Source organism: Manacus candei, unplaced genomic scaffold, assembly GCF_025592945.1.
Source record: "Manacus candei isolate 608988 ecotype Guabito, Panama unplaced genomic scaffold, ASM2559294v1 h1tg000049l, whole genome shotgun sequence".
Classification (NCBI taxonomy): domain Eukaryota; kingdom Metazoa; phylum Chordata; class Aves; order Passeriformes; family Pipridae; genus Manacus; species Manacus candei.
The window spans coordinates 5,995,055-6,067,143 of NW_026138097.1; the positions used below are offsets into that span (position 1 = coordinate 5,995,055).

The 72,089-nt window shown below is 39.8% G+C and overlaps 1 protein-coding gene and 2 long non-coding RNA genes across 5 annotated transcripts in view; all 3 read right to left on the reverse strand.

Moving 5' to 3' along the window:
* Nucleotides 1–7,738: 7,738 nt before the first annotated feature.
* LOC127476246 (receptor activity-modifying protein 3-like) lies at nucleotides 7,739–49,510 on the reverse strand. 2 transcript variants are annotated; one of them, XM_051798940.1, is made up of 5 exons: nucleotides 49,326–49,472; nucleotides 47,427–47,548; nucleotides 31,426–31,455; nucleotides 28,306–28,438; nucleotides 7,739–9,095 (listed from the first exon to the last, which is right to left on the reverse strand). In XM_051798940.1, the coding sequence occupies exons 3-5, from the start codon at nucleotides 31,442–31,444 to the stop codon at nucleotides 8,840–8,842; spliced, it is 408 nt and encodes a 135-aa protein (XP_051654900.1). In that variant the 5' UTR covers nucleotides 31,445–31,455; nucleotides 47,427–47,548; nucleotides 49,326–49,472; the 3' UTR covers nucleotides 7,739–8,839. The 2 variants fall into 2 exon arrangements, with proteins under 2 accessions (XP_051654900.1, XP_051654899.1); XM_051798939.1 differs by lacking the exon at nucleotides 47,427–47,548 and having other exon boundaries at nucleotides 49,326–49,510.
* Nucleotides 49,511–53,739: 4,229 nt separating this feature from the next.
* On the reverse strand, nucleotides 53,740–58,939 carry LOC127476248 (uncharacterized). 2 transcript variants are annotated; one of them, XR_007906521.1, is made up of 5 exons: nucleotides 56,970–58,939; nucleotides 56,221–56,333; nucleotides 54,991–55,065; nucleotides 53,978–54,105; nucleotides 53,740–53,871 (listed from the first exon to the last, which is right to left on the reverse strand). It is a non-coding gene; the product is annotated as an uncharacterized LOC127476248 (long non-coding RNA). The 2 variants fall into 2 exon arrangements; XR_007906522.1 differs by having other exon boundaries at nucleotides 56,221–56,384.
* Nucleotides 58,940–70,592: 11,653 nt separating this feature from the next.
* The window catches only part of LOC127476250 (uncharacterized), a 4,040-nt gene continuing 2,543 nt past the window's right edge, over nucleotides 70,593–72,089 (reverse strand). The window contains exon 2 of the long non-coding RNA XR_007906524.1: nucleotides 70,593–72,089. This exon is cut by the window's right edge and continues 113 nt beyond it. This is a non-coding gene — a long non-coding RNA (uncharacterized LOC127476250).

Sequence of the window (72,089 nt, forward strand, 5' to 3'; positions counted from 1 at the left end):
TTTTGGAAAAGTACCCATGCTTGACCTCAAAGAAAGTAAGCTACTTTTATAAAAAGTCTAAATTACAGAATAAATCAAAGCAATAATCAATAAATTATTTATTTAAAGAAATTAGTAAAATTCTTGATACTTCATAGAAAAATTTGGCATTTTTATTTTTCTTCCTTACCCTTCTCTCTTTATTCAAGATAAAACTCATTCAAAGGGCAAAGATCAACCTAAAATCAATGTGTAATTTTGCATGCTTCATTTTATTTAGAAGTGAATATTTAGTTTAATTAGATTTTTACAGCTCACTCAAATCCAAGCCTCACTACAGTAATTTGGAATAGGAATGATTGAATGTGCTATTGCTTTCAAATTTAGTTCCTATTCAAGTTCCTAACAAAACAACTTGTTTTTTCAATTTTCATAAAATATGTATCTTTGCTTTTACAACAGTTGACCAAATATAAAAATCCTAAAGGCCCTCTCCAACTCTATCTGTCAAAATCTGAAGGTGTTGATGTTATAGGAGTCTAATCAGACACAGGCATGCTTCAAGACTTGAATCAGTTGGTCTCCTTCAAGTATCTCAGTTCTAGCGATGCTTGGCTCTGTGTTCTTGCTAATGGCTGAAACATGCTGAAATATTAATATTATGCTGAAATGGCACACATGCCTCCAGTGGCTTGTCATGCAGATAAACTAGAGGAATTTCCTCTTTTTCTTTTTTTTTTTTTACAGAATGTATTTATGCATCAAATGTTGAGCAAATACACCATTCACACAGAATCATATGCACACTGTTAGTCCAGTTGGAAAATAGCAGGACATCCCCTTGCACCTATGTTACAGTCCTATTAAAGAGAAGGGAGAAATAAGGTAGTCTCTTAAATACATGATGGAGATAGGTTTTCTTCAGTTGTTTTTTAATTAGTAATTATTAGCTGAGGTTGTTTTTGTGAGGTGAGCAATTAAATGTATCACAACCTCCTAGGACTTACAGTGAAGCTGTGCCAGTGGAATTATCTGTGTGTTTCCCGTCACTATCTGTATATACACATATGCTGTTCCTTGGTGCACTCTCCAGGAATAGTTCAATTGGTTTCCAAGTCACTCAACATATTTCACTTTCAAGCAGTTGTGCGCTAAAAGCTTCCACTGTTGTCATTCTGCATCTTTAATGGTACTAAAACTGTCAGGTGAAAATTGCATTCTCCTGATATTCTGAGCAGCAGGAGAATGAAGATGAAAAAAGACCCATGCTAATGTCAATTATGTTAATACAATGGCATTTTTCAAATATATAGGGCTGCACTTTAACAGGAATAGGCCCTTTATTTCTCCCTTCTAGTGCATTAATTTTTGAAAAAGAATAACTGCAAATAAAAAAAAAATAATAGCAAAGAAAAACAATTAGCCAAATGGACTGAATCATGAAAATTCTCCCTGCACAGAATTCCCATTGATTTTTTAATTGCTGTTGTTTTGAATCATTAGATTGTTGTAAATATGTTCTACAACTCAATATTCTTTAAGTTACTTGTGATCATTCACTTTCTTATCCTCATAGCACCCCTCTGAGATTACTCCCTATTCAGATAGGGCACTGAAGAATAGAGGACTAAGGTGCTCTATAGTATGATTGCCATACTATATAATTTAGATGTCTACTTTGTAGCTGAGGCTACAGTGAAACTGTCACTAGGATCTATTTGATGGTTCCTAGAGAGCATTTCTGACCATTAATCTGACCAAAATCAAGTGTCTCCCTTAGAATGTGATGAAAATGAGATGAGAGCCTATTCTCATGTAGAGACCAACACCCTAGATATAAAAACTTACAAAGAAAAAAAATCCCACCCTGAAGGATTTAGACAGAATTCAAGTATCTCTGAATGATAAATCTTAAGGAGTAATTTCAGCTATGCTGCTGCCAGCCCCTCAGGTTCCAAAGAAAAAGCCAGTAATGCACCTGGTAGTCTTGTCTGTATATGCATACTCTCAAGAACCTCTAGAAAGGCACATATTTTATGACCCCATGTTTCAAGCTGTCTCCAGCCCAGCAGTAGGCCATTGCATCAAAGCCAAGTACAGTACCACGTTAATGTGTCTCCAGACACTTATGAGCAGAAGCAGCTTTCACAGCAAGCTCTAAGCAGATTGGTGCCTATATAATGCCTGTGACCATCTGGTTCTACCTCCATTCCCTGACAGTCTTGGCAAGTTGATGTTGATGGATTATGCCCATCATGCACCGTTAATATTTGTCTCCTTTTGAAATGTTCTGCTGAGAGTTTAGCTAAAGATAAGTAGTAGCCTCAATGCAGAAAAATTACTTTTCTTATCGAATTCAAAACTGGGGGTCTCAGCTCATTATTTCAAAGTTCCGTTAGAGTAGCAGAAACATAGATTCTTTAACTGAAATTAAATAGCATCTGCTATGCCCTGAAGTACTTCTCAGTATTAAGATACCACTGCATGCTTTTAGGTCAAACCACATACAGGGCTTGATTCTTCTTGTATTCAGAGACAACAACAGTCACTAATTGTCCTTATCCTCCCAAGACACCCATGAGGTAAAAAAGCAATGTTTTGCTTTTTTTTCTTTGAAAGTTCGACTTTGCAAGTACAGGTTAAGGCCTTTCATTTTCATTTCTAGGAATGAAGTACCCTCAGGCCTTTGATGATTGAAGCTTAAGCAAAATAATGTCCAGAATTGCAGCATTACCTATACATTATCTTGTTGCTCACAAAATTCATACTTTGCATCAGGTTCCAAAAGATCCAAACAATGTATTGGAGTAGGCAGACATCTGATGCCAGTATTCACACATGACATTTAGACAGGAAGACACCACCTACACCAGCCAAAATAGGGGCACATCTGCTAGGCATTCCTGTAAATTCATCTGGATGCCCAGATTGTGTAGAAGGGTGTTTACACCATATACATTCATCTACTTGCAGAGGTGCCAGAAATGAAAGGGGAGTTTGATTCCCCCAGCATGAACTTAGGACAGAGGCAGAGAGTGTGCAGAATTTCCTCAGCATTCCCAACCAATGCACCAAGGGACATTTTAACCTGCTTATAGTGAGATCATCCACTTGGACAGAAGTCCTGAATTCTTTTGTGTTCTTGACCATATTCTTCCTTGCCCTTCAGGAGCTCTTTTCCTCCTTTGGCCTCCACCCCTGAAACCTTTCTTGAAAGAGATGGCACCCTCTCTACCTTTGTCTTATTCTGCTAGTCATCATCTTCTTCAGTCAACTCTGCTTCAGAAGCTCTTGCACCCCATGGAAATACATATTTCCCCAGTTGTTCCTGAATGCAAAAAAATCCCACAACTCACAGCAATTAGAAATGTCATCTAGCTGTCAGTTTTCTTCTGGCCTACACACCAGTTGGGATCAACCATTGTTTCAGTTCTAGGAAGGATTTTGAACCACTTATTTTCTTTCTGTTTGAATGCCTCTATTTTCCTGAGACACTGTTGCAACATAGACTTAATTTGCAATTACAAAATGAGCCAGCTTCCTGGTACCAGATGTGATTTCCTTGGCAATGGAAACAGATTTTGGGGGAGAAGTAGCAAGGTCCATGAAGCAGAAAATAACCATTAACTCTCACTAATACATAGTACAAGTTATGTCAAAAGATCCAACAGTTACCATTCTGGGTCCCTATTAATCTACACAAATTTTAAAATCTGAAGTCTCTGGTTGCTTTTTCCCTTAAAACACTATAAATATTTCTCAGATTTAACCAGGGAGACTACATTAAATAACTAGTGTGATTTTCCATGCACTGTTTCAATTTCTCTGCCCTTCTTCAAGTATATAAAAAAATAATGGAAGATGACACTTTGTATAGGGAAGACAAACAGAAAAGTTTAAATTTTCACCTCCAAAGTACAGAGCAGTGACAGAATCTTTCCTCCTACTCCACGGCACTGGAAGTAAAATCTACTATTTTTTCTTCTTTGGATCTTACATTTTTTAAGACTCTTTGAAAAGCTGACACTAGATTTTATTTTCAAATTAAACAGTCATTCTTTTCAACCATTTAAACCTGGAATTCTTTTAAAGACCACAATACACATTTAGTTGTATGAAGTCAACAAGGTTTCTTCTTCACTTAGTACCCAGGCATATCTGTTTTATATTGAATTAAGATGACTGGTATCTCTCAGGTGACCTGTTGATCAGGTGAACACAGTTTCAAATGAGCCAGAACTGGTCAAGAATTTCCATCAAACATGGTAATTAGGTTAAAATGAACATGTCTTTTAAAAAGTCAACATTTTTGCTATGTGGTTTCCAAACTAAAGTTTTGAAAGTTGCTTTGAAGCTTGTTGAAATTTAAAGTAAAATGAGGATTAAAATGAAACTCCATGCAGAATATAAAATTATTTAGGTTTGGCCCCACAAAATGCTTAACCAAACAATCTTTTATGTAAAATGAATGGGTTGGGATTTTTACTTGGACACTCATTTTGGTGGTCAAAGCATTTTAATGCAGAAAAACTAAAGTAAATTACGTCACTTTTCTTTTTTACAAAGAGCAATTTCTGCTAGCATCTAGACAATGAGAAAGAGTCTTTGAAAAATTACTCAACCTTTTTGAAACCTTTTGAAAGGATGTGAAAACAAACCAGTTTACTTACCTATCTACATACAAACAATTCTAGTAAAGGGAGCACTTCAAATTCAATTCAAGCCTGGAAACGCTTTTCATACACACAGGCCTAACTCAAACACTAAATCAGAATCTTAAAGGAGAAAATCTAACTAGAAGAGATATGGAACACCATTACTTGGCCAATCAACAGCATTTTATTTGTGTGCATCATCTTCATGGCTAGGCTTCACGAACGAAGATTTGGGAAGGGCTCTACCCATGTTTGTTGCAAGTGCGTTGGTGGCTAAAAAGGCCAATACGAGATAGGCATGTCCGGTTGCAAAAGGCACAGCAGAAAGACTCCTTAGGTGGTAAATTCTGCAAGACATGATTCTTTCTGCGTTGCCTTTTCTCCTCAAGAGTGATCCTGTGTGCGTTCTCAAAGGAAGCAGCAGCGTTATAGATGGTGTGTCTCCAGACCTCCTGATTGGAGGCCAGATTAGACCAGTGATGATGATCAATATGGTCGAGGCTGAGATGTTGTTTCAGGGAGTCCTTGTATCTTCTCTTCAGGGCTCCTCTCTTGCGGCAGCCGGTGGCAAGTTCACCATAGAGCAAGATCTTAGGGAGTCGGTGGTCCTTCATCCTGGAGACGTGTCCTGCCCAGCGCAGCTGTGTTCTCAGCAACATGGCCTCAATACTTGTGACTGCTGCTTGTTCTAGAACAGATGTATTGGTCACATAATCTGACCAGTGCATGTTTAGGATTGAATGGAGGCAGCGTTGATGGAAGTGTTCTAGGAGACGCAGGTGGTGGCAGTAGATGACACATGATTCAGACCCATATAAGAGAGTAGACAGCACTATGGCTCTGTAAACACTGATCTTTGTTCTTTTCTTCAGGTGTTTATTTCGCCAAAGTCTTCTATGAAGCTTTCTGAAAGCACTATATGCATTTGCTAACCTGTTGTCTACCTCTCCATCAATCTTACCATCCAAGGATGAGGCTACCTAGGTAATTAAACTGCTGAACTGATTTGAGCTCTGATTGGCCAATGGAGATGTGGGGATGAAGGAAGACTTCCTGAGGTGCTGGTTGATGGAGAACTTCTGTTTTCTTTAAGCTGACTTCCAGCCCAAAGAGCTCAGCAGCATCTGCAAAGCAGGATGTTAAACGCTGCAGAGCTGCTTCTGTCTGGGCAACAAGGGCGGCGTCATCAGCATAAAGCAGCTCCCGGACAAGATGGTTTAAGGTCTTGGTGTGGGCCTTCAGTCGCCTTAGGTTGAATAGGCTTCAATCGGTACGATATTGAATGTAGATACCACCTGGATCATTGAGGTCTGCCGTGGCCCTTTGGAGCACCATGCTGAAAAAGATTGTGAATAGGGTTGGTGTGAGAACACAGCCTTGTTTCACACCATTAGTTATTAGAAAGGGCTCAGAAAGTGCGTCTCCATATCTGACTTGGTCGTGCTGATCCTCATGGAGTGAGATGATCATTTTAAGGAACTTGGGGGGACAACCTAAACATTCCAAAATCTGCCACAGATCTTTTCTGCTCACAGTATCAAAAGCCTTGGTGAGGTCAACAAAGGTTACGTAGAGACCTTTGTTCTGTTCCCTACACTTCTCTTGCAGTTGTCTGAGAACAAATACCATGTCTGTGTGCTCCTGTTGGCTCTGAAACCACACTGACTTTCAGGTAGAATTCCTTCTGCTATAGCGGGTATTAGTCTGTTCAAGAGTATTCTTGCCAGGATTTTATCAGCAATGGAGAGCAGAGTAATACCATGGTAATTTGAGCAGTCTGATTTAATTCCTTTCTTATACAAGGTGATGACGATTGCATCACAAAGGTCAGATGGTAGTTCGCCCAGTTCCCAAAAGCACACCACAAACTCATGAAATTTAACATGGAGTGCAAGGCTCCCATGTTTCCAGACTTCAGGTGGAATTCCATCAACCCCAGCTGCCTTGCCAATTTTCACGTACTGTATGGCCTTGAGGGTTTCTCCTAGAGTGGGGGCAATATCCAATTCATACTTCACCAGTTGTTGTGTGATGGACTGAATGGCTGCGTCTTGGACTACACGGTTGGTACTGAAAAGAGTCTGAAAGTGTTCAGACCATCGATTCAGAATGGAGGTTTTATCTGTTAGAAGCGTTTGCCCATCAGCGCCGAGTAGAGGGCTTTGTACCTGGTATGTAGGCCCGTATGCTGTTTTCAGGGCCTCACAGAATCCTTTGTGATCACCTGTATCTGCACATAATTGAGTTTTTTCAGCTAGATTGATCCACTACTTGTTCTGGATGTCACAGAGTTTCTGTTGGAGCTTGCTGCGTGCAAGACAAAAGGCTGTTTTTCTTACGTGACAGGATGGCAGTGCAAGGTGTGCTTGATGAGTGGTTCTCTTCTTCCTCAACAATTCCTGGATCTCTTGATTGTTTTCATCAAACCAGTCCTTGTTCTTCTTGAGGGAGAACCCTAAGGATTCTTCAGAGGATTGCAGGATGCTGTTTTTAATATGGTGCCAGATTGTTTCAGGAGAGGAATCTGCAGAATCTATGGAATGGTTTTCGAGCCTAGTTTGAAGGTTTGCCTGGAATCTGTCTCTCACTGTGGTTGATTGGAGATTGTTAACTTGGAGTCTCCTCCTTGGGATACTGCCCCTTTTAGGTTTGAATTTGAGGTTGAAGTTGAGTTTACAGCGCACAAGCCGATGGTCCGTTTGGCATTCTGCACTGGGCATCACGTAGGTAGGGTGGACATCGCGAACATCTCTCCATCGCACCAAGACATAATCGATGAGGTGCCAATGCTTAGATCTGGGATGCATCCAGGTTGTCTTCAGACTATTTTTCTGCTGAAAGATAGTATTAGTGATGGTGAGCTGTTGCTCCGACAGAATTCTAGCAGAAGTCGACCATTACCGTTGCAGTTTCCAATGCCATGCTTGCCTAATATTCCTTTCCGTGCTTCAAAATTCTTTCCTACTCTGGCATTGATTTGTGTGCATAAGGTATAGAAAAATGTAGAGTCACTTGTAACAGATACTGCCCACTTAAAATAGCATTCAACTGAATCGCATTTTGTGAAGGGACAGAAGGGACAGAAGAGAAAGGTTTGCAATACAAACATAGAAGTTGTTTTATTTTTGAGCATATGATCTTTATTTAAACTGTTACATAGGAATAACTTTATAGAAAAAGATTTCTGAGTTGAATTTTTTCTTTCCTCCTATGTCTGTTCCAAGCTTTGATGTTCATACTTTAGTTCCCACACTCTACACAGGACATAGAAATATTTATGTACAATATGCTGAAAGGCACCTCAACATGACACCTTTATACATATTTGTAGGATATCACTTGCACAAATTGAAGTGAGAGCGGGGAGTATACAGTGAACACAAGTCATCAAGAATAATAATTATAAAAGAGGAAAAATAAAGAGTCTGGCATATGAAAGTTTCTTCATTATTTCTTAGTATATTTCTAATAAACCAATTTCCTCTCACATTTTTCAGCTCTGTAAAACAAGACCTGTTTATCTTCCCAGAGTTTGTTTGTAAGACATACAATTCCAAGTAGCCATGTTTAAAGGAATTTTATAAACTATTTTATACTGTGGCATGATAATTTCCCTGTGTAGATGGTCACTGGATACAAAAGTTGTTTCTTTGCCAGGACAATACTTCTAGTTCTTGATAAGGATGATTTTGACCAGCTTTCAGGAAAAGCTACCACTTGGTTACATCCACGTTCAGTTCCTTTGCCAATGATCTATCCAAGTCACAGGGTTCATAGATGAAAATCTCGAGTGTTCTGCACAAAACCTCGAGAGATATCATCTCCTCCGCAGTCAATATCACACTGTGAGTACATACAATTACTTACAGTTTTGCAAAAATTAGTTTACCAGACAGCTTTACCCTTTTGCAGATAAGGAGTCTATTTGCCTGGGGACTCTTCTGTTTCTGGGAGCTGCCTGTGAATTCCATGATGATGAGGCCCAATGGAAGTAGAATTTTGCACCAGCAACACCCATGGTCAAGCTAGAAGCAGTGAACTTCAGCAGCAGCAGGCAGTTCTTTGTTCACAGGACCATCGTCTCTGACTCAGTATCTCACAGGTTCCAATTTAGCAGATCTGAAATCTTTGAGTGTCTCTTTTTCCTCCTTTCTTGGTGTATTTGGAAGAAGTAAATGGGGAAAAAGAAAGCCCAGAAGAAGAACTTATACCAGGATATCACTTCTCTTGCTGCACCATACTACCAGCGTTATCATGGCACATGTCAACATGACTGGGATCAAGATCAGAGTTATGAGAATTTCATCCGGTGGATCTTCCCAGTGAACCTTTTCTGATGTACAGTTTGAAAAGAATTGTTTATGAATCCCAGTGATAAAGCCTTCTGCAAGGGGGTTTGGCCAAAAGCAACTTGCATTGTTGGCTTCACGTTCTGTGCACTGGGTAAAGTTGTCATAATACCTGGAAGAAGAAGAAAATTAAGAAAAGTTTAAATAGAATGTATATGTATATTACACTTAGAGAAAGTGTGCCATACAAAATCTCTAAGAACGCGTCTGTCATGTAGATACTCTACTGAAAGACCTTCAGTGGAAGCTGTAGGTACCAAATACTATACAGTGAGACAGAAGAACTGACTCACATGTGCTAATAAAACATGAAATTCTGAGATCCTCGATGGACAATGGTCAAAACCTTTTCTTCTCTGTGCTGTTACTACAGCCAGGGCCTCCTGATGCCACTTAGGTAGAAGCAGAACTCCTTCACTAGAGACATCTACAGATTCTTTTAAAAATATACACACAAATGTGCCAAGAACAGGACATTTTGAACAAACTATGCATAATTCAAGCCTCAACTGCTCTTGGACATGATACTGTGCTGAAAGTTGTGATGTGACACTAGGACCAAGTTACAACATTCACTTTGTGTAAAAATTTTGGTTCTGTTTCACCCTGAGGCAGTAAGAAGATAATGGGAAAATAAACACACAGAAAGTTAGCTTTTCACAAACTTTCTCTTATTCCCAACTGCAGTAAATGTCCAGCAAAGAAAAAAAAATAAATTATTTCTAATTATATGTTTGTACTGCTTATGAAAGACTGGGACCTAACACTTGATTTCAACACAGCATGTGCTGAAATTTACCTGTCCTGTAATAACATATTTATGAGAATTGGCTACCCATCAGGAAAAAAATAGGAAACAATAAGCCTAAATGAGTAATCACATGGGTTTTGTGGTGTTATTATAAGTAAAAGAAATTCAGGAAGTGAATGGATATGGGGGAGGGGATCAGAAAACAAAGAAAACTAAGACTGTCTGGTCAGCACATGAATAGGGCAAGAAATAAGGAAGCTGAATTATTGTCTGTTGCATTTCTTTCAGTCCTGCGTGATTCCATAAACTCACTTCAAAGGGAAATTAAAAATAGAGAGGGCAAGAAACCACATGACATCTCAAGGGACAGCATCCTGTACTATTATCTAAAGACCCTACCCTCCCTTACAGTACATATAAATATGGTAACCCCTGACGAATGACTCATTCTGACATTAAGTCCTACAGGGGATTAATGTTGGCTCAATCCTTTGCTGTAAAGTAGTGGAGGAGAGACATTCAGTGTCTAGGTAAGACTGAAGTCTACTGTCTACGGCCTGTATGTCAGGTGAAATGTCTGCCTGCCTGTGCTACAAACACATAGGTTGAGAATACAGGCTGTCAAGCATCTAAATTCTCAGGGTTGTGTTCACAGAAGAAGAAAAAGCCTCACAGAAAGGCCCTTCTGCAAGCTCCTTGCAGTTGTCATTCTCAGGGAGTTTGAGCTCATGCCACTTCATTCATAAGCAAATACACTGGAAGATCTAACAAGCCCAGACTCTGGCTTAAAGATGCACATATGTATGATGTATGTATATTTTAAGAAAAACAACTAGAAAGGAAGCTTTTGTGACATCAGCAGTCACTGGAAAACATCAGGAAATAAGCTAAAAATAAAATACAAATATTAGCTGTTTACTATTTTAATAGTGTCATTCCTCTATGTGACCTGGTAGCATCCATTCTTTATGTCCTTGGACTAAATTAGAAACTGAAGATGTCTAGTGGAATGTGGGAGAGACAGTCCCAGAGGACCTGAAGAATAATACATCTAAAGGCAAGCTTACAAGGTTCAACAGACTACAATGCAGAGATGAAGGAGCATCCAGTTGCCCAGACAGGTCAGTGTTCCGTCTAGCACAGGATCCAGGGAGTGCTGAGCTCTGCTCCAGCCCTGCTCTGGGCCATGATCTCAAGGGCATACTTAAGACAACAGTGGTTGCTTCAGTTCGCCACTGCCACAGCCACCTCAATAAAAAAACAACAATAAATCCTGGTGATCTGAGCATAAAAGTACTCTAAACTGAAAGATTCAATGATATAAAATTTTTTTTTTGTTACTATTTTTCCTCTGTGTGTAAAATCCTACAGAAAATTCACTATTCTTCCAAGAATTCTGTAGAGTTTTTTCATAAATGTTAGATGGTGTAAACAAAAATATTTCCCACTGATTTTTCATTTCAAGTACAAGATAGCTAGAAAAACCTGGTTAAATATTGAAAAAGGCAGATAAAAAATAACTTGGGGAATATATTGTATTTGAAAGACTTAATCCCCAAGAGCCAAAGTAGAATAAAAATGTTATCTTGATAGTTTGAATTCCTTACCATTTCCCTTAAATCCCCATCTGTTAAAAAAAAAAAATATGGGGGCAAAAAAAAAAGCTACCTGCTCTGTAACTGTTTGTTCACACAACTGTGAGTATGTAGATAAAAGAAAATGTCATTTATTTGAGAACTGCGTGTCTGCCAGTGAAGCTGAATTCACTTAAATATTTATGTAATTTAGTAACTTAGAGTTTATATACTGCAACAGAAACTTCATGTAAAAAATATATATACATATTCTGCATGGTACTGTGGAAGAGCTGCCTCAGAAGGGAGCAATTGCATCCTCATTACTCCAACATGGGTGTTTTGTAACTGATCAACTGGTTTGCAAGTTACTGGGCTTTTTTAAGAGGGAGGTGGGGGTTAATGGATATTTAATTACAATTTGATTCTCCTATGCTTAATTCTTTTATGCCTTATGTAATTCTCTTTATTTGAATGGTAAAGGTTGAAGTTGCAAACCTTTTCATTCTGTATAATAAAAAAGGCTATCACAAAAAACACCCTAGCTTTTGAATTGAGATATTTCAACAGAAATGCCTAAGTTACACAATTTGTGAAAGGAAAGAACAAGGAATTACAGTTTTTACTTATACCCAGAACCAGTAATTGGAGAGCACACTGGAGCTCAAGCTCCTTCGCCTCTCAGATTATAAGGTGATGTGGGAAGGTCGTTATTCTTTGTGCTGAGTCACATTTTCCTCTCTTTCAGGCTAGCTACAAGGACTCTAGTTAGTACTCAGAAAAGGTATTACACTGTGAACCAGGTCACAAGCTTTGTGGTGAATAGGCTGAAAAATTATTATGTTTCAACTGAGCTAAGTAGTTCAATACCAGAAAAAAGAAACTAAGCATATTCTGAGCAGCAAAATTCATACAAAGATGTGCTTTCCCCTGATACGCTCAGGACAACTGTAGTTCTTATTGGAGAACCAACTCTGCACATTACTGAAAATATTCACTTTCAGAGAACATGAAAAATAATTCCTTTTGGAGCAATCTCAGATCTGTAACACATTTGTCATGAAAGACAATTTTCAATATTCTAGAAAAATACTTCATTTTCAGAGCACAAACACTTTTCTGCTGTACTTTATGTTTCCAGTAAAACAGATAATAACAACTGTGTGGTTAAGTTTTTTTATAAAAACTGTGGAAAATTTTATTTTGTGAGTATTTTACCCATGAGGAAGCACATTTTTATATGTTTACCTATAGCCAGGAACCCGGGCAAGAGGCATGAGGAATGCTAGTGCACACATTTGTCTTAGTTGGACAACCTTTCACAGAGTGCCCACTCAAACTATTTAAATAGACAGCTGGATGTATTATATCTTATCCGTCTCAGGGTACATAAGTCTACCACCTAGGGCACTTCTCAGTCTAAGTGGGGGCTTGAATCTCATCTGTAGTTTCCCACATCACCAGGGAGGAATGTGGTAAATTCTTGCTCCTTCTTCCTCAACATACCTGTGCAGGAAAACTGCAGAGATGATCGGTTTACAAAAACACAAAAAATAAAACTCCCTCCTCCAAATTTTCATGACACCAAGAAAACAAATAGATTGCTTAATTAAGTTTCAATAAATAAGCATTTTCCAAAGCAAAACTGTTTTTGCAAAAATCCCCAAAGAATTATCAAAAAGCCAAATACCATATATATGCTACTTCAGACAGACCTTTGAAGGCATTTTCTGGCTGCAGCCAGTAGACTCACTGTCAGTTCCAACAGAAGACTTTTTCCACCTCTCCAGCACTTGTGGACAGACCACCCCAGAGACTCTCAGCACACACGCAGCCAGGGATGTTTTGCCATTGCTTAATGATGTAGGTCAAGAATTTAAAAGCAAAACAATTACCACACTTCCACTTTTCCACTTTACATAAATCAATTTCAGTATTAATGATATAAATATGGAAGGGTATTGCAGGATATATAATACATTATGAGTAATTTTTGTTATTTGGAGTCCACTAAGTATTCAGAGAATACAGGGAAAATTCTCTCTGGCATAAATGAGTCTTGATGCAAATCAGATAATAGATACATCAGGGACACTCACTCCTGTTACTCTACATCCTGGACAGAAATCTAGAGGTACTCTTCCAGTACACTACAAGTCATGTGGTGTATTTTAATAAAGATGTTAAAGATGTTTCAAAACTATTTGTTTTCCCCCAGATGGTTCAACCAAAAATGTCTTTATACATAGTCATATATTAAATTGAATTATCATCCTCATAACCTCTGCCCAGTCTGGAATAAGAAATGCTGCAATAATAAAAACAAATATCATATGATGAGGAAGGTGTTTCTTACAGCATTTGTGGAGGTAGGAAGTACCAAACAACCTCAGAAAAATAAGAAGCCTACTCTTGTATGAGATACATCAAGATCGTATAGAATTTCAGGGTGTAACAGTGTGGATGAAGTTCAAATAAGGATCCAAACCATAAGATAATTATCTTCTGAGGTTTCATCATCATATTAAAAGGAAAGCTTTAGTTTTATAACCAGCTATGAGCCTACAAATATAGTGGAATATTTATGAGTTTTTCTCATTCAACATCTCTCCAAACAGATTTGTGGCTGTATCTCACCATTGCTTTAATCACATATCTTCTGCCAAGATGAGTATTCTCACAGACACATTTTTACCTCCCTAATCAGATCAGATCTACTTTTGTGCAGCTCCAATATAGAGTTCAGCCTGAAGAAAATAATGCACTACAAAACATAAGGAAAAAAATTAATGTGTGTATGGGGGAAAGGTAAAAAAATAGTTTAATGACAACATTATAAAGTATAGTTTACTCTTATGCCACTAAATAATGGACATCGGGACAAACTCACTCGTTTGGGTTGAAAATAATAAATACATTCTGGTGTCCTTTGAAATAATTACAGATCTCCACCCTTAGCTTCAACAACTGCCTGGAAAATGAAAAATCATTGAATAAATCTAACTGAAAACCCTAAAATGCAGCTTTCTTTTCCGTCTAGATGAACCAAGCTGACAGGCAAACAGGGAAAATGTGGCTCTAATCCAGATCAGTGCTACACAGCTGTGCCTCCAGAGAGCCATTCAAAACAAACACCTGTGAAGACAGTAATTTTTCTGACCAACAGACAAAAACTCACAGGAAAAGAAATAACAGAAGATCCCTTCTCCCTCATTGCAGCTTACATCTACAAATAACTGCTTTTTTCTATTTCTAAGAGGATATTAAAGGATATGCAAGTGTCATCTACTGAGTGGAAGCTGTTATTAGATTTCACTTAGTCCAAAGTAGCACAAGCCTTTTATAACACCACAGTACTTAAAGTGGAAAGAGAGGAGAGAATTATCTGGTGATATCCAGCTGTGAAATAGAAATCAAGGCTCAATTATGTCTACACTTTAGAAACACCCACTGCAGCATCTCCACAGATTGAAAAGGAAAAAAAAAAAAAAAACCAAACACAAACAATTAATTTACTTCTAAAGTTGAACTTTTCATCATAATTTCCATATCCCTGGTTTATGAATACATAATTTTTATGATCATGTAAAGAATGTTCATTTTTTCTGATTACTTATGGAAAATGGGGTTTATACACACTAGTAAAATTCCTGCCATTACAAAAGCCACTTGCTCTGGGAGGAGAGTGTTCTTTTCCAAGTGGAGCACAAATAACGGGAAACAAAAATCAGGCCATTAGTTACAGATCTTAAGCTTCAGTTAAAGAATAAATTATTTTTGTAGTTTTGCCTAGTAAACGTATTCTTTAAAATTGCAATCTATGCATGGAGAGTTCACAAACAAGACCAAAACTGATGAAAAATTAACCATAGAATCAGAGGAAAAGTAACAATATTAAAAATTAATTTATGGTATAGCACAGAGGAAGACCCTAATACAGAAAAGTTCTGCTTAACTACTATTGAAGTACATGATTATGTTTTAACATGACCTTGACAGAACAGCACGTACACCATTGGATTTTTTCCTTTCTTATGTCTTTCCCTCTTACTTGTGATGCTAAAGACATATGCCCTCTCCTTACTAACTTCGTCTTGTGCTTTGTGGCTTCCTGAGACTGTTCCAACGTGTCATACACACAACAGAAGCCAATGGTGGACCCAAAGGGCCCTACTCCTTATCCACAACTGTTTATGAAATATTTGAGCATTGCAATACTCCTTGGAGTTGCTTAAGGGCAAGTCAGCAGCCTCCTAAGAAGGTGCAAAAATTATTATGTCAGGAGATTTTGGATGATGTTCAGTAAGACTGTCTCCAGATCAGGAGCCGAGGGGCCCAGCATCTTGAGACTGTCACCTGGGAGAGGTAGCTGGTTCTCAGCTCCTGAATCTGCTGAGTTTATTCTACATCTTATTGAGTCCAACAGTTAACCACGTGACTAATACCACAGGTAGTCTGGAGCAAGAAAATCTATTTTTTCTCTCTGATGAGTTAATCTGTTATTTTATGTTTATGGTTGATCCATTTAGAAAACAAGAATATAGAAACTGTTTTGCAAACCAGAACAGAAGAAACAGAAAAGTTTGTATTAAGTTTTCATTTTCATAACACATTTATCTTTCTGTTTTCATTGAATCTAAAAATATACTGTCCATTATATATGCATTGCATAATTCATACCAGCCTATCAAGTTATGCCATATTATTTTACCACTAAGCAACTTTAGACAGAAATCTTATGCATTGCTTATTTTGAAATAAAGCCTTTAATAATAAGCTCCATGAAGACTGTTTTCTATTACTGATCTCATCATAGTAAATTTCAAAAAGGTCAGGAAAGGTGTTGAAAGGCCGTATCAGCTGACAGTCCTGAGATTTAACAGCAGAGTGCTTTCCAACATCACCTCTAAATTGCTTACATTATTTTTTGCAAGAGACTTTACTCATTAGGATTATTATATTCTCATATCTCTAACTATTTGTTAATTGACTCTGTAATGTAAGCACTGACATACTGATGCCACCTTGTGAGTGCAAGCTACCAGCCATTAGTCTGAGGATCTACTGCAGTACACACCAATTTGGTTTACAGCACCCTTGCTAAAATATTGTAACTGGTGTTTTTTGGGGGTCTTAACTTCACCAATGTTGAAAACTCTTTTAGAACTTCAAGAAGAAAATATTGATGTTTACATCAGTGACCTCTTGGCAAATGCCAGATTTCACTCTCTTTTTGAAACAAAGACTCATGAGAAATAAATATAACATGTTAAAACTTGCTGAAAAAAACCACTTGAACAACTGAAATCTGATATTAAAAACTAAAAAGTTTTCAGCTATTGGTAATGAAAAGGTAGGTTTTTTCCTACATAGCAGCAGGCTCAGAAGATCCTCCTCTTTTTTCACACTGACAAAACTTCATAAAGATTTGCAAAATACTTTGTAAACTTAAGAACAGAAAGGTTTGAGTTCTTAAAAACCTTGAAGAGATGGAGAATGGGCTGAAAAAGCACACTATTCTGGAATGATATGGTCATCATTGTTTTTTCAATGGAAGACCCAATATCTCCTGTTGTTTAACAAGAAAGAAACAATTATCTTTGATGAAGAACAAACGCCAATCATTTTCTCTTCTCCCCATTCCTCAGCACTGGTATTCCTGAACTGTGGCTTTTGTAGACTGCGATTACAACACATATTGTGGTATAAATAACAAATGCATAGTTTTAGTTCACCAAATCTGAGCTCTTGGTAGTTTGTGTATTTAATTCAGCAGCCTCCCCAAAGATTGTCAGTTTTCTCCTTATCCTCTACATTAAAAACCCATATACTGGTTTCAAGAGAGTTCTTCAAAGCAAGGTTTAATTTGCAAAAAGCAAGATTTTTCGGTGTCTAAAATGAAAACCCAAGAAATCTCATCAGCTGAAAAGTTGATAAGATTTTGTAGTTTGTAGCATAGCTATGTCTACAATATGCTGCAGAACAAAGTGTCTACTTTGCATTTGTAAGCAAAGTGGTCTGCAGGTCGGCACAGAATTCATAAATGGTAGTGTTCTTAATACAGCATTAAAATTCAGAAGTCAGAATGATTCATTAAAAATTCAACATCTAGGAATGTTTTTTCACCACTCTTCTGCATCACATAACCTGGTCACAGCAGACACAGACTTAGGAATGCATTGCTATAACTGCACTACAGAGAGAAAAAATATTAGAAATGAGTATCCAAAGCCATAAGCCTATTCAGTGCCTCACCTGGAGTTATCAAATATACATTTTATTTTCACAGTCATGGATTGTATAAAATTTGCCTCTCCTAGTAGTAAAGGCAAAGATTGTAACTGCACTAAGAAACCATATTTCAGCCTCTTCATCTATCAAGAGGAAAGCAGTTATAGGGGAATGAAGTATTCTTGCCTCGTGTTGAACCCTGGTGTCTGAATTCAAAGTAACCACTTTATTCATATGCATCAGGACATATTCTTATCTACATAACGTAAACCAAAGCTCATATATTCATATGAAAGTAATGGAGATTGACCTGAAATACAGTTCCTCTTAAAGATATTCTACTATAGCCCCATTCAAGGGCAAGCTGTGACTTTGCATTAACTTCACAGCAACTTGTGTCTAGAACAGTTGATCCCAAACAGCACGTGAATGTACACATTCTCAGCATAGCTCTGTACCAGGCAATTTGGTGAGACTTTATGAACTTTAGTGTTCTTTCATTCCCAATTTTTCAAATAATAGATGGCACATATTACCATTTCTGCAATGAAAAATTGCTATTGTCAGCTACCAGAATGATGGCAACACAACCGCTCAAATACGGCATTCTTTTCCATTGTTTTACTTGTTCACACTTAACTGATTTATAAGATGCTTTACTCTGCTTTTGAAAAGAAAAGCATGAGTCACAGAAGGAAAATAATAGGTTCTCAGGGGTAACCAGCCTGATTTTGCCACTGCTGCCATTACCACTAGGAGATTTTAGAAGGCTTTTTAATACAAAATTATTGTATGTTTTTATACGCAGAAAGGTGAAAGAAAGGTAGTTAGAAAGGATTAAATATCAGTATTATTTGCATTTTGCTGAGAGCTTAAAAAAATGCAACAACTGTATCTATAAGAAGCTCAAAGAAAGACGATCCTACCAAAGAAGACCAAATGCTAGCATCTACCACACCAGTCCTTTTTCTACATCCCACAACACTTAATGGTAAATAAGCTACACTGACATGAGGCCACACAAAGTGCAGGTTTGTTCAACCTTCCTTCACAGAGACACTAAGCTGACAAAGAATACTTTCTTCTACAAAATCTGAACTGACAAAACTGCAAGGGTTTACAGTAAGCTAAATAAGGAATTTTGGTTCCCCTTCTCAGCAAATCTTCAGGGGAAAAAAAAGGAATTACTCTTCGGACACATACAGAACTTTAGGCAAAAACATTGCAGAAAATAAGCAGCAGATCAGGCAACAATACAACGACCTTCTGTCATGCAAGCATATTTGTGATTTGCAGCATTTTTATCCTGACTTGGTCCAAGGTAAAGCATAACCAATGTACTAGTCTGTCTACAGGGATACAGACCCTAACACAAATACAGACATGTCCCTCCTACATGACACAACTGAGGAAGAGTGGGACGTCCTTTAATCAGTATTCTTCCGGACCTAAGATCACATGCGGTGGTCACTCAAAGGTCCAGTTTCAGGCAGCCCCAGGTTGTCTTTCATGGGAGAAAATCACACACAAAAATCCAAAATTGATACTTTTCTGATAACGCTCAAAAGAATGAATCAAAGATGTCTGCTTTCTAATTATGAGATCATTACTGTGGGAACATATTAGCTCACACGAATCAGAGCCTCACCTTAGCTGCAAAACAGGCCCAGTGGTTTGTCTATTTTTTACTAGTGATTTTTACTGAGATTTAATACTAGGGAATATCTGGACCCTATCTGGAAGGAAACAAAAGAGGTGATTAACTGGGAAATGAGAAGGCTGAGGTACTCAATTATTTTTTTTACTTGGCCTTCACTGGTAAATTCCCCAGTCACACTGCTCAACTCACAGAAGGCAAAGGGACTTGGAGAACAAACAAGTACCCATAGTAGGAGAAGATCAGGTTCAAAACAATTTAAGGCACCTGAAGGTCCACAGGACCTGATGAGATGCATCCACAGGTCCTGAAAGAACTGGCAGAGGAAGCGGCCTGGCCACTATATGTCACATTGGAGAAGCCACAGCAGTTTAGTGAAGTTCCCACTGTCTGAAAAAGAGGAAATATAGCCCCCATTTTTAAGAAAGGAAATAACAAAGACCCAAGGAACTACAGGCCAGTCAGTCTCACCCTGGTGTCCAGCAAGATCATGGACCTAATCCTCCTAGAAACTATGCTAAGTCACACGGAAAAAAGAAGGTGATTGGTGACAGCCAACATGGCTTCACTAAGGGCAAATTGTAGCTGGAAAATTTGGTGGCCTTCTCTACAAAAAGGTTACAGCATTGGTGGATAAGAGAAGAACTGACATCATGTACCTGCACTTGTGCAAAGCATTTGACACTGACCCACACAACAGCCTTATCTCTAAATGGAGAGACATTGTTTTGACAGATGGACCACTCGGTGGATAAGGAATTGGCTGGATGGTCACACTCAAAGAGGTGCAGTCAGTGGTTCAATGCTCAAGTGGAGACCAGTGGCGAGTTGTTCAGCCTAGAGAGGAGAAGGCTTTGGGAAGACCTTATAGCAGCCTTCCAGTACCTAAAGGGCACCTACAAGAGGGCTGGAGAGGGATCATTTACAAGGGCACCTAGTGAAAGGACAACAGGGTATGGCTTGAAACTGAAAGAGGGTAGGTTTAGATCAGATATAAGGAATAAATTCTTTACTATCTGGAATAGGTTGCCCAGAGAAGCTGTGGATGCCCCATACCTGGAAGTGTTCAAGACCAGGTGGGATGAGGCTTTGAGCAACCTGGTCTAGTGGAAGGTGTCCCTGCCTACGGCTTGGAAACAAATGATCTTTAAGGTCCCTTCCAACCCAAATCATCCTCTGATTCTGTGGTTTTCCCAGTACATTCTTCTTCTGTAGAAGTTCTGACATTAGCAGCTGGATGCAATCAGCATCTAGATCAGGCTTCCTGCAGCAGTCAATGGGGAAGATGAAAAAACTTAAGATAACTGCCCAAGAAAATGACAGTTTGGAGGGTTCTTACATACACAGCCAGCCAGCAGAGGTTATTAGCTCCAAGCTTTAAGAAGTGGGGGCATATAATTTCATCTTAGACTGCATATGATTCTTCCAGAGTTTGCTTTCCCATTGATCTTAATGTCGTCTGGCTTTCTTTTATGTAACATTTTACTAAGTTTCTTTGAGAACTAGGCACTTTTATGATTAGTTTCATTGGGCCAAATTGTAACAGGCAAAACTCCCATTGACTTTAAAATTGAGCAACAGCTTTAGGATTACTTTTCCAGAGCATTACATGAAATTTGGCTTTAGTCATACAGATTTTTTTCCTTAATTCCTTTTTCAAATCTTTGACATCTGTACAGAACATGGGCGGACTCCTTTGTCATCTTCAACAGGATTGAAAACTATTGTCTCTATAGAATTCATCTTTCATGTAAAGCTTTGTGGGGAAACTACGCTGAGCTGTATAGAAAAAAAAAATTGTTCAGTGTTAGCACAGACCTTGGACCATGATCACAGCAAAGCAGGGAATTCTATCAGGCACACAGATACTTTCAATGAATCTGCTTCAGATATATAATTAAAGAAAAATTTTGCCCTTCCCTATTCTGCTAAGAACTGAAATTTAAAACTTTGGAAAAATACAAATTTTAACATCTTACATGTGCCATAAAGCTGTGCTACACAGCCAATGTCTCACAACATTGGCTTGATGAAGAAAAAGAAATGTAGGGATAGTAGGAAAAAGTTTGTTACAACCAATTCTCTTTCTGAAACAGAAAAGCCAGATCTAACATGTGTTACATGCACTACTTTACTAGAACTCTCTTCCAAAACACAAATTGCTATTTAACCCTTGGACTCTAAATCCACAGCTACTCCTTGGCCAGAAAACACAGAATGACTGACTCTGAGCACTCAGGGTTAGCAGATATGCAACCTTACACACTTGAGCTGACTGCTGCAACAACAGTGTTGGCTTGAAATAACATAATGTCTCCAGTCTAATAGACGACACTTATGTAGGTCAACAAGAACAATCAAACCCTACATTTCAGTCCAATAGCAAACAGCTACTGAGGCTGATGTGTCCCCTCAGGAAGTGTCTAGAGGACTAGAGAGACTGAAAATTACATAAAAGCACTATCATATGGATATTAGGTTAACAACTGTTACTTCATTTATTGATTCAGATAAAGAAAAGCACTTCACAGTTTGCTTTGGATCTGTGAGAAATTAGTTTGGCAACACACTTAGACAACTCCAAGTTGGCATTCCTATGTGGAGACTCAGTTTAAGAGAGGACTGTTGGAGTGACAAGATGCATAGCATTATAACTGAGTTAAGTGTGCAACAAGAGACAAGTATAAAATATGTAGGCATCCATTCCTCTGAAAGGAAAGTGAAAGGAAGACCACTTTCTGGCCTCCTTTGCCATCACTATCCATAATAACATCAGAGAGAGACTAATCAACTCTAAGCAGAGACAGAAAGATACTGTCCTTACTATTTCTCTCTCTGTAATGAATGATGCAGCATCCTGCCCTCATTCTGATTTCCTTTTGATACGTTTCCTGAGGCATGGCAATAGGTTCGTGTTCATTATTGGTGTCTGCTACCCAAGGCCCCAGATGCACAATGTGCATCTGGCCAAAACAGGTTCCTTCTGACAGATAGGTAAATCAAGCATCAACTCCTAAGATTTCAATTGAAGAAAGGAGGAAGTCTATGACCAAATATCTGTTATTGTCATCTTTGCTATTCCAGTAGTGACCCTTTAATTATTCCTCTTTATTCTTACAGCCTAATAATTTTTATTGCAGAAAAGCTGGAAGCCTAAATAAGTGATAACAAGGTCCACATGCTTCTAAACAGAAGAGGTGTTTGGCAGTATGTCAACCAAAAAAAGTATGTGATTATCAGAGAGCAATGCCTTTAGCCCTATTGCTACCACTGAAAATACTTTAATTCTACATATATACATATATATACATACATATATACATGCAATAAAATCAGGAATGCTGACTGGTATGTGCTACAATGTAGTTGGACATGCTTTCTTTAAGTGACATCTTTGTACGGAATTACTGGACGACTGTGTGAAAAAAAACTAGTATAACTCTGTCTCTAGGGAATGTAACAAAGGAATACCCAATAGTGAAGATTAAAATATAAATTATCAAGTCTTGTTAGATTAACTAAATAAAACTTCCTAATCAAAGTGTATGTCTCTTTTTTGTTATACATTGTTACTAAAGCTTTTTGCATTGACATACCATAAAGATCTGTATTTCTTACCTATGTAGTGTTTGCTCTCAGAGCAGTCAGTCAACTAGAAATACATATACAGAGTCTAAAACACAGTCTTACAGATTTTTCAAATTAATCTTTTGGAAATTTTGTGAGCAGATACCACATACTTCCTTATAAACACTTTTTATCACTGAAGGTTTTACCAAACGTTGTTTAAAACATGGGGAAAATCCCCCAAAACATTAAAAATCAAAGGTAGCTTTTGAACTAAAAATATATGGAACCTGAAAACTAACTATAAAAAAGTAATTGTCATTAACGGAGTGCAGCTGCAAAAGTTTGGGCCCAATATCTTAATCAACCTAGTAAGGCAAACACATACTTTTTGTTTAAGTATGCAAATAACATGTTAAATGGTGAAGGAGTAGAAAATGTAGGTGCAGTTTCAAAGACTGATTTGGATGACTTAAAAATACAGATTTATGTAAGCAAAATGCATTTTAACACTAGTGAATGCAAGATGATAGATCCAGAAATAATGTATGTCACACTTGCAAGTCACTCTGAGAAGGACTTTAAATCATTTACAGCTTGTAAACCATGTCCTCCTAGAATTATTAGGTAGCTAGGAGGATTAGTGCAATATCTAAATATTTTGGCAGAAGAAAAGTGCTGAATACACAGCAGGACTAGATGAAAAAATAGGGAGTAAATACATAACACTATACAAACTACTGCTAGGCAAAATATTCAATTCTAGACCTGAATCTACTGAAATTCCAAAGGAAAACTTGTGAAAACTTGCAAGAGTTCAAGAAGTCTGAAATATCTGCATTATTATGACAGGCTGTAAAACTTTGATATTAATTTAATAAAAGTGATTGAAAGGTGACCTAAAAGTGGCTTGTTTGTATTTTTGTGAAAAATGGATTTCTGACAAAAGAAGGAATTTTACTGTATCTGTGAAATATGTAATAAGGTGTAAACGCTGGGAACTGGAGTCAAACTGATGAGAAATAAGACACATCTTCCTCTGGCTGTGAACAGCAAACCCTTTGGAACAATCTATATATAGAGATGTAATGAATCAATACTAATCTTTTAAATAAAGAGTTTATGCATTCCCATAATATACACTTATTCTTACAGGGTTTTAAATAGTGACTACTGGGCAGACTGCAAGGCCTGTATTATTCAACAGTGCAGACCAGATGGCCATCTTTCTGGCCTCAAAATTACTGAAATGCTAGTAACTACACTCATAAAGATTCAGAAAATGGGGATGTAGAAGAGAGAAGACTGGTGCCTGGGAGCAGGCCAAAAGCTTAACAAGCCACTGATAATCAGTATTAGCACATCGTGATCCCACATTTCCACAGGGGTTAGGCCCAAGATACACACAGAATTTTGTTTAGAAACTGCTTGTTCTAGCTAAATTGTTTCCAGGATCCAGTTAGAAGTATTTGGAAAACCCTTTCATGAGCTAAGAATAGAAAGTAATCTAAGCCATTACAATAAGCAGCATTTTTTCAGGTTCATGTAAGACAGCTCTGGGTGCTCCCATCTTCATCTGGCCACTTGCTTCAGTAATTAGTCATACCTGGCCTCTCAACTGTAGTTCCATTGTAACCACACCAGGATTTAACATAGCACAGTGAAAAAAATCTGATGGTTAATAATGGACTTTGGTTTGTGGACGGTAGCAGATTTTATATATTCAGATGCAGTTGCTAAATATTAAGATGGTAATACAGAAATATAATACTTCTGTTATTATATGTAATGCAGAACTTATAACATGCATGTTATTATAAACAGATATAAAATATCAAAAATATTAAACATTAAAAATAAAACCTTTCTGTAATTTCCAATCTTCTGGCAATCGAGAAGTATATTTTCTTTTGTTAATTCCCCATATAGCTTTCACCCACACTTCAGTTCATTTGCCATGTACCATAATTTCCTGTCTGTTAAACTGAGTTGTATTTTCATCTTCAGAGCTCCCTATGAATAACTCAAAGGCATCACCAAAACTGTGGCTAGGCAAACCCTTCTTCTCTGTCAATGAATATCTCCAGCTGTGTTTTACCCTCCTTGTAAGGTGTTTGTGGTTGGCCTTCATATTCTGATGTCCAAGCAAGAACCACTGAAATACATCACATCTAAATTACTTAAAATATTTTAAAATCTTACTTTGATCCCTCATCATATTTAAGCTTTCAAGTATCTTTGGACCATCTGACCTAGAGTACTTGTATCCTAACTTCTCTGTGAATCCTCATAGAAAAATGCAAAAACAATAGGAAAACTTTCTTTGGACAGTGCTTCTGTAAAGCTTTACCTCAGACTTTACTGTTTATATGCGGTCATTATACTTTCCCAGCAAGATCAATATCAGCTGTGGATGCTAAAACTCATATTGGTCTGCAGTACCAGCTGCCACATAGGAGCTTCATCTGTTTAAAATCAGTCAAGACACTGCTTTTTAAAGAACACAAGTTTTTTACAAATGTCAGAGCTGTCAGAAAATCTTACAGTATAATTAAGTTATGACAAATTGAAGTCACTGTAATATCTCTCACAAATGTTTGGCCAAACAGTGAAGCACTGCAGATAATTGCTATTTACAGTCTCATAATCGAGGACAGTCATTTACACTGAAGAGCTAAAACTCCTCCGTGAAACAAAGAATTTAGAAAAGAAGCAGATTTCCATTAACTGTTACATTTTGATATAAGATACAAAGATTTTGAAAAATCTTTCTAAATGAAAAGTGCCATGCAGAAATAACTGTATGAAGAAACAGGGTTTTTTATATAAACTCCACAGTTTTAACCCTCTATTTGATCCAGGTTGATTAATTGTTACTGCTGGAGGCTATATGTAAAATCAGTGTAAACTAATACTACCAGGTTTCAAGATGTGAACTTTTAAGTGCCCATGGCTAGATAAACCAGTTTTTCATTAATTTGGCAGATTACTCCATAGACAGAATTGTTTCTGTCTCATCTGTCAGGGTTCCTCCAATGATCTGGAATAAATTAGCCTACATATGTCTCTGCCCAGAGTGGGGGAATTGGAACTAGATGATCTTTATGGTCCCTTCCAACCCAGGCCATTCTATGATTCTATATGCTTCTTATATAAACATGACATCAAATAACAATGTTTATTCTCAGAAGAGTAAAATTTGTAAAGGTAGGTGCACATCTGCTGTTTCTTCAGTGCAATGAACTCTTATTATAAATCGTAATCAGACGTACGACGCCTGATTAATCCTTGATTCAGAAGATAAATTTCTAAACAAATTCTTCCTGCTACTCTCTTCTAAAGTAGAACTTGAAATATAGGAGATAGAAAGAAAGTTTTCAAAAAATGAATACTGTGTAAAAATGTAAAAGGTTTTTCTTCTGTAAGAGGCTTGAATTCTTCTGGTGTTGCTTTTGAAAAAAAATGTGCAAAGCCTCAGACTGACCAACTTCAGAAAAACCATTTCCATAGGAAGGCAGGAATTTTCTTTTACAGGGAATAAAAACAACACCAAAGGGCCAGTGGAATTGGAAAGGATAAAAACTAGGTGGATCCTTAATTTTAGCTGAAAGTCAGGAGAACTCGAACTTCAGTCACCTCCAAACCTTGCACCAAAATCATTAAATTATTGAAGAAATTTTAGCACAAGTCTTGAAAAAAGCTGTCTGTTTATTTTCCTGCATTAAGAAAGGCACAATCTAATATTTTGACTCCTATAGGTACTTTTCTCCGCCACAAGTAGTCCCATTAGTTAAGGACACATCAATATGAACAAGATATCAGCAAAGAACTCATTCTGTGACTATAATATAAGTGTAGAGAACATAAAATGGAGCAAAATTACAGTGCTTCCATCAAAATAAATAAAACATCTTGTACCTAGGTGAGTTGCAAAATTGAAATTATTGTTCCATAACATACAGTTATTTATTAAAGAAATGTATCAGTACCAGCACTGCAAGGATTTCTTTTTCTTTGTACATGTATATTTCTCTGCCAGATCTGAATGCAATTTCTGCAAGCTGATTTGCCTCCTCCTGCCCTTCCCCTCAGCTGGAGAGAGCTGCATGACTGCATCTTTTACTCCAGTGCCGTGAGTTTTAAAAATGTACCCTTTAAAAGATTTCAAGGTTGTAGATAAATGTGCAAATAAATGTGCTAAGGAATAGCATCTAAGTTGTTAATATACTGTCAGATTATGAAACATTATCAGCAGATGGGACCATTTCAACACAGGTGTCAGTGATAAGAGAGTCCTGGGGAACTGCTGCAACATAGCACTGCAGTTCAACATTTTATTATCTATCATGTCTGTTGGTCATCAGCTAATTAAAATCTTGCATCACATGATGTGATACTAAATAGGAGACAAGACCAATGATCATACAAGACAAGAATATACCTAGGGTTAAATGTAAAAGGTGTGGCGACAGATGGCTTGTAGCTACCTCAGAGCAGCCTCCAAAAACACCACTAGCACAGTTTCACATCCAGGAAGATGCTCTGCTTCAGGCTGGCTTGTACCACAGCAGCTCTAGTTCACTTGAGTCTCATTTTCTGAAGTGCTGAACACCTGCAATTTCCCCTGATTTCAGCTGGTGTAGAGAGTACTCAGTGCTTCCAAAAACCAAGCATTATGCATAAGCGAACATGGTCTTAAGAAGCAGATGCTCTACAAAGCCAAAAATGCCACCAATTACACAAACCCTCTGAGTTTCCTCCAGAGCAGAGTTTGAAGTGTGCAGCTTTATAGAGATATTTAAATACCTCCAGCCAACTACAGGAATAGAGATAACAGATAACAGGAATAGAGACAGAAAATAATAATGCCACCCTCACTACTGTCAGTCTTGGAGTATTTTAAACATCCAAACAGACTAGGTAATGCTCACTCTCTCCATGCTATCTGTCAGGTAAGGAAACAAACTACAGCAAGTTCAATAAGACAAATCACTTTACATTTGAATAGGGCAATTTCACACAAGGTGGATTTCTGAAACAATGTCGTCTTACTGAAAAAAAGGAAATCAGAGGAAGGAACTGTATTGCTGCCAGAGAAAACAGAACAGCATGATTCTAAAAGTATTATTGCTTTAGTAGTTTCACAGAAAAAAAAAATTTACTTGGGTAACAATTGCCTAAAATGCACAGAAGTATAGATTAAATGTAAACACAACTGTTTGAGGTAAAAACAATAGCAGATAGTATTGATTATTCCATTGGTTAGTTTTCAATAAAGTGGTCTATTTTGTGCACTCGGAGTTAAGAGCTGGGTGTCTCTGTGTGCATAAGGCTACAGCGCAGGGACTTAAGAGCTGCAGCTCAGCTCTTCAGCAACTGGTAACCAAATACTGGAGGTTTTCAATCTATCTGGAACACAAACATTTTACACATATTATGGATATATTAGGATGTTGGTATTACAGTGTTTGAAGTTATTCTTTTTTTAAAGGACAAACACCATTATAAGGTGAGAACTATTGAAACCAAAACTAACTCTTACATGATAAATTCTGTCAGGTTGCACCACTTTTTAGAGTCCACTTTCTTCATCATCTCTTCAAAGGATTTTCCACAGGCAGGCAACTTCTCTAACATGAGAGATTCATTGCAGAGATCAGTCCATTGACGTGCACCTAGGTAAAACCAGAAGCACCTTAAAGCAAAAACACTGAAATAGAAGCAGGAACACTTCACTCAAACTCCTCACACAGTTCTGCTTGCCACTTACATTGTCGTAAACTTAGTATTCAATATTCTGAGCAATTTTAGAAAACAGAAAAAGTATATCTTTACATAAACTTACTGAAAATATGACTCAGTATAAAATACAAAAGGTTACCACATATAGTATTGCTTTTTAGACCTACCATAGAGGAACCTATCTAGTCACTTTTCTAATCTTACTTAGCTTCATACTAATTTACTACTGCCCATTTGCATTTTCACTTAAAAAGTAACTGGATCTCCTGATCACACACTTCAGTATAGAAAGCACTTCTCAAGCTTACGCAAATGCTTCCCATTCAACTAACTATATTACTGTGAAATTACTCTAACATCAGAAACTTTTGTGCATCTTACCAGTTAAAGGGCTTGAATTTTCACAATTGCAACTTTTTCTTTAGTGTATTACTAAAAGAATTGTCTAGAGATCAAGTCTTATGACGAGCGGCTGAGGGAGCTGGGCTTGTTTAGCCCGGAGAAAAGGAGGCTCAGGGGAGACCTCATCACTCTTCTACAACTACCTGAAATGAGGTTGTAGACAAGTGGGTGTTGATCTCTTCTCTCACATAACAAGTGACAGAAAAGAGGAAAGAGCATCAAGTTGTGTCACGTGAAGTTTAGACTGGATATTAGGAAAAATTTCTTCACCAAAAGGACAGGAACAGGTTACCCAGGGAGGTGGTTGAGTCACAATCCCTGGAAGTATTTCAAAGACGTGTAGATGCAGCACTAAGGGACATGCTTTAGCAGTGAATTTGGCAGTGTTAAGTTAATGGTTGGACTCAATGATCATAGATTCTGTGACTCTATGAATTACCAACAATTATCAGTTGAAATTACAGCATACAGCTACTTGCAAAGAAAGAGTCAACGTTGACTTGAGCAAGCCTGTAACTTTTTCACCCAGTAATGGCAACTCCACAACATTTAGAGTCAAGGTTGTTCTCACCCAGCACATGACTGCATTGGAATACAAAAACAGTATTTTTATATTTCTTATAAAATTGAAATTCCGAAAAAAAATTATTCAGATTAATGTATTTGATTTTGATAAGGCTGAAACATTTTTTTTGATTAAATCATTAAGTATGTCTTGCTTTACTTTTACAGATATTACTACTTTGACTGTTCTGTATAAAAAACGCATATATTTTGTAGAACATTAAAAATTAACTAAATATATATATAAACATATTTAATACAAACGTCTAAATTAAATTAGTCATGAAAAAACCCAGTATAATTTCTTCTTTTCACAGCAGCATAAATCTGAGAAATGGATTTACCTGAACAAAACTGTAACCCTAACAAAACCTGTATATACAGCAATCCTCCTGAGAACTCCAGAGGAATGGCTTTTTTTCAAGAGTAAAGCCAAGGAGAACAGATCACTTAATCCTAAGAAAAAAGAAGTCTAAGTGGAATCAGGTCTTGCACCTTTTTCTTCTGAACCTATGTTTTCACTGAGAACCTATTTACACCAGGGAGAAAAAGTATTTCTTTTCCTTGTATTAGTTACTTTGAAAGCAGGATCCCATAATTGCTGAAAAGAGCTAGTGGTTCTAATTTTGTGTGGTAACAGCCAAACACGCTGCCAGATGAACTGTGATCAAAACCGTGCAAGACTTTTGTTTGATGAGAAGGAAGGAGCAGTCCTCATGCTACCATTCCTTTCTATTTAGAAAAAAAAATAAATCCAAGGCAAGATGATGTTTCAGGCTTCACATCATAACCCAGCCATCAATCAGAAACTTTGAACATCTTCATTCAAAATGGTGCACGTGATTGTAAAATAGGTTTGAGTGCACATCGTTTCAGCCATGAAGGAGACTGCTCCTTTTGAGTCTGGGCAGGAGCACCGTGCAATTTAAGTCCAGCTATCGCAGCTAACTCCTTACCTGGAGCAGACACTGTCTCTGTGATGCTTTCACATACTTTCCAAGAGCAGCAGGCCCACAACAGGACAGCCTGTGCTGCACCTGAGACCCTTAGTCTACACAAATCTCTCCAGGTGTACAGCTAACTCACTAGACCTAATCTTACCACCCTCATCATGTCTGATTGTCAGTGCTCTTTAAAGCTAACGTGAAGTTTTCACCCATGCCAGCAAAAGTCAGAACTATAATTAATCACCAGTGATAGAAATCGTGAAAATTACCAAACACGCTGCATAATTTTGTCCTTAGGAAGTTACCATGATAGCATGGATCCTGCCTATTTAAGCATTCCCGTCAATTCATCTGGCAGCTGCACTAGTTACAAGTTATACTTTCCACAGTTAGATCTGCAGATGAGCACTAAAGCTGTGCAAAATTCGAAACCAGATACAAAAATTGCACAGCTGGCAACTTAAATCCTGCACTGACGCTTTGACAAAAGTTAAGCAAAGCTGCCTTTTCTGGCAGAGTATTCTAAACAGCCAGAGTATTCTAAATCATTTGATTTATAACCCTATAAATCCAACAGAATACGAGTTTCTCCTCCTCTACGTCATGTGTGCTGACAATTTGCTCCAATCCCTTCCCAGCAGGGTGTTTAAATGGATTTGCGATGGCCTTGGTATTTTAGGTTGTCTCTCTTTAATAAATCTTCAGTATTTTGCAAGGTTACAGAAAAAGACTCTGAGTCATTTGACAGTAATCTGATGTCATAAGAGTTTCTGTCTAAATTCCTGACCAATGGGGTTCAAAATCATGAATAATTCTACAGTTTAACCATCACTATTGGGAATGACCTTCACAAAACACTACAACTCTTCATATAGCAAATGGGCAAGACCAGTTGCAAAAAATGCATGACAGTTGACTAATTGAGATGAGATAGGATGGAAGTGCTTCTCCAGTGGTGGCCATTAACAAAACAGAAACAGAAGTTGAATTTTTGAAGTAAAGCTCACCTGCGAATCCAAGCGTCATTAGACCATTAACTAAGAAGGGAAAAAAAAAAAAAGAAAAAAAAGAGAGATTAATTAGATACCTCCATACTTTTATATAAAAGAATTAATGCAGATACAAGCAAACTTGAGCATAATTTAGATTTCAAAGTAATATTCAAAATGCTCATTCAAACATTAGTTTCAGTTGTATTAAAGAGTGTGTCTGAACAGAATAATGAACATTTAGAGAACATTATGTTTTTAAATTCTTTTTAATCTATTCTTTAAATGGCTGAGTCACTCAGACTTGTGATGGGTCTGTCCACACCACTCCTTCCTGTAGTTTCCAACATTAACGATTAGGGATAGGGAAATTGTACTTTAGGGTGAAAAAGTTGGAGAAGGTAACACATTTGCTCAAAACATAGGTAAACACATTCTAATGTGTAGAGGGAAAAAAAATCCTTTTGCTATTAAAATTAAGCAAACAATAATAAATGTGTGCTCTCTTCATTTAGAAATGTAATGCTCTGTTTCACAGTCTCCACCTTTTGCACAGTAAAGTCACACATTTTGACAAACATTACATTCAAAACCTCTAAGCTTCTCATGCAGATGTCACACTAGCATAGGTATGTCAGAAGAGCATCCAAATGGAAACACAGACTATGCCAATAGGAGAAGGCTTCTGATTAGCTATTTGCAGTATATCCAGATGGATTAAATCAACAGAAGCCAACTGTGTTTGCACAGCTCCAGCCACACTTAGGATTTTGTAAATATAGCTAAGAGGGATGTGGCTTCAATTCTTTTTGATGTCTCACTGAAAAAAAAAATTGCTGACAAATTTTATAGTGTTAGCCTTGCATCAGAAATTAAATGACTGATTTCACATAGATGGGTGCCTCCTGCTCCTTGTTTATACAACACATGTCACCCCGGTAAAATGAAGCAGGATATATGTAGTAGAATATCAGTACCAATCACACTGACCTAGACCGTGAGGGACCCCACTGGGATGTGCCAGGCTGTCAGCTGTGTTAACTGCAAATTATTGGGTACATGCACGGAAGAAGAATTTAGATCCTTCTAAGGAGCATATTTTTAATCTAGAGAAGCATTAATCTCTGTCTTAGTTACTAATGAGCCAGAAATTACTGTGAAGAGCAGGAATCCATACATCAGAAAATTGCATTGCATCCAAACACATAGAGATGAAACTCCATTATACACTCTGACAGCAGTATCTCCTTCACAAATAGAGCACTTTTTTTCCCCATGCTATTAGCTCTTATAAATATACTTGATTCTCTGGGTAGGTTTTTCTTGAATCCTCCCTTGAAAATGTGCCTTAACTGCAGAAGACTGAAGATCAAATTAAAGCACACACTCTGTGATGAAGCCTAGCCCATCCATTCTCAGGAAACAGTCTAGGCATATACAGTTACCCTAGTTACTCCCTTTAAAGAGCACAGACTGCACCTTCAGTTCTTATTGTATCAATTCCTATCGCTGTGCTCTAGATTTTTCATAATTATTGCTGCAGTAATCTTCATGAGACCACAGCAAGACAACTAAAACAGGGTTTACAACTAGAATGAACCAGACTTCCCAATGTGTCAGCAAGGGAACCTGTGACAAACGTAATACTGAATAAAGGCTCACAGGTTAGCGCTCACAAATCCTCCTGCTCACAGGAAGATGTGCTTTTTGCATTTTTTTGACCATAATAAAGGATCACAGGGTGTTTTGCACCCATGCTCAATCAGAAGACTCCTGATACCTTCAGAGAAGGGTAAAAAACCAATTCAGACCCCTCTATTTTTTTTGTTCTGAGATATTCAACTCATAAAAAGATTTAATCAGGAGACCGTAGCATGCCGTGATAGTTTACACAAAAAGTATGACCTTTGCAGCAGCTCTTACTTCTTGAAAGGCTGATGCCACCACATCTCATTAGAAGATACACAGAGGAAGCAAAATGGGTCACAGTATTGGAAGGTGTTGCCATGATCCCAAAACAAAACAGTTGCCATGCACTCCTACCTGAACCCACATTTAGGGAAAGAAAAGTAGGTTCAGTTTAACTGTACAAGCTGCCTGCAGGCTAAATCATGTCAATAAGGGACCACAGCAATGGCCTTTAACATTTTTTTTTCTCCATGCACTACAGTGGCATGTATGATCGCCCCTAGTATTAGCCAAATCAGATGCAAAGAGACCAACCAGGTTGGAGCCAGACCAAGAGACGAAGGAAAGTATCATCAAACAAAAGACGAGAAAAAATAGGTTTGAAGGGCTTTTGGAAAGAAAAACAAAAGATAATCAAAATAGGAGAGAGTAATAGAAAATAGGAAAACTGAGAAAAAATCCACCAGTTTTCTATTAACAACCTGCTTCAAAATCTTGTATATGAAAAAATAGAAAATCCATTCCTAGAACTTCACTACAGCCTCCTATTATCTACTCTTTACTCTCCTTTTGTAAAAAGACCTTCTTCTGACACTAAAAAGGGAGTTAAGAATGAGATTAACAGAAATATGTTAATTCACTACTGAGATACATGACAGGGTAACTGCCCTGTAATTTTCTCAACTATATAAACTTCTGTGAAATGGAAAAATATTTCTCAATGTTTATTTTTCTCCTATACTGTTATTATTCACGGGTATTTTTCCCAGAGGCTTAAAAGTAGCACTGAATGTCTGTCGTACAACCACTTTATAAATCTGGAGCAGCATATGAATTGCTGTGTGTTCTTCCTACTGCACATTTCTCTAAGCACATTTTAAGAATAATTCTGAAAATCTTGTGTAAGTATATAAGAGGGAAATGTTATAATTTTCCCTTGCCTGAATGTTTCTTCAAGATACTGCTATTACTGACAGGATCGTAAGATTTTTGAGTGACTCTTATACTTTTTCAGAATAATTCTCATTTTACCAGACAAAACTCCTGTACACAGTTTTGCACCAACAATTACAGCTGTATAATCTTACGTATATTTTTTGAAATTTGAGAAGTCTGATTCAAAACCTCTTTTCTTTCAATTATAATTTTCATAAGAAAAAAAAGAACATGTAATGACCTGAAGTTAAACCTCATGCCAAGAAGCTACTTCTATACCTCTTTTTAAAGACAATCCTGCCAATTACCATCATCTAATCTTTAACTACATCAGGACATCAGATCTCTATTGGAAGTTATGTACTAAACAAACAGCTGTCTGTCTGCAGAACCTGAAGTTTCAATGACAGCAGCACATAGCTATGCAAGAACTGTCATGACATACAGTTCATGAAAGCAACTAAAACCGCAGTTTGAAAAGGTAACTGCTGCTCTGCCATCATGCACTTATGATATGTTGGAAAAATAGGTGAGAGATTAATACTCTATTGATATCATTTTTCTCATACTGATCAACAGCTTTTTTATTTATACACCTGATTTTAAATACTGAGCAAGTCAATTTTACAGAAGCGTAATGCTTCTCCAGATATTTAAATGTTAAATAAAGTTACCTGTTGCAGAGGTGCTATTAAAGATCATGTTAAACTCATCAATCTTTTATGTAAACCTGAAGTTATTCCATTACAGGTGTTCTGGTAGGAATGCATAGACACTTCAGGGCATCTAATGCACAAGGAATTCCCATGGAAATCACTTCTCCTATGCTCTCACACAGCGTCAAGAGGCATCCTACTGCATCAAAAAAACACTGGTTACAATTGTGGTAGGGTTTCTTTATTATCTGTTTCCTGAGCATATATAAGGTCAAGAGCCTCATTTCAGTGGAGTCTGTCTGAATACAGAAGGAAAAGATGAGCTAACACAAGCATTGCATGGTTGCCTTTCAAAGCCTTCTCTAAAAGTCCTCTGTTGGGGTCAAGTCAAATGTATATGGTCAGACACTACAGACTCTGAATAGGCTAACAAATCCTGAAACTTGATGGGAAAGCCCAGAAAGGTCCCTGTTTAGAGGCTACTATAAAAGCACAGAAAGGAAAAATAATGTTATTGGTACAAAAACTAAAGTCCCACCTGCCAGCCTTTAAATAACTCTCTCTACAATAAGTATGGCTCAGAAGGTCATCTTTTGTTCTCAGCTATTGCCTGTCCTTTTGACACTTCATAAGAGGAGTGGGACAGGGACAGAATGGAAGAAAATCATCACAGTGTGAAAGCAGCCAAGGAAATGAGGCAACCAAAGTTCACAGAGACAGGCAATGACAGGAACTCAACACAAAGGAAGGATGCTGGGAATAAACAGAAGTTTGCAATAAATACCGTACTTGAGAGAAGTGTTACACTTGCATTCAAAATTCACCCAGGAAAAAACATGCCTCACCACATGGAGTGGCAGAAGCAAGGTAATCCTGCTGGTAGGGTGCATTGATCTGTTCCTATATCCAAGAAGTTAGCTAGAGAGCTTAGCAGAACTCGGCTTTGCAGTACCTCCTTCTTTGATGTTGAATCCTTTTTAATATTCTTTTTATCCCCTTGTGTCAACTGCACAGAACATGCATATATAGCCACGGAAATGTAACATCCAAAACTAAAAGTGCAGTTCAATGCTGTATTTTATTGCAGTTTGAGGCACGACATTATTGCTTTTGAATTGTTAAGGTAATTTCAGACAGTTAACCATTTTGGACACTAGTCTTCTTCCTGCAGAGCAAGAAAAGCATGAAAGAAAGCAGTTTAACCTTTTTCATTCCATTGGTGCAAATCAACAGGGAATTACTGAGGGCATCAACTGTTCAGACCCATGTTAGTTCAGAGTTCCCCAGGTTTCCAGTGACTGCAAAGAAATGTGACCATTACCCTGAACTTATGCTTCAACAGCGAATTTTTCAGACCAGTAATACAAATTATTGTCCATTATATTGCTTTCTGAAGTCCTTAAATAACTGCTGGCAGCATATTAATATTGCTCCACAATTTCTGAACAGTCTACGTCTACTTCAAGAAGTGTTGGATAGGTTTTCTGCTACTTTGTTTGAAAGAAGTATGTCTTATTTAAATAAACATATGAGAAGTGCTTTAAATAATATTTATTAATAGATAAATATTTTAATTTATCTATTAAGAGATGTCAATTTATTAAATAAATAATAAAATTAATAATACCAGTTCAACAAGAGACTTGTGGAGGGGATTACTTAGATGTACACTAAGATCTGTATTGTACTAGAAGTTGTGTGACTCAGACTGAAATGTAACAATGTTTTCAACTCTTTTCTGTCCTGCTATGTTTTTGATGAAGCACTGTGTAGCTGAAATATAAAATACAGCCACTGACTTTTAGACAGTGGATCAACTAAATATTCCAACAGCAGAATTAATAGCTTTAAGTAAACTCTCTTCACACTTTTTCAAAAGTGGTATACACAAATGTGATCCTAGACTAGAGATTCATCCTTCCAGGGAGTAAAACTGAAGAGGAGTAAGAGGAGTACCTTTGTGTCTAGACTAGAAAGAAATCCACAGCATTAGAAACTGTTTAAAGATGACATTCAGCAACAAGCACAGCATCACCAGCCAGTCGAAGAAGGTGATTCTTCTTCTCTGCTCTGTGCTGGTGTGGCCTCACCTCACAACTGTGTGCAGTTTTGAGCACCACAACATAAGAAAAACAAAGCTCTTAGAGAGCATCCATAGGAGGGCTACAAAGATCACAGAATGAATTAGATTAGAAGAAAAGACCTCTGAGAACATCGAGTTAAACCTACAACCAAACATCACCTTGTCTACTAAACACACAACAACACACTAAGTGCCACATCCAGTCTTTCCTTAAACACCTCCAGGGACGATGACTCCATCATCTCCCTGGGCAGTTCATTCCAACATCTAACCACTCTTTCTGTGAAGAAACTCTTCCTAATGTCCATCCTGAACCTCCTCTGGCACAGCTTAAGACTATATCCACTCATCCTGTCCCTACTTGCCAGAGAAAAGAGGCAGATCCTCACCTGGTTACAACCTTATTTCAAGTAGTGATAAGGTCATCCCTGAGCCTCCTCTTCTCCAGGCTAAACAGCCTCAGCTCCCTCAGCCACTCCTCATATGACTTACTCTCTAAACCCTTCACCAGCAACATTGTCCTTCTCTGGACCTGCTCCAGCACCTCAATGTCTTCCTTGAAGTGAGGGGCCCAGAGCTGGACACAGTACTTGAGGTGCAGCCTAACCAGTGCGGAGTACAGGGGGAGAATCGTATCCCTGGTCCTGCTGGTCACACTATTTCTAATTCAAACCAGGATGCCATTGGCCTTCTTGGCCACCTGGGCACACTGCTGGATCATCTTCAGTAGCTGTCAACCAGCACCCACAGGTCCTTCTCCACTGGGCCACTTTCCAGCCACTCTGTCCCAAGCCTGAAGTGCTGCATGGGGTTGTTGTGGCCAAAGTGCAGGATCCAGCACTTGGCCTTGTTGAACCTCAAACCATTGGACTTGGCCCACCGGACCAGTCTGTCCAGGTCCTTCTGTAGAGCCCTCTTGCCCTACCCCAGACTGACACTTGCACCCTACTTGGTGTCATCTGCAAATTTACTGAGTCCAGACTCAATCCCCTCGTCCAGATCGTTAGTAAAGATATTGAATAGGACTGGTCCCAATACTAATCCCTGGGGGACACCACTAGTGACCAGACACCAACTGGATGCAGCACCATTCACCACCACTCTCTGGGCCCAGCCATCCAGCAAGTTCTTAACCCAGCAAAGAGTGCATCTGTCCAAGCTGTGGGCTGCCAGCTTTTCCAGGAGAATGCTGTGGGAAATGGTGTCAAAGGTTTTGCTGACAGTGTAGGGTGTAGAGGGAGAGCCATATGATGACCTGCTGAGACACTTGGCTTGTTCAGCCTGGAGAAGACTGAGGGGAGACTACATTATGGTCTACAACTTCTTCATGTGGGGAAGTGTAGGGGCAGGAACCAACCTCTTATCTCTGGTGGTCAGTGACAGGACCCGAGGGAATGGCATGAAGTTGTGTCAGGGGAGGTTTAGGCTGGATATTAGAAAAAGGTTCTTTACCCACAGGGTGGCTGGGCACTGGAACAGGCTCCCCAGGGAAGCAGTCACTGCACCAAGCCTGTCTGAATTCAAGAAGCAATTGGACAACACCCTCAGCCACACGGTGTGATTCTTGGGGATGTCCTGTGCAGAGTCAGGAGCTGGACTTCGAAGATCCTTGTGGGTGCCTTCCAACTCAGGATAGTCTACAATTCTACGATTTAAGGTGTCTGAAAGAGAGTTCCAGAGGACTACATGCGTTGGAAGATGCCTACAGTCAGCAGAGACAAAGCACAACAGCTTTCCTAACAAACTCAAATTCACTGAATTCACTTGTGTGTTTGTTACCCAGAACACAAGGCAAAGACTGTTATTTACAATGTACAGGCCTTCCAAAGGCTTTGTACTCCTTGTTTTCATCTAACTTCTGCCTGCAAGACCTGATCTTCTGAGTCTTGGTGTACTGTAGTTGCCACATAAAAGTATAATGTCTAAAACAACCAGATCACAGCTCTTCATAATTTATGATTACAGATAAACACACCTAGCAACTGAAAGTTCCTTTTTTTCACTCCTGAAACATCTGTACTTCTTCAGATTTATTATAGCCTTGTGAGGTATCACTACTGAGGTCTCCATTTTACATGAACTACGGAAACAATGACAGAACTAGTAGGAAATCTGTCTAAGGTCACAAGCAGGAACCAGTATCACTCTTATCTACAGTGTGAGCCAGCAGAAGTCTGGTGCCATGACCTCTGTTTCACCACTACCTCTTTCTCTCAGAAAATGTTACCAAAGCAAGGGAAGAACATGATCTCTCTGCCCAGAAGATAACTGTGAATTGTGTCAGCTGTGCAATTTATGGGAAAGGTACATCAACTAATGAGGCAGCATAGTTCAGATTCATTCCCCCCCAAAGGTGAGATAGCTTGCAATTACTGTTGAGAGACACACATACCCCAGACCACATCAGAAGTGTGTCGGCCCTTGAAACTGGCCACCTGCATCCAGGACCTCAGTCTGACACTGTACCACTGATCACCTGGAAGTACATATTTGATCTAATGGTTGCTTGTTATTGTAACTCAACTGCCTGTCATTAGTCGAAAAGGCAGGAAAAGACGCAAAAAAAAAAAAAAAAGTGATGTGACATAAGGTTTTCCTATAATAAGGAAACATAAGGTCAGCACAATACTGACTTTACTCCATACCTAACCACCTGTGAAAGCGTGTAAAACACTAGTCTCTCAAGGTCAGTAAAGACTCCAGTTTGCTTCTGTGGAGTAGTCTGAAAACGAAGTCAAGCAATTATTTTTTTTAATAACCTTGAGAAGGGGAAATGACCTATAAATGTTTCACAGACAAGGGTCACTGCACACTCCCTCCTGAGGAAGTCTTTAAAACCATGGGATACTTGAAGACATTAAAAGTTCCTTCTTCCCTTGACAAGTAGAACATTTAAATCAAGACATTACCATTATAGAAGGCCTGGGAAAATGTTTTTTTTTTTTTTTTCTTTTTCTGACCAGACAACAAAAATCCCCACCCTGAACATCCATCTTCTCTTGCTGATGCATGTAGTGCTCTCCCAGACTCCTAATGCTGTTACAATATTATGTAAAAGCATCACATCAACATAATTGCAGTGAAGTCATGTTTTCTGTGAATTCTATGCCTACCATGAAGTAAAAAGTTGGCTTGACCATTCATATCTGGGTTGTTTTTCTTCAGTAGCCCAGCATGACTATCAGGGCTCCAGAGCTCTGGATACTCACCTACATGATCACAGATTATTTTAAATGACATGTTGCCATGAAGAACAAGAGCAATAAAACACTGACAAAACTTCAGAGTTTCGCACGTCTACCTATACTTCTGTGTATGTACCTGGTCAGATCAGATGTGAGCGGCTCTTCACAATAGCATCCTTCCTCCAATGAATAAACACTGAAACAGATCCTTGCCAGCACAGCATGGCACCATGATCACCATGCACACCACAATTTCTTCTGGATGTATATCCACATAGGAAACTACAAAGCAGCAGATTCTGGTACAGGAAATTACTTAGGTCAAGTTACTGCAGTAAATCATTCCTCTCAGTGGATCTGAGGACCAGAACTGAACATCAGAGAAGCACAAATTCCCAGGTATCTGCCTCCAAGGCACACCACCCAGCCAACAAGGCATCTGGCTGCTCATGCAGAACCCAGTGCTCCTCAGTTTGCACTTTTTGTATTTACTTTCATGTTTTTTAACAGAGTTCTTTTGATTTGTTTTTCAAACGGCATGTGTCACTAAAGGAGAGAGGTGTTATGAGAGTGAAAGATTTAAACTTCTCTTTCTTCTCTCCCCCATCTACTACCTTCATGTGTTAACACCGTACTGAAAGTTGATTGCAACTACTCCTGTGTAATGGAAACAAAGTATTAGAAGCAATGACTCCATAAAAACCTTACTTTATGTATATCATTGTTACAGTAACAAGGCAGTAAAACTTTTAAATTCCAAGTTTTCTTTATAATCATTACTAATTTCTATCCTGTTTTTCTTTCATTTCAGTATTATACTAAGAAAAATTTTAAAAGTACGATGTTTTCTTAACCAGTCCAAGACCAAAAGACATTTCAGCAACAGCAGTTGAGTAGTGCTTACACATACATGCAAAACTTAAGATGTGCTAGGAATATGCCAGCTAACGAGTATGGAAAACCAGAAATGGCTAACATTGTACAGAAAAATGCTACTCTTTATTTCTTCCTAAGCTAAGAGAATTGCTAGGGTGTGAAGAAATCATTTATCACTATTTGTGCCACCAGGCTGAAACAGTGAAGATGATCAACCCTGAAGAGTAGGCTCCTAAGATCTTCAGATCTGCACATTTTTGAGCTCTGGGATGGTTGACCATCAAGGTGCCCATCAAGAAGCTCTATCACTCCCCTCCTCAGCTGGCAGGGGGAGAAAGAATACAGCAAAAGGCTCATGGGGCATGATAAGGACAGGGAGAAATCACTTAATAACTACCACCATGAGCAAAACAGACTCAACTTGGTAAAATTAATTTAATTTACTGCCCATTAAAATCAGAGTATGGTAATGAAGAATAAAACCGAATCTTGGTACACCTTCCCCCTATCTCTCACTTCTTCCCACACTCAACTTCACTCCCAATTTTTCTATCTCCCTCCTCCCCAAGTAGTGCAGGAGGATGGGGAATGGGGGCTGCAGTCAGTTCATCACATTGGCTCTGTCACTCCTTTCTCCTCAGAGGGAGGACTTCTCACACTCTGCCCCTGCTCCAGCATGGAGTCCCTCCCATGAGAGAGTTCTCCACAAACTTCTCCAGTGTAAGTCCTTCCCAGGCTGCAGTTCTTCACAAACTGCTCCAATGTGTGTCTTTCCACAAGGTTTTAAGTCCTGCCAGGAGCCTGTTTCAGTGTGAACTTCCTATGGGGTCACAACCTCCTTTGGGTATCCATATGTTTTGGTGTGGGACCGTCTATGGGCTTCAGGGTCACAGCTGCCTCACCATGGTCTTCACCATGGGCTGAAGAGGAATCTCAGCTCCAGTACCTGAAGCACCACCTTTCCCTCCTTCTTCACTAACCAGAGTTGTTTCTCTCACATGTTCCTCCTCTCTTACACCTGCTGTTGTGCAGCAAGTTTTCCCCCATCTTAACTGTGCAATCCCAGAGGTGCTACCACCATCACTGACAGGCTTGGACTTGGCCAGTGTGGGGTTCGAATGAACAATATTGGTTACCCTCTATTGATCTATAGAACATTGGGGTTTGTTTAGCTCTAACACTATCAGTGAAATTGTAAAACAGTTTATCTAAATCTCCCTGCTTTCACAGTCTCAGAAACATTCTTGGGCTGAAATTTTCCATGACTTTGCTCTCATATTGGGGCGAACTTTTTCTCCTAAAGCCTGAGTAAAATCCTGCTCAGGATTCTGGAGTCATGCAAGAAATAAGTAGAAAGGGGAGTAGTAGATAAGAATGAGTATTCCCCTCCCTGTAGTTTTGCAAATGTGTCAACAATTCTTTTACTCATGAACTTATAAACAGCTTAATTTATTTATATAGCTGTGGAGTGGTATACTCTGAGGCCAGAAGGAATCCCTCACATCATCCAGATCTTTTGTAGCATAAGGTAAAGGTCTTACAATAATTTCTGTACCAAGCCAATAATGTCTACTCAAAAGACAGATATTCTTCATAAACATTTCCAGTGCAGATTGGGGATGAAGAATCCCCCATTTCCTATAGGGCGTATTTATGTGAGATTGTTCCTACCAACACTTTTTATTTCTTTGACAAGTTTTTTTTTTTATATATAATTAATTGCATGATAAAATATGAAGTAGCTGGGAGGAAAAAATCTAAATACTGCTCAGGCATAATCAGCATGCAATAGCATGAGCAGTATAGGATCAAGCATCCTTCTGGTGTCGCAATGCACATTCCACCTGTTCTGTACTGCTCCACCAGAAAGATAAGACAAAGAGGAGTTAGAAACTACTTTAACTAAAACTCACAGTAAATAGCAGGTATAAAATGTCACATTACCACACAGACAGAGATTCCCTCCCCATTTTTTAAAATAATTAAATCCCAGAAAAGAGCACTAACATTTCTTTCCAAAAACTTTAAAATGCAGAAAGAAAACACAAATATTTTGAGGAGCTTAATTTTCCTTTGACCTTTCCTTTGCATTTGTCTTTTTTGCTGCTTCTAGTCTACACTGGAGCCAGTTAAACAGAAACTGGACCGATGGTTATTCCAGCAACACTAACATTACTTCATTGTGCATCACTAAGTGTTCCATGGCAGAAAATTCAACCCTGAACATACCTCTGGAAATATGTTCAGCATCCACATTTACTAATGGCAAAGTTAGTTTCCTTGAATGCAAATCTAGTCTAGCTCCATGGGTCAAAAATAAGAGATTTACAATATTTTTTAATATCATACAGTAAGTTCTGATTTTGAGTTAGCCTGAAGTATTTAGCTTGTAAAAAACTACATATTTATCTGTTTTTCTAAAAATAAAATAGAGGAGATTCCCCGCATACTGAATGACAATTGATGACTCTGCAGAAATACACGCTTGGAGCATCTCATTGAAAGCCAGAACAAATTTATTTTTCCCGTTTCACCTGGACACATAAGTTTAATGCTCTATCATTGAAAGATTACAACACCCATTGCTAAGTAAATTTAAAGAAACCTCTTTTACTATTAAATTGTACATGTTCTTGGTACAGGGAGACCCTTGAGGAGTAAAACTGGAACAGCTCAAGAACTCAAAGAGATGATAAGGGACAGCATTACATTTGTAGCCACTTGTCAAAAACAAACATGAAGAAGAAATCTGTTCCACAGCCCCATGTGACTACCAGACAGCAAAGCCCTGATGCGAAGGCTGATATAGCAAAGGGCCACCTCCACTCCAAAGCTACAGAATGTGTCTGGGTATCACAGAGACAGCCAAGTCTTTTCAGGTGATGAGACCAACTGCAAACACCTGCATGGCCTTCACACCTCCACATCAAGAGGACATCTTCCTCACAGCCCTGACAACAGTCTCCAGTGCATAGAAGGTGAGCAAAAGAGAAGAGTACAGACCAAAGCTAAAGTTCAAGTGCTTAAGACTCAGAAGCTTTGTGTCCTTTTGATGAGCACTTGAACTTCTATAAGGTGCCATTTACTGTCCCAGTATCCCCCCATCTCTTCCCAATACACTATGGGTATGAAACCTCTTTTCCCTTCTGCTAAAGGCAGAAAGGCCACACAGATCAAAGGCTTCACACCCTGTCAAATCTTAAACTGTATATTTTGAGACAACAACAATGCAATAATATTTGATAACGGTTAGACTCTCTAGGATCAATCTCTCTGCACACAAAGGGATGCAAAAGAAATCTGTCACTTGTGACATTTGGAAACAAAACTAAATTCCTGCAAGAAGTGACAGTCATTACTGGCCAACAGGAATTATAGTATTTATTCTCACACTGCACACAGAAATTTTTTTTTCCAGATAATGCTCTACAAAATAAGGGCAAATTAGTCACATTTTTTAGGGTGTGAAAGTAAGACACATGCTTTATTGCAGGCCTGATGCTTCTGCATAATCCTTTGCTTACTCAGCTTAATCTAGTTAAACGCAATGAAGACGTGCTTTTGCAACCTGGAGCTGGGCTAGAGCCCCAGCAATGTCTATCACATTGTCCTCTTCAGATGAGAGTCTCCCTGGCTCAGAGCATAGGTGGAACACCCCAACTATAGAAGGCCAATCTGGCTACATACAGGCAAAGTTCTGTATTCCTGGAGATAAACTGAGGCCACCAGCTGTTATGCAGATATGCCACTTGTTCAAGACAATACAGTAGATCATGTCAAGCTGCTCCAAAGACAAAGGCTGGGATTGTCTCTAACCTTCAAACCATCTAACAGTGCAATTGCATTTTCTTTTAAGGTTTTTAGTGAGGAACAAAGCCGTCTCCTCGTTTCAGACTGGTTTCAGGAAAGCCAACATATGAAGGGAAATTAAGCCTAAAAACTTCTGAATAGGCAGCTTTCTCCTATTCCACTTTGCTACTCCTTTCTTTCCTCATACCCAGGTATCATTCCCACAAATAACTCAAGGGTTCTTCAAGCAGCTTTTAGATTGTTCTAAATACACAGTCACATTAAAAAAATGTCTTTTTTCTGTTTATGGTTTCCAGTTTTTCTCAATGTAAGACTGGCTGTGAAGAGACTCTTATTTTAGAAAAAAGCACAGGCTGTTTTCATAAAACACACAATAATACACTTCTACAATTTTATTCTGAAATAAAATGGTTCATGCAACAGCTTTCACTAAACTAAAAAGGTGTGAATTAAAACACGTTTCATTATGTTTGTGAAAATTAATCTCTCCACGAGCCCTAGGAGACCACAGTTTGCTTTCTTCATATGTGTTTCTCAAGCACTAATTTCAATAGCCAAAACAGATGGTAGCAAGTAGTGTTTTGTAAGAGACCACTCGCTGCATTTTTTTCCTTGGTAAGGAAAACTGAAATTTGATTCATTTGTCTCCAATTCAAGCCATGAATCATCTCTGTTATCAGTACAGAGGTGGGGGAAACTGAACCACAAACCATACAAAAACTGCTGGTGCTGCAATGTTTAAACACAATTCAGTTGACAAAATCTGCCATAGTTCTCCTTGAGGGAACCAAATTATACTCAAAACTATTTCCTTAAAATCATGTAGTATGTGTGTATCTGCCCCTATAGCAGTACCTGTCTACCTTGTAGACTTCTATCTTAACGGCCTCTGATGATTTGCATCACCGGTTTGACTAAAATAAACCTAAAAGCAAAGCCCTGACACCAAAGCTATTTAAAACCTTAACTACTATGTAAGTAGGGAGATCTCTACTAAGTTAAGAGCAAGAATTAGATCTCGTTGGTGTAAATCAGATTCAAAAAGCCTCTCTTCTTCCTCCACACTTTCAACCTGGAATTACCTTCAAACATGGAGTGTCATTCCTCCTGGGGGCTCAGACCAAGACATCTGGAGATGACATTCGATCCTCTGCGCTACCACTTGCAGTTCACTTACCATCTCAGAGACAACTGAAATCAGGAAATCCTGCCGCTCACCCTGTCAAGAGCAGGTGGTATGAACCTATCTCCTGTTGTAAGTGCAGACCTCAGGAAAAGGGCAACACCTTGCCAAATAAAAGAATCAGGAGACACAAACAGGGTGAAGGATGGTGGGAAAAATGTCTGGATCCAACAGCAAGTTGTAACAGAGGTTGCATTTACACTAGATGCTTTGCTTTCAGGATGGATGCTGGTGTGGTCTGCTGCCTGTCTTCCTGCTTGCCTACTGTTGAAAATCATGTTTTTAGAAAATGAGGCATTATATTTTAGAGAAGTGTTTTTGTTAGAACTCTGTGGTCTGTCTCAGAATCAGATGTACTTCTTTGCAAAGGTTTATTTGTTCTACATGCACACTCGCCTGGGTCTATTAAATTCAGAACTCCTATGACAGTATTCCCTTTCTTTGTTCCACCCTTTGCAGCTGCAGAACAGCATGATATATTCATAAGAAAATAATGAAAAAAAAAACCCTTGATTTGGTTTTCAAACTTAAACTCACTAAAATTGTTTCCTGTTTGATTTTTTTCCCTCATTGGAATCCAAACTCTCCAGGAGTTACAGATGCTATGTTGCACACGAGGGCAGCTCAGAATCTGGACTTTAACACACAGCTTTTTCATTATTGTTTGCAGGGTGAGGTATAGTCTTTAAAATAAAAAGCAAAAACATAACTGGGACCAGGCTCTGTTTCCAGGTTTCCAACTGTCCAGTTGCTCACCCCTGACCTGTTTAACACTGTGAAAACAGGATTATAAAACGCAAAAATCTACAGACAGTCTTTGAAATCTGCATTGGAAAACTGTTCCAGATAAGAATCACACCATCCCTCTTGATATGGGTTTATATACATATACTGAGAAAGATTAATCTGGAATTTTAAAAAACACCCAGTTTTACTCTAGTAGCATCTTTCAATTCAAATACAAATAGTACTACTGAAATGCAGGCATTGCATAAAGAATGAAGGAGTAAACATTTGGACAGAGATGCCAAAACAATGACTTGTGTAAAAAAGCCACTTCATCTGTTAAAAGTCTTGGTCAAGCCCTTAAGTTGCTCCTTGCCTCAGTTCCCATACACAGAAGTAGAATAAGAGACTCTGGTATGATGGTAAATACATCACTATTTCTGAGGTGCTTAGATTCCACAGTTAGTAAGTGTCTTCTATCTACAAATCTGCTAAGCAAAGTAGAGGATTTCACCTGACAGCTGGCATTTCCAGCTCTGCACCTTGCCCCAATTCGGGATGTTATCAGCACTTCATATGGAAAACAGAACCGACCACATGCCTGTGTACCAGGTGCCTCAGTTCAGGCATTCTTTACCCTCCACACGGATACTCACCACACACAGCAAATCCAACTTCTCTTATAATCACCGAGTGAACACATTGCCTTTTTTGTCATCCTTGCTAAGGAACGACAACACAACAGATGGTTCTACATAGTGATAATGTGTCAAGAGTCCTAGGCAGAAAGATAGAGAAAGCAGTGGTCTGAGGCTACAGAAGTACAGTCCTGGTCCCCACCCAGATGGACTTCCCACTGCAGTCAGTGAGCTAACACTGAGGAATCCTGGCAAGAGTTTTACCTTAATGAGAGAGGTCTCTTGCTAGTCAAAAGAAGCCATTAGGAATGGCCATTCAATTAAAGTAAAAATTCTTCCAAAATAACTGATATTAAAAGTGTGTTTGTATTACTCAAGGAAGAAATTTAGTTTTCTACCACTTAAGGTTTTCCTTATTAAAAAACTCAATTTCACATCATAGAACTCAGAGGGCTTTTCCTACTAGGAAATCAGTCTCATTTCATTAATTCTTGATTATATCTACTCTTTCCAATTTCAGGCAAAAGCAATGCATTATCAGTTAACAGATATCCTTAAAATCTTTTTTTTTCCTTTTTTGTGAAAGGAACTAGCACAGTCAAAAATGCCTAACACAATTGATTTACCTTTGCCTCTCTGGTGAAAAATGCCCTGAGCCACAGGGACACTGCCCCTCACTCCACTCAATCTCTGAAAATAAATCTCCAGTGAGCAATTTTGTTTTCCAAAAGTCACAGTAACACCAAGATGTGTCCCCATACAAAAACTGCCTGGTTCCCTAAATTCAAGATCACATAAATCTTTCCCATGTCAAGACAGATGTTGGCCACCTTTTTATTCCTTTACAGCTGGGAAATAACAAACTATGAGCAACTAAGGTAAGATTTAGGCAATCCTTAAGCCATAGAGAATCATGTATTTGACATGTGATCCTTTTGACAGATCAGGTAAAGATGATGCTACTGAATACTGTTGATACAATTATCCATTTATTTGGACATCTTTTCATAGAAAGATGTCCAGTGTTTACCACCTGTGTACTTTGGAAGTGGCATAAAGCAGCAAACAAAGTCAAAAAGTCCTCAGATACACCTTCTAAAGCTACAAAACCTGACTTTCTTCTCCCTTAAGTGTGACTCACAGAGAATTAACTACATCTCTGGGTATTCTGCTGAGTGAAGAAGATCAGAACATACTTCTCCCTGCAACTTTTGACTTGACTGCAACCCATTAAATCTGAGAACCCCAAAACAAGCTATGTGTCAAGGAACAATAAGAGAGTTCTTCTAGCAGCAGAGCTACCCTAAGTGAAAGATCTCTGCTTAATAACTGCCTGCTTGTAACAACTACTCTAACAGGAATCAGCCCCTCCGTCTGCAGCAGAAAACGTTCCTCAGAGGCCAAACGCACCTCCCCAAAACCCATGTGGGATCTGAAAACCCGACTAACGCTAGAAGTTTGTGAGACCATTTTTCTTAGGGCCTGAGCGCCCTGTGTCGTGTTTGGGGGCTCCTCTCGGCGATGGGAGGCTGCCGTCAGTGCGATGCTGGAGGGGACCGGGGGCCCTGACGCCGCTCACCGGCCCCGCCGCCGGACCGGCGCTGCCGAAACGCTCCCGCCGCGAAGCCGCCGCTCTGCTCGGGATGGCTGGAGAGCCCCAGAGGGAAAGCAGTACTCGCAGCCTCCTGACCCACGGGCAAGGGACTCCCGGAGAAAACCTCCCTCCCAAAGGGATGCTCTAGCAATAGTGGGGGCGCTCACACCTCTCCCGAACTTCAGCCCCGCGCCCCGGCAGAAACCACCGCCCGCCGGGGCCGCGCACACTCGACGATGCTCGGCCGGTCCCGGGGCGGCAGCCACCGGTGTCCCGGCGCGGTAGCGGCGAGCTCCCCTCGTCCAGTCGCCCCAGCCACTCACCCCACAGCAGCAGGACGGGAAGCTGCCGCCGACGGCTGCCCTGCGCCTCCATCCCGGCGAGGGTCCGCGAGGGACAGAGCCCGCATGGGGCGGCCGGTCCGCAGCCGCGCAGGGACCAAGCCCACCTCAGCTCCTTCACCGAGGAGGCTCCTCTTCATGCCTCGGCGTCCAGCCTCGGGCGGGAGCGGGGGCGGAGGGGAGCAGCTCCCCCGCCTCCGGGTGCTCCCAGCGCCGGGGGGGCGGGCCCGGCGGCCGGGCGGGGCGCGGGAGGCTGGAGAGTGTGCACGTGTGAGTGTTGTGTTTGCGTATGCATGCACACAGGGAGGGCCGTGCCTCCAGCTCCTCCAAAAGCCGCGGCAAGGATGCTGCTCCCAATCCACCGGTCTGGGTGGGTGTTTGGGGGGTAGGCACCTACCCCGCACGGGAGAGGTTCTGGTCCTAAGTGTCCAAGGGGCTCAGTGACTCCTCACTTCCTGCCGTGGGAGCCACAGCAGCCTCTCCCCTCCTGTTACAACATCCTGGCGGTGGGGGTGAAGGCATGAGGGGCTGAAAGGACACCTGTGTTAGTCCACCTGCAGCCCTTTCAGTTTGGCTTGCACGGCACTGACATGCTAGCATGCTCAATATTTACAGCTGAACGTGGGCAGCGAGATGGCCTGACTCCATACAGACTCAGAGCAGCTTGGAGCTCTAAGAAGATGCTTAATGTGGTTTTTTATTGCCATTTCATCTTTGTATAGCTCTTTTCAGAGAATGGTTTGGCTCCTGATTTTCATCAATATTTAAAGTCTGTGTTCCTGGAGCTCTCTCTCTAGGCAATTAGCATCTCCATCAAGAAACACCAGACTGAGAGGCTGATAAAGAAGGCTTTTCTTAGCTAAAAATAATTGTACTGCTCAGTAATAAAGAACCAGAGAGTTTTTCTAGGTACATGGACGCTCCACCAGTAACTGCCTTTCAGTAGAACATTAAGTCACTGCCATTATTAAAGGTCAAATGTACCATAAAACTTCAAATTTCAAAAGAGATTTTCAAGCCATACACAAGAACAGAGGGTATTTTTATGTATCAGTCAGGTTGTTCCCATTGACTTTGTATGCTTGAATAGCACAGTGTTTCCAAACACCCAGGTCAGAATTATGCATTGCATGTGCCTTCATAAACAAACTATTCGATACACAACCTTTGTCTGATTTACGCTGTTATCTAGGCTGAAGGAAATGGAAAACTTTGGAAACTACAAGTGTGTTAGTTAGAATGAACCTCCTGTCATCTGTGTGCTACTTTTTCCGCTTAGCTGGAACCAAATCTTGTAAAATACCATAAATAAACCATAGCTCAGGGAGATCATCCTTCAGCGAAGGGATTGCCATTTCTGCTTTGTAAGGAGTGTTTGCAAGCTGCTCCTGCCAGAAGGAACTCCAGGAAAGTGACGAGCATGAAGGTACATACACCATAGTCTTGTTATACCATCTATAGCATCCTTCCTAACAGTAAGATTTTCATTTCTGTCATAAATTCTGTTACTAGCAAATCTAAAGTTACAATTAGTATTTTCAATAATTTAGACTGATCTTCAGGAGCTTTAGCATGTATTGTGCTTTATACACATTATTATACATTAAAATATTTACGGTATATTATGCAGCATACAGCATACAGGCAATATTTTTTTGTAACACACGTGAAGATGATGTTGACAGTTTTCTTCTACATCTTTCGTATTCATTTTCTTCACCTGTTTCAGATGAGAAACTGGCAAATTTTAAAAGGGAATGTTACTTTTTCCAGCTCAAGATTCCACAAGCACTTCCCATTTTGTGCTTGCAGCACGTAGTTTGAAGGTGCTTTTTAAATTAGTCCACTTAACTATAAATTTTATCTCTAAACTTACCTATAAATTTATAGGTAAGTGGCCTAATTCAGCATGTTGCATTGGATGACAAGCCAACTATGCTAGATGATATCTTCAGCAAAGTGGTCTACAGTGAGCAGTCTGATTCACAGGTGTATTTGAACAAAACTCTCACAGCATTAGAACTGTCAGCAATGTGGTTCAAAACTCAACAGGAGTTGGTGCCCACTCCTCCCTACTGCCCCCTACCATTGAAGTAATTCAAATAGATGCACTTCAGAATGATCATGAACCTTTTTGTTCTGCAAATCTGCCTTGGTAACATCATGGAGCTACACCAGAAGTAGAAATCCAATTCACTTTCAAATAAGTGATGTTGTAAATGCCATTTGCTGTACAAAACTCTGAATCCCATCCCTAAACAACACACACTAACAATGACCTCAAAACCGTGGTCTGCTGTAATTTCCAGACATACGACCTCCAGAGATCACACTAACTCCTTTTCAGGTACCCTGAAGACACTGCTGCAATCACATTGCTTCAGAAATTGTTCTGAAATGCTTAAATCTGCTAATTAGCCACTGACTAAAAGAAAATATAGCAATAGACATGTTTGTAGTTGTTTCAGTATGAGAAGGTTCATGAGGAGTGTGAGGTGAGAAGAGATGGAAGAAGTCAAGCCATCCAGGAAAGGTATTAGTGCAAGTGCTATGGTGTTCAGGGTGGTGCAAGATAAGACGATAAAGTTTCCTGCTCCAGAGGTTAAACTGATCAAACAGAAACTAAAAAATAAAAAAATAATAAAATAAATTAGGAAAAAACCAAAGATGACACTATGGAAAGCAACATTGCCTTTCCTTGTCACCACAAGTGTTGGCCCAAAGAGAGCAGCTGCTTGCCTGCATGGAGAGACTGCCCAGCGCTGGATGGAAAGTTTTCTTCATCTCTTCCTAGTACAGCAATTTTGTAGAAAAGGTACATTAAGGTTTTAAGACAATGTTTTAATGGGATTGCTTGCTGGACTTAGGTTTGAAAAAGTAGGTTCAGTTCATCTGCGGTTTTAAGCTAAAGTAGGTCATCTTTCCCATTCAGTGCTCCTAGGAGTATGTCTTTCCTGCTCCAGAAAGAAAAAAAGGGCGGGGGGGAGGAGGGGATCTGCAGGTCATTAAAATAATTCCTGTCTTTTTACCTTCAATATAAGAAGTGTAAAAACACGCTAAAAAAACTCAAAACCATAGTTAAAAAATAGCTTCTTCCTGTGATTCAAAGGCCACAGTGTGGTATATTGACTGCACATAACAGCCAAATTGATGTAAAATCAGTCAAATTTGATGAGCTGAAACCCTTTATGCCTGTATTACCTGAATTGAAGGCAGAGAAAAAAGGACATTTTTGTATGTAAAGACCTTGGGCTTTTTTACATAAGAGCAGACAGGGAAGATCACGAATATCTTGCCAGCCTTCTAAAATTTAATTTTTTAAGCCCTGTGTGAATGTGCTCTGTGATTTCAGCAGGGTTTCCATGTTCAGAGCAAAGCATCTAAGCAGTGTGCACATGTGCCAAAGTGCACTCTATTTCAGAGGTGCCAAGCTGTAAGTATTTATCACCTCTAAGACCATTTTATTTTACATACCTAGCCATGACATGACAGCCTTCCCAGGAGCACAGCATGTGGGCTTTGTTTGAAGCAAGCAGAATATTCAATTACTTTGTTTCCATACTGGTTTCTAGTACAGCAAATTGTCTTCATTAAAAAAAAAAAAAAAATCAAGGTACTTCTATATCCTGCACCATCAACACCAATACCTACAACTAATCAAAATTATTCCACAAGTGTCACGAAGCACATCAAGGGAAACCAGACAGATTTTATGGGATGATGGCAAACACCATCTTCCCTCTCTCTTGAGGGAAGCACCCCAGTCAAGGGTCCTCCACCAAGATGCCTGCCCCTTGTTTTAGAGCCAGCAGTGCAAAAGGCTCTCATTAAAGGACCCAAGCAAGAATCTGTAGGAACTGGGATGTCTTGCTGATTCCTATCTGTTGTTCTCATACCAAAAGAGTATCCCAATGCCACTGGTGACTATATGTCATGCACGTCATAATCTTCTCTTCCTGTTGTGCACAGCTATTCTTTTTCCACACCAGCCAAAGCTTTGGTGTAACAGAAAACCTTTGTAATTTGGCCCAGGGATTGGAAACAAATCACGCCTTCATTTTAAATGTAAACATTAGCAAAATGCACACAATGCTCTATTCCTTCTAGACTAAATAAAGCCAAAACTAATTTATGAGTTTTTAAACACTGTCAGTTATGTTCTAGAGGCCTTGACTTTTTATTCCAAAATGAATTTAGTTTTTCATGACAGGCTGAGCAGTTTGGAAAATGCTAGCAAGGAATATACAGACTGTCTCCCATACATAGTTGTGCCTCTAAGAAATAACTCAGCTTTGAAAGTCAGGGAGAAAGGTACAAAAAGAGAGATGGAAACACACATCTTTATTTGTTTCCTTGTAGAAATAATAACACTGTTTAAGTTATTTTCATACAAAATCTTACAGAGTTGAAGTCTGAGATATTATAGGATTGTGTTACCAGTAGTCTTACAGCCACCTGAAGGATATTTTATAACCATTGGAATTCAGCTGACTCCACAGAGATTGGTGAGACAGCAACATAAACCCACCTACAACAGAAAGCAGCAAAGCCTATTTGAATTCAGTCTGAGCCCAGGACTTCTGAATCCACATGTAGGTTCTGATCAGTTCAGTTATGAACCAGCATCTCCTTACCATGAAAACAGAATAATGGTCCTTCCCAAATGCACGAAAGACTGGCTTTAGGGCTGAGCAAGACAGGTCCTAGGACACTTCTTAAATGAGAAATCCCATAAATTTCCCTTCCGTGGAAAAATGCAGCACTATATAAGATGGAAAATATTACCATAGTAAATAAAATGTTATTTGGTGGCACAAAATGAGTGCAATACATAACATTTCTAATTATCCAGTCCTAATTTCTAGTATAGTTGTCCTTCTAAAGTAAAATAGAAAATAATAATAAAAAAAAACCAAACCCACAACATTTTAATTAAGGCTGAGTTCAACTCACTGTTGCATTCACACAGTTAGATTTCTACCATAATAAATCATTCTATTTTAATCTTGTCATCTTTAGAGCCCCAAGGCAACCCCAGTTCATGCACAGACCACTTACACCTCTTTCACAGACACATTTCACAGCATGTGCTACAAATCATGTAAATTGTGAAAGCAGGCACAAATATTGCCTTGCAGTGTTTTACTTGGCCAATTTCCCTTGGAGTGCCATGGCACAGAGCCCCAGCTTCCATTACTCAAGGAGAAGACCTAGAGAGCTCTCCCCAGTGTCATGCATTCACTTTACTAGTACTACCTCCCTTTCCCCTGACTGAAACAAAATGCACAGTAAATATGAGACATTTGCAGAAAATTCATTGGCAGTGTGCTTAAAGCACATCACTGATTGTCACTGCCATTGAAAAAGGGGAAGGAAGGAAAGAAAGGTGATGTGTCAGAAAACACCTTTGTTTGTGTTTTCCATCTCTGTCATAGATCTGTCCAGGGATCTCAAATGTTCATAAGGGTTTTTTCACCCTTTGATCAAATACTTGGGATTCCTTCCAAATAACTTCAGTAAAGGAGACCAGTTATTTCCCCCACATAGGAATGAAACTAATATTTTCATTTATGAGTGGATCAATTGAAGGTTTAATTGAGTTTATTGCACTTACAGAAATGACAGCATCTGCTTGGGTTCTACTAACCTCAAATGACAGAGAATATCTCAGTGTGCCAAGTGACCACAACTCTCATTTGAGAAAATGATGTGTCTCAAACATCTGGAGCAGCACAAAAATAAGAACAGGACATGGATGGGAACAGTGGGTTGAAGATTTATCTTGGTAGCACTCACTCTCTTTGCTCTATATCAAACAGCAGTGTATGCAGCTGAGATGGGTGTGCTTAATTTGTGATTCACTGAGAATTAACCTAAATTTTAAGGAAATTCCTGCTATTACTAAGAAAAGTAAACTGTGTGTTTATGCATTAGTTAACACGGAATAATATCTACCCTCAAATGAAAGTATAAAATACAGACAGGAAGAAATATTATCTTTTAAAATGTTTAACTTTTATGAAAGGTTTTATTCTTCATAAATTTACCTTTAACAGAATATCTAGCCCTTCACATTTAATCAAATTGCTGTAATAATATCTCACTGTTTTTGACTCTAATAGTAAAGTCTTCTGCATCTCATGGAATTACCAGTGAAATCCTACTCAGGATTTCTTACCATCAATTCCTTTTGTTTTAAATTTAGAAAAGATCAGAAACAACAAAATGAGATAACAATAGTTACCATAACAAGTCAAATTTACCGGATACTAAATTTTTCCATGGAAGGGAAGTGAACAACTAATTTAGATGAGCAAAAGTGCTTTAAATAATCTAGATTAACTGAGATAGGCAATTATTTTGTTGGTAGATACAGACATAAAATATTCCAAAGGTGAGCTATCTTTACCTTTGCCTCCAGAGATTTCTAAATCAGAGGAAGGATGTGAGTAAGTGGATGACAGGCAGAGCAGGTGGTGTACCACTGGCACACGTGCATACTTGGCGTTTCCAACTACTGTATCAGCTGGCTGATTAATTAGTATGATTTCAGGTGGAATTTACTGCTTGATTCTAGGAAGCATAGTACAGTGCTTCATAGTACAGTGGAGGAAGTGAGAGCTATCAGAAAATATGAAATCTCCTCCAGCCCAAAAGCAAAACCAAGACTTAAAGTTCACATCCATCAAAGCTTCAAATAAATATGAGTTTCAAAAACAACTCCAAACAGAACAGCTCAAAATAAAAACATAATTAAAATTACCCAAAAGTGCTTAAAGCACATGTTGGGAGAAAAAAAAAACATAAATATTTAATCAAAAACCAAAAACCGGTTCACACCCTAAATTAGGCAACTACTTTTAAAAGATTGTATTACCTCCAAATAGTTTAAACTTGTTCTGTCTTCTGCACATATGTCTCAGCTCTTTCTCTGTTGGAATCAACTCTGTTCATTTTTTTTCTACTCTCCAGAACATTGCTATTCTAATTCTGAATAAAGTAAGGGCATATGACTGAGCTTGTGAGAAAAACTGCATTCATCTGTTGAGACAGAAATTCCATCTCTTAAATTAATAAATTTCCTTTAACAGATTTCTTGTAATATTTTTTCCTTTCTGGAAGAAATAAATAAAAAGATCCGGCCTGGTTTTGGCTAGGATAGAGTTAATTTTCTTCTTCATAGCTGGTGCAGTGCTGTGTTTTGGATTCAGTGTGAGACTCATGTTGGTAAGACACTGATGGTTTAACTGTTGCTCAGCAGGGCTTACCCTGAGCCAAGGACTTTTCAATTTCCCATGCTCCATCAGTTAGCAGGTGAACAGGAAGCTGGGAGGGAGCATGTCCAGGACAGCTGACCTGCTGGCCAAAAGGATATCCCATACAATAGAGCATCATGCCCAGTATATAAACTGGGGGGAGTTGGCTGGGAGGGGCTGATCGCTCCTGGGGGAAGGGCTGGGCTTCGGGTGGTGAGCAACGGTACTATGCATCAGTTGTTTCTTTTGGGGTTTATTGCTCTCTGTCTCTTTTTTCCATTACAGTTGTCATTATCATTAGTTGTAGTAATAGTATATTTTATTTTGTTTTGATTATTCAACTGTACTTATCTTAACACATAAGGCTTACCTATTCTTTCCAATTCTCCTCTCCACTGGGGCAAGGGTAGTGAGGTAGCAGCTGTGTGGTACTTAGTTAGGGCTGCAGTTAAACAATGACAGATATTTTTGGTGCCCAACATAGGGCCCGGAGGATTGAGATAAAAACAGACCTGATCAGAGCATGTTAAAACAAATTAATTGCAAGCAACAATTGTATTGGTTTAGTAGTTGCTGGTTACCATGTTATTTCATTTGCATATGTGCTCACAGGCACGTTATATAACACCGCTCTCGGTGTATGTGCTCCCTGTGGTAATGTTTATCCTCGGTGGAGTCTGGGCTAAAGTTATAGTTTTGTTGTTCTCTGCAGTAGTGTTTTACGACATGATAGATTTGCTGGTCATGAACCTAATCCATGCTGGGCACTGCATCACTTCTGTACCTCGGGAGCCATCTCGTGGGAACTATTAACAATCACACCTTTTAACTGCTCCTCGTAGAGCCAAAAGGACCTTAATTTCTTGAACATTTCTTTCATTTGCCTGTTTTGCTGATTATGAGTATGACAGTTTGTGAGATGGGTTCAGGAAGCCTGAGCATGAGATCATTCCTTGGGTGAACACTTCCAAGGGTTTACATAAATCTGTGTTAAGAGGTGGGCACAGATGTTTCCTGCAATAATAATACACAGATTTACTTTTCTCAACTACTTTTTTTTTCTGGAACCTAGAAAATATTAATTAATTGATAGAAGGTCTTCCATTAAAGTAAACTTCAAAAGATGCTAATCTTCCTTAATAAACTATGGAAAAATGTGCTGTTCAAAGAGTAACTGAGAAGACTCAAGCAAAGAAGCATTAATATTATCTCAAGATCATATTAATGAATTTCCTCAATCAAAGAAATCCTTTGAAGGGAATTTTCTTGACCAGATAAGAGAAAGTAATTATCAGCGGGGAAAACTATATGGGTCACAGCAGATAGAATGCCAGAATCTACCAAGGAGAGACACCCTGTGGTAACAGCCTAAACTGTCATTCCTGCAGTCACCTGCAAAAGAAACAGCAGAGCAAATGATATATTGTGATTAAATAATTGCTTATAAAGCCATCTCTTTGAATCATACAGGTAACAACAGCACAGATCTGATATAAAAGTGCCATATTCTGTTTCCAAAGTGCCACTTACAAATTTAAGCTCATCTTTAAGCTCACAAATCAAAGTGTTGATCTTTTCTGTGCCTTTCTCTCCCCTTGCCTGAGATGTGACTGTCCATGCAGCTAGAGCTCTCATTCTGTCACATCCTGTATTAACTCAATTCACAATAAACACTTTTGCCATCAGTGTCAGGCACTCCCACCAGCTCACCACAATAAGGAAGTCCTACTGCTTTAAATTTGTTTTTTCAAATTTCCTGTCTTCACTTAAAAGATCCTTCAAAGCTGTTCCTCATCTGCCTTTTGTAGATGCCTTTGTACACTTACATTACCACTAGATCTCTCTAATTCCCAAACAAGGGATATGAAGGAAAAATTACTCTTCCCCAACTGTAAGAGCCACAAGAACTCACACCTGTAGATGTCATTGCAGCTTTGGTCAGATGTGGTATAATGATGTGCCCAAGCTGTGTGTTGAGGTCTCCTCACCTCCTCTGCTATACTCTGCTGCTCCCATGCAGAGAGGCCATGCTGCAGCAGAGGCCATGCAGTAGATGTGCCCCAAATGGCACCAAGTTAAGCTGGACCCTCTCTGCAGTTAAGAAAGCAGCTGAGCCCCAGGTGAATTGCTTAAAAGAAGTTCTACCCTCACCAGAGTAGAGGTGCTGCTCTATATTTCTCTGCATGTGGTCAGAGATGCCTCTGAAATGGCAGGATCAGGTAGAGTTGCTGCCAGGTAGGTAATTTTTCTAACGCAGTCAAAGGACAGTGAGGAAAACAGGGCTTTTTTTTTAGAGGGTTTCTTGATGATTCTCATGTGCGTTGGAAATAAACACTGACTGAGGGACTTTTCATTAGGATGTGTATGGTGCCTGGAGATAACACTTTCTTTCAACTCTAACAGACCAGCTAAACATGCACCCTCTCCCTTGCCTGGTTTTATCAAAATGTGTTTTCCCTATATAGTTTAGTCTAATGGAGATGGGAGAAGATTGTGTCCATAGAAATAGGCTCAAGTGTAAGTACATGTGCCTTTATACTGGCAGCTCCAATGGACTGAATCTCAGGCTCAACTGAAATGAGTTTGACAGCAACTAAAATACAAAGATGGAGAAAAAAACATCAACACTTACAGAATCTGGAAAGATTATTTAGTTAAAAGGTAACTGAAATATATATATTTAAATTTTTCCATTAAATGAATATTTCTGAACACAAACAGCATCAAGGAGCCAATGCCAGCTGTAGTTTAATAAAATCAGCTGCAAAGCATATGGCTGAGCAGCCTCTGCTGTCTCATGGTAGTGCTCCCAGGTAAGACCATTAACACCACTGACTTAAAATCCTCTGACTCATTTAACTTAATGGCTTGGAATAAATGTCCATCATCTTCCTGCAATGCTAAAACCTCATTTGTTATTCCACTGACATTTCTCATCTTTACAGGCAACAGTTACACACTGAATACATATTTTAAACTTCCAGCTCCCTCTACTGTGCAAACGTTAAAAAAAAATAGTGTTTTGATAATTAAAACAACGTAGGAGTAAATAGATTTAGCACAAAAATAATGTAAGGAAATACTTAAAAGTTAATTTCTTATTTCCCTTTCTGTTTAGCAGCTAGGTTTTGAGCTTGTTCTGTACTGATATCCAGGAATCAGGCCTTGTGAACATGATCTTGAACGACCCTAGAGAACAACATCACAGTAGAGGAAGTAGCCATGCCTCACTGTATATTGCTTTTAAAACTCAGTCAGACGCACTGGACTTAAATACTGAAAGAACTTCATGCAGCATTCCCACTGTGTTGGGGCCACATCAATGTGCTTCAATATACATGTTGCACTGGTGAATAGCTGCCTTTATTTACATCACACTAAAATATCAAACCATTGCAGAAAACAGCTCTAAAAACACTTTCAAAGACACAAAATGTTCCAAGTGGAAACAATACTTTACGTTGGTTGATGAATGAAAGTGAGAACTTTAAGAATGAGGATCGGTAGTGACCACATACAAAAGAAGAATGAGATGTGTGATATCACGGGATGTTTTCCAAAGCAGGACACATATTGACAACGAGTACACCTTTTTCCTTCTAAAACATACTCTGCCACTGTGTATGTGGGCCAAGGAGGCATCAAAAGTGCTCTAGTGCCTGCCCAGAGCTTGCGTCGCCTTAAGGGAGAGCCGGGAAGCAGAAGCTCTGAATGGTGCAGCAAGTCTGGAGCCCTTCCAAGCACAGGCTCTTTTGCACAAGCAAGACTCCCTGGGGAAATGGAGCCAAGGGAAAAGCAGAGTTCACTGCCATTCCAAGCTTGCAGTGGGCAAGACAGACAGAGAGAGCTACAAAATATCAAACCACTGCAGAAAACAAAAAGAAACAAACAAACAAAAAAAATAAAACTTTTATTAAGCATCAATGAAGATTATAGTTCTGCTTCATTAGGAGCAGGTTAGCTAGTACTCAAAAATGAAAATAATGAGAAGCATAACCAAGGTTGTCTTTCAGTCTGTAAAAACTCCTACAATGAACAAGCTATAAGAATTAAAACCAATGCTGTATGGTGGATATCAGGCTCAAGAGAAACCTTTAGCCCAGTGAAGAAGGGGGTGGAAACAGAAAAGACAGAGGCTTAGTGCATCATTTCCCACAGTTCACAGCAGAAGTATTAGGAGAAAAAAAAACTACTTCTGACTGGAAGATTGAAAAGGAAAAAAAAAAAGAAAACTACCATCTTCTTTCATTATTAATTCCAAGAGCTGACATATGTTTTTAGATGTGCGAAAAAATATTCTCAGTTCTGGAAATTAAAATACTTTCAAGTTGGGAAAAAGGTACAGATTTACTTATCTTTCACAGAGAGAAAAATAATCCACCTTTGCTCTGGACAGACAGTTGTAGCATGGAGTCTGTATATAATAAATAAATGGACTCAGCTCCTTGATGAGATGGCAATCAAAGAGGTTTATTCAAACTCGGCGCTCCTTCTTATCCCTTAAAACCATGTGACCTTGTGACCAATGGGGTTATCTATTTCGGCGCATGTCCCTTGGGATTCCCTGCCCTCGGTGCATCCTCTGCACCCTGGACACACCTCCTACAGACAGTGGTGCTCCACTTACAATCTTGTGATGTTCCATAAAGTTTCCACATTCTACCTCAAGATTAAAATTATGTTTAGGATTTCTTTGTAAAAATTTCTTGGGTAAAATTGATCAATATCAGCACAGCGAACTATCTTTAACCTCAGAACCTGGAAGAATGACAGAGAAGGTCATGCTGGCTAAGGAAAAACAAGAGAAGGAATCTTCACAAGGGAAGGAGCCTTCACTGGACAAGCAGGCTTCAACAAGTGACTCTGGCATCAGAGGGTAACAAGGTTCTACAGGAGAGGAGGCTCATCGCAGGAGGGAGGCTTCACAGATACTCACCCAAAACATGGGAAGGAGGCTTCACAGGTGCACTCTGCCAACACAGAGGGACTCCGGCATCACAGACAACAGATGCTTCAAACAGGGACTCAGGCACCACAGCACAAGGAGGCTTGCAAGGGGAAGGAGGCTCCCGCAGGGAATGGAGGCTGCTTACAGGAAGGAACCTCCAAAGGTGGACAAAGGCTTTTCCCCAGAAGGAGGCTTCACAGATGGACTCTAGCATCACAAAGAGACTCTGAATCACAGAGTCTTTTCAGGGGGACTCTGGGATGACTGCAGAATAAGGCTTCACATGTGGAGGAAGATGCTCAAGAGAGTAAGTAGGCTCCATAGATGTAGTGGGTTTCTGTGCTAGGTTTTAGTAGTGGGGGGGGCCTTCTGTTAGAAGCTGTTAGAAGCTTCCCCTGTCTGGTGGAGCCAATGCCAGCTGGCTCCAGGACGGGCTTCCTGCCTCTGGCCAAGGACAAGCCAATCAAGAGTGATAGTAATGCCTCTGGGATAACATATTTAAGAACAGAAAGCTACTGTGCAGTGAAAATTCTAGCCAGGGAAGAGCGAAGTGAGAACATAAGACCAGCAAGGCAGACACCAAGGTCAGTACAGAAGGAATGGGAGGAGGTTCTCGAGGCACCGTAGCTGTGGGCCCTGCAGCCCTTGGTGCAGACCAGGGTGGAGCAGCTGTGCCCCTGCAGCCCATGGAGCACCATCGGGGTGCAGAGACCCACCTGCAGCCCATGGAGAAGCCCATGCTGGAGCAGGTGGATATCCAAAGGAGGCTGTGACCCTGTGGGAGGCCCAAGATGGAGCAGGGTCCTGCCAAGGACCTGAAGCCTGTGGAGAGAGGAGCCCACAGTGGAGCAGATTTTTCCCAGGCAGGACTTCTGGCCCCTGTGGGGGACCTATGGCGAAGCACCTCATTTGTGAAGGATTGTATCCCATGGAGAAGTGACCCACGGGACAGCAGTTTGAGAAGAACTGTTGTTGGGGTGGTGTCATAGGTTTACTTGTTCTAAAAAAGCAAGCAAGAATTTTTCTTTCCCCTGCCCCACTGTAAAAGAAAGATGTTGAATGGGGGAGGATGGTTTGCCTAGGGTGATTCAAAAGAACTGGCTGACAGCCCACATTCCAGGTTGATAGCCCTCAGAAGACTGGGGGGGGACCTGAGGAGTTTTTTTCTTTCTCCTCAGGAAAAGGACAAGGCACTCCACTTTTGCCTTAACTCAGGCAAGGTGTGTGTTGGAAGACTCTATGGTCGTTTTGTTTTCAGCCTGGTCATCTGACTGTTGTCTGTCCCCGGCTTGTCTGCGCCCTGTTCTGCCCCCAGCCCAGACCTACTCGGACTTCATTGGAGAGGTTTGACCCATCTGCAGAGGAACATTTTGGGGAGGAGGTCAGCCTTTTCCCTCCCCCACTCCCGTGTTTGGCAGCGGTTTGTGCTCATTGACAAAGGGGGGGAAATCCCAGCCACAGTCAGCCACAGCCAGCGTGAGTTTTGTGGGAAGAACCCGCCTTCTTTCCCCTTTTCCCCTTCCCCTTCTCGGTGGGGAGGGAGATCTCCATTTTGGTTTCTCCCGCACACCAGGGCCCCACGCAGCGACCGCCAGAGCCCAACAGCGCCCCCTGCCGACCGACACCGAGCACTGCAGGCTCTGCTCCTCCAGTGATCCAACGGCGCCCCCTGCTGGCCGTGGTTGGAATTGCGCCAAAAAACCCCAGAAAGTACTGAACTGTTTCCTTTTGAGGGGGACTTTTTTGGGTACAGGATTATTGTTTAGTTGTTTTTGTGTTCTTTTGTTGTTCAGCCAATACACATATATTCTTTAATAAAGGGCTGTAATTTTTTTCCTTTTTTCCATACTTCCTCAGTTGGAGCCTCTTAATTTCTGATTTACAATTGCTTAGAGGGAGGAATTTGGTCTTCCTCATAACTCATCTTCCTTAGCAAAACACTTCAGTCTCATTAAACTGAGACAGGTGGACTCATGCCGGACAGGTGCGTCAAGGACTGTCTCCTGTGGGAAGGACTCCTCTCCCTGAGCAGTGTCAGAAAGAACAACTGACCATAATCTCCATTCCTCATCACCCTGCAATGCTGGGGGGGAGCAGGGAGAAAGTGGAAGGAAAGAGAGGTTGGAGGAAGGAGTTTTTCAGATTATTTACTTCTCACTCCTTAGTCCTGCCCCTGTTGGTAATAAATTCAATTAATATCCCCACTTTTAATTTTTTTTACCCGTGATGGTGATCATTAAGTGATCTCTCCCAGCTCTTATCTCAACTCATGCATTCTGCATTGTTTTTTATTTCTTTCCTCTGTCCAGTTGCAGAGGGTAGTGAGAGATTGGCTGTTGTGAGTCTCTGGTGTCAACCAAGGGTAAACAAACAACTAAAGAGTAATTATAATTTCAGAAGGGAAGGAGGCCTCACAGAGGGGCTCTGCAACTAAGAGAACTCAAGTATCACTGAGGAAAGAGGCTTCAAAAGGGAATGAATTTTCACAAGGGAAGAATGCTTTACTAGACAAGCAGGCTTCACAGGAAGAGTGAACCTCTGCCACAAAATCACTGCCAAGTGATTCTGGTATCACAGGAGAAATAGGTTCTATAGGAAAAGAGGCTCATCACTGCAGAGAGGCTTCAGACTTACCCAAAACACATGAAGAAACCTTCACAGATGGACTTGCACATCACAGACGAAGGATTCTCCACACAGCGACCCTGCCAACACTGAGGGACTTTGGCACCACAGATGACGGACATTTCACATAGGCATGGAGGCACCACAGGGATAAAAGCCTTTCAAGAGCTATGAGGCTCCCACAAACATTGGAGGCCTCTTACAGGAAGGAACCTCCACAGATGGACAAAGGATTCGCCCTACAAGGAAGTCTCACAGACGGACTCCGGCATAACAAACACACTGGAGAACAGAGGAAGGGGGCTTTTCATGGAGACTCTGCCATCACAGTGCAAAGAGGCTTCACTAGAAAAGGCCACTCTCACAAGCACTCTGGGATGACTGAGGAATGAGACTTCACAGAGGGACAAAGATGCTCGAGACGGGACGTAGGCTCCACAGATTGATTCTGCTTTCAGGAGGGAACGAGGTTTCACAGAGGGACTCCGGCAAATAAGAGGACTCTGACATTCCCGAGGAAAAAGGCTTGCAAAGAGAAGCAATCTTTACAAGGGAAGGAGACTTCACTGGACAAGCCGGCATCACTGGACAAGTACAGCCTCTGCCACTAACTCAGTGCCAAATGATTCTGTCATCACAGGAGAAGAAGCTTCTATAGGAAAGGAGGCTTGTTACTGGAAGGAGGATTCATGGGCACTCAGCCAAAACACATCAAGGAGGCTTCAGTGGAGAAGGAGGTTCACAGATGGACTCTGACACCACAGAGGAAGGATACTCCACACAGGGACCCTGCCAGCACTGAGGGACACTGGCATCACAGATGATGGACGCTTCACACAGGGACTCAGGCACCACAGCACAAGGAGCCTTGCAAGGGGAAGGAGGCTCCCACAGGGAATAGCGGCCGCTTACAGGAAGGAACCTCCAAAGATGGACAAAGGCTTCTCCCCAGAAGGAAGCTTCAGAGATGGACATGACTGAGGCAGCACAGGGGAACGAGGCTTTCTTGGGGAAGTAGGCTGCACGTGGAATGGAGACTTGTTGTTGGGCAAAAGAATCAAGCTAAGAAACAGGGTTGAAGTGTTTTCGCCTATCCTGTAATAATCTGAGGGTTGCCCCAGGGCTGGGTTGGGAGATGTGGGAAATTTTGGAGGTGGAAATTGCTGCCTGGGGCTTTTTTGTAATGTGGCTCTGTTTCAGGGAAACAGTGCTCACAGCATTGCAGAAGACTGCCGAGGATCGGAGCTCATCGCTCAGCACATGGATTCGGGGTTTCATACAGCCTGGTCCTTCCTGACCACCAGAAGGCACTGAGAGTTCTTATTTAAAAGCCTGTTTTTAAAATCACTCTTTCAAAGTGGAAATTGGGATTTCTGTAGCCTTGATCATGATGTTCCACATAAAATCACTGAAAATTGCATTTAATTGCCTATTTGACACAGCTTCTAGTTGCTAGAAAACCCTATATGGCATTGCTCTAATGAGAGGGTGAGACCCGCCCCAGACACCAAGGTGCGTTCCTGGTTGGACACCTCTGACTGGAGGGGTTCAATGTCACCCTGCCAGCCTCAAGAGTCCCCTCCCCCCCCCGCCCCCCCCTTCACCCTCAAATCTTTCTTTATTTGAGACAGAAACAGGTGGTTTAGGCCAGGTTTGAGAGGAGGTGTGTAAATGAAGTGCGGGGGCTTTGTAAACGAGCGGGCCGGCCCCAGTGCCGGGGCACGGAGGCGCCGTAGTGTCTGTAAAGAAGTGGGGCGGGGTTGTGGCATTCCGTGAGGGCCGTCCCGGTGCCACCCCCGGGCAGCATCCCGGCCGCCCTTGCTGCCTGGTCGCGAGCCATCCCGCAGCCTGGCCATTCAGGCAGCGCCTTATCCTCCCCGGCTCGCCTTTCTGTGAAACCACAAACGTGCGGTCCGCCCTGTTACAGCGAGTTCACCCCGTCGGCACCCATTTGTCGAGGGGTGAGAACCTTGGGGGGGGGGGGGGGGATCGGCTGCTGGTAAAATTAACTGAGGTGGGTTTTGGTACCAAATGGCCACCGTTTGATGTGTGACGGCACCGAGTGCTTCCTCGGTCCATTAAAAATGCATCAGGTGAATAAACCACAGCTTGTTGCTCTTCCAATTCTTTTCTAGTTTTCATTTGCCACTCACAGCTCAGTTTCGCATGTATTTAGTAATTACATCGTGGTTTGGCTTTGCCTTTTTGCACTGATGACTTAGGGCATTGGATTTGGTTTCTGTGGATTTGGTAACTCTCAAGTTATTTTGTAATTCAAACCCAGTGAACAATCTCTCCTTTTGACGTGGTTTTCCCTCTATTGGCTGTGATAATCCTGTTTATCCCATCTGTCTTGGTGTCATTTCAGGATCTAAATGTCTGAATGTGCTTTTTGTCACCATAACCTTTATTTTGCTGAAGAGCAGTAGTTGAACTGGTTAAAGGTTAATTTGACCCAAAGGGAAGCTAAGGTGCAGGAGCCTCTGGAGTTTGATTCCCCCCCCCCCCCGGTTCAGTGCAACAGGACTTAATATCGATGTGGACTCATCCTGTGTGACAGAAGTCGTGCTCTTAAACAGGGTTGCTGTGGCACACATGGGAGCTGCCTGTGCCATGCTCAGGTGCCGTGCTGAGGAGCACCCCACTAGTTCTGTTGTGCTCAGGGTGACTGCTGTAATCGTGGCATTTTGGGGCTGTTTCCTCATCCCCTAACATCTGTGGTGACTCTTTGTTTACATCTATTTTGCTTTTTAGCTGTGAATTCTTTGCATTTAAACTAATAGTGCTGATTTTTTGATCTATTATTGCTACTATTGTTTATTATTCCACCTTCTATTCTGCTCATTAATCCTAGAGTGAGAGATAAGGTGACAGGATACTTCTACCCTGATGGTTATCCAACACCATTTGCTGCTTAACTTCAGAATAACAAGTGAATGATGCTTCTTAATACTCAGGCAGATAGTATTTCACAGTAATCAACTTTTAAGTAATTTTTAAGACATTAAGTAAATAATCAGTTGATTTTTAGTTTACTGTCATCCAAATCTACTGGCATCCACCACAATCCATCTCTGAGCTCCTGCACTCTTCTGATTAGAACACAGACCGACATTGCTACTGGAACAGCACTGAATTGGTGTCTCTAAGTCATTGCTTTTTTTCCCTTTTTTATAAAAGCATCAGAGGGAAGTGAGAAGGAAGAGCAGTGAATTGGTGTTAACACACAGCAGCCTCCTGATTTTATTTGGATACAACTTCTTATCCCATCCCATCTCAAAGTCAAGTGTTCCTTATTTCAGAGCCTTAATATGTGACATTTTAAGCAATGTGCTTGTCTGATCTCTTCCTGACCGTGCACAAGTGCACAGACTGTGTGGTATGTCCTGAATAACAGCATGGAAGCTAGAACTTACACTTGTGTATCTCGAGTAAGAGTCTGAAGGCTAGAAATCAAGTCCAGTGTAGTGTGAGTGAGAGCCTGGAGGAAACAGTTTGTGACTCAGAATTTCTTTATGCTTGCTTTTTCACAATGTGAGAGGCTTAAAGCTAAATTAATTCTCTATAAGAAGGAGAAATACTCAAAATACACCCTCCGGATGATGATTTTTTTCCCAGAAGTAGCTAAATTTCATCTAGTAGTACAGTGGAATGTTTTACTTCAAAACTGGGCAGATAGGCAGCACAAGCAAGAGTGTTACCACACTCTTAACTTTTTATAGCTATCTTGGTATGGAGCTCCATATTTCCCAACAAACCACTGAACTTTGAACATCAGCTTTTTATTTTTTACCTTTTAGCCTCCTTTTCCCACTCTCCCATCAGAAATTGATATATTAATATCAAAACACAGAGCTTTAAATATTGTGAGTAGCTTAGTGTTTAACCTCAGTCCCGTTTCATTTGCATTTTCCATCATGGAGGTACTAAAACTTGTCTCTGAATTCCCTGGGACCTGCAGAAGGTGAATTAGGAACTTCAGGGAAATGAGCTGCCAGACTATGGCTAGCTAATTATGTTGCCTTCACTGAGTTTATTATGACTTGTTGATTAATTAAAAGCCAAAGTTAGCATAGGTGAAGAGGAAACACCATGTTGATCCTCAGCAGGATTAGAAATGGGTTTAGATTTTGAGGAGAGGGGAGGTTTTTGATATTTTCTGCCAAAATTCATGAGCAAAATAATGTCACATGCCCAACAATCTCTGGAGCCATCCCCGTTGCTGCACATCGGTGATCTTGGTGGTGCTATTGGTAGAGTGAGTAATTGCTATGGAGACTGAGCCGTTGTTCATCTCTTGAGATGATCCTCCTGGCCCTGGCCTGTCAGAGAAGCCAAACAGGGAAGAATTTTGATGGGTTTGGCTGCTCTGTACTTGACTGGTAAAAACTGGAGGTCTGTGTTGTCCGGAGTTGTCAGACCAGTGCTGCTCACCTGTCCCAGCATGAGCAGCCCTCAAACATGGCTCCTCCCCGGTTCCTCTTTGCTTTTGCAGAAAGTTAATTTCCCTGAGTAATCAGGGAATTAACACTTCCATTCTGATACAGAACCCAAGGACCATTTTCCTCAGTTTTCTGCAGCTGAGATGGCATCTTTACCCATTTGATAACTAACCAAAGCAAATTTTCCCTTCACCTGTTTGTGGCCCAAAGTGACTGAGTCACATGCAAAAGCCCCTTTTTGGAGACACTCCTGCAGTGTCAAGGTAAATGCCCTGGTTCACTAAGCATCTGCAGGCTGTCTGCATTGTATCATTTATTATTATTACTATTACTATTATTATTATTATTATTATTATTATTATTATTATTATTATTATTATTATTATTATTATTATTATTGAAGGATATTTCATTGCATTTTCTTGATATCATCTGCCAGACACAGGTTAGGTCTGATTGGGCTCAGAATCAACTTGACTCTAATTTACTCCATATTCCCCATTCCTACAAGGAAGATGTAACATTTTTATGGGTTTAGCTTTTTAGGCTTTTTATGGGAAGAGAGAACCATGATGCAGGCAGTAGCTGATGACACCCAGCTTGTCATGGATTTACATATCTATCCAGTTTTATGTTTTTAGCAAAGAAGCAGAGACCACAACTCAGTATTTGTTGGGTTTTGGATGTAGCATGGAGTTGGGATGCAGTTTGAGTCTCTGTTACAATATGGATTTATCTTCAGTATTGCTGTTTCATAGCTGAAATATTCCAAAATCCTCAAAGCCACAACATTCCTGCAGGTGTGTCTGTGTGAGCAGAACCCTTGTAGGGGCCTTTTTTCCTCCCTGTCCAGCTGCAGCTGGACAAATTCTTGCAAAACTGGGTTACCTGTTTCCCACAGAGGTTTTTGGCATGAAAGATCTGTTTACTGTTCCCTGTGCAGGATAAAAACCCCAAGTTTAGTCACAGTATGTTGCTGGCTGCAGATAAATACAAAATTATGTGGGACACTTTGTTGGGCTGGCTTTTTCCTGCTGTGAACTCCTTAATGTCTTTCCTTTGAGCTCTTATTCCCCTTTTTCCCCTGCCCCAGCCCTTGCTCCTCACCTTCTCCAGCAGCAAATTGACCCAATTTTTGTTGTTTGCATTGCAAGCTGCAAACCAGGACTCCCGTGGCTGACAGGAAGCCAGCAAAAGATTAAAAAATACTTGAGTTCACATTTAGAGCATGTTTGAAAGTTGTTTTTGTTACCATAAAGAGTCGAAACATTTGGTGTGGTTTTGTCAGTAACATCATGGATCTGCATGGAATGATGCATCCACCTGCATTGAGCTTTTTATTGCTCATTTCGTGCAACAATTTCTTGGCTTTTTCTGAAATGAATGCTGTGAAATTGTTGAAAAACTTGAAAAAAACTGTCAATATTATTTTTCTTTATAATTTTACATTAAAAGTGGCAGCCACTAACAGCTTTCTCGAGGGAGATTCTACAGGTTCAGACCCATTTCCTGTGTGTAATTGAGTATATATTAGAAGTAAGCTGCTAAGCTCAGGCATAGCACATGTGTAGCCCATAAAAATTGACAGAAGTTTTGTTAGTTCAAAGTTAAGCTGCTCAAGGTTAATAAGTCCATCTCCAGGGGTGGAAAATATTTCCATAACTCTGATTATGTTCCTTTACTGCAGAAAGGCAAAAGTAACAACTGCCAAGACCTTTGTAACTAGACCTTTATCCATTAAAAGCTCTATATAATCACTTTGCAAAGTTTTCTGGACTAATTCAGTAGGAAGTGTTTGTTTTCTTCAAAACTAAAGCTGCTTCATCTAGGTATCAGACTATTAAAAAAAAGAATTAGAAAATAATGCTTACAGTTGTAGCTTTTGGGATTAAACAGAGGCAGATCTGGACATTTGGCCACGCATTCATTGAAAGAGGATTTAAATTTCCATCATAAATTATTATCATACACACAATAATTTTCACAGTGTATTTTTACTAGAAAGCAGTATGGAGAGAAGCAGCAGCTCCTTCCCTTGTTTCTTTGCAAGAGTAGTTCATACAGTCCTGCTCCATTGTTGACTGATGCATGTTTTAAGGAGAGAGAGAGAAGAGTTTTGTAAGCAAAGCTCATACTTTTTCAGAAGAACTGACTTGTAGCTCTCAACTTCTGATCAAAAGAATATTAATTTGAAGGTGTAGGATTATATCAAGAAGCTTGTTTCAGTTTCATTAATGACAACTTTCTTGCAACAGTTGTGTTTATTTGCCTTTTTCTATTAATAGGCTTCTATGTTGTTCAGGTAGCAATCTCCAAGCACATAGCTGCTGTGCTGCTTCTTCCACAGTAAAAATCTGACTGTCATCTTTTTTTCCCGCTGCTTCTTTCAACTGCTCTTTGTGTGGCCAAAACATAATATGACGAGTTATGAAGAAATCAGAAGTAGCAAAGGTCTGTCCTTCAATTTCAAATTCTGTGGTCACAAATTGGTAGACCAAATCAGGAAAATAACTGGTGCAGTATATAGAGATTTCTTACCTGTTCTTCAATTTCATAAAGTTTATCAAAGTAGAATCATTATACGCTATGTACTAAGTATTTAACTGAAGTTGGTCTATGCACAGTTACTGAATAGGGGAGCTTAGCAATTGCAACAGCAGAAAGCTCTTCTGGCAATTCTCACCCTGCCACAGAGAAAGATTTAGAAGCAACTGCTGCTGAATAATGTATGTCTCAATTAAGGAAATGAAAATATGCTAATAAATAAAAAAAACTATTTGGTGAATAAAATGTGGATCAAATTAAGTATGGTGAATAAATACAAATTTAGCAGTTTTTTTCTTTTTATTCAAACAAAAAGTCAACCTTTAGCTTCTTTATGATACCCACTATTGTGTTTTGTATTTAGAACACTTGCTTGAATATGGTGAGAATGGTGTTGGTTTTATCCTGATTTTTTTCAATGTATTTTTTCTACATGCATCTCTTCTGAGTCTTTTGCAAATAAACCTCAAGGGAGTTCAAGTGTTCATCTTCAGACACGTAAAGGGACACCATGAGCAGATGTTGTAGCAGGGTATTGAATACACCTTTGTTCAGAACACAGACATCTCCACTCCATTGACATCTGTGTGGTTTTGGTGTTGTGGCAACTCCTGTCCTGCTGGGCGGACTTAACTGGAGCCTAGAAGACTGTCTCTACCCCAAGGTGGTATGTTGTTAAGGCTTTAGACAGTTTTCTGGATAGACAGGACAAATGGACTTGAATCCACTCAGTTCTGAACCCAGTGAAGCTGATAGTAGTCACATACAGGAAGACAGGGGACACAAGGCAGGATTCAGTCAGTATCTGTCTGCATTTGCAAAGTAGAAGGTAACTTTATATGTTTAGGTCATTGTAGCATTAGTCCTTTTTCTCTAATAGCAGAATTCCAAGTCCCACAGTTCTACACATTGGAAAAAGGAAGAAAGAGTA

Bases quoted from the DNA above. Each gene is read 5' to 3' on its own strand.
- LOC127476246 (XM_051798939.1), bottom strand. From the start codon at position 49,377: ATGGAGGCGCAGGGCAGCCGTCGGCGGCAGCTTCCCGTCCTGCTGCTG. The intron at 31,456-49,325 runs GTGAGTGGCTGG...TTCCCTTCTTAG, and splicing joins TCCCGTCCTGCTGCTGTGGG to TTAATGGTCTAATGACGCTT. The intron at 9,096-28,305 runs GTAAGAGTTAGT...TTCTTCTTCCAG, and splicing joins AACCTGACAGAATTTATCAT to GTATTATGACAACTTTACCC.